The following is a 69,050-nucleotide window of genomic DNA, read 5'->3' as shown; positions in this document are numbered from 1 at the left end:
AAGGTATCGTGCATGAGATGGGTCCCCCTGAGAGCCCTGAGCAGAATTCGGTGGTTGAGCGATTCAACAGAACGATATCAGGAAGATTGAGAGCACAACTGATTCATGCCAACCTTCCTGTGCGCCTTTGGGGTGAAATAATAATGGCTACGTCGTACATCTTGAACCTGTGTCCCTCAAAATCTGTAAAGTTCGATTGTCCTGAATATGCCTGGCAAACGACTGCTCTTGGACTCAAAACACCAATCCTACATTATGATCGTCTCCGTGCTATAGGTTGTTTAGCCTACACCATTCCCCCTGGTCATCAGAATAAGCTGGCTTCACGTTCAATCAAGTCAATAATGGTGGGTTATGAAAAGTATTCAAATGCCTATAGACTATGGGATCCGAAGACAAATCGAATAATGGTCTCAAATGATGTCGTGTTTAATGAGGAAGTATTTCCTTTGCGAAAACTTGATCCTGAATTTACTGAGGAGTTGACGGTGCTAAATGATGAAAGTTGGGATGAAGTCTGGGAGGTCAACACATCACCTCCGGATACCACCAAGGACGTTCATGATTTTCTTCAAATAACACAACCCATTCAGCCTCGCAGATCTCAGCAACAACCAGCCCCTGTAGAACGATTGGGCGACTTGATCGGATATCATACAGTGACCGAACTTAACGAATGCTACCTGAGTGAAGTAGATGATGGTCCAGAGAACGATGATCCATCTTACACCAAGGCAATGAGTGGACCCAATCGTGAAGAGTGGCTGAAAGCTATGTCTGAGGAGTTCACGTCTTTACAGATCCATGATGTTGGTAGACTTGTTGAAGCTCCACCCAATGCTAATATATTGCCGGGCATGTGGCGATTGAAGCGTAAACGTGATGAGTTTGGCCGTATAACCAAGTACAAGGCTCGATGGGTAGCTGGAGGAAATCATCAAATTAAAGGCATCGACTTCGACTCTACCTACGCTTCCGTCGGTCTAACTGATACACTCCGCACTCTCTACAGTCTTGCAGCCACGGATGATTTGGAAATGGAGCAATTCGACATAGAAACCGCTTTTCTCAATGGCTCACTTCATCACAAAGTTTACGTGCGTCAAGTCACAGGATTTCGTGACTCCTCCAAGCCCAAACATGTCGTTGCTTTGGATAGGTCACTCTATGGAACTTGTCAGGCCCATCGCGAGTTTAATCATGACTTGGATACGAAGTTCAAACGTCTTGGATTCACTGTCTGCCCAGTTGATAACTCGTTATACACGATGCGTAAAGACAATTCATTTATACACATTCACATGCACGTGGATGATGGCATGACATTTTCCAATGATAAATCATTTCTCCGATCATTTCGTGAAGAGCTTCAGAAAATCTACAAGTTCCGATGGAACTCCAACCCGTCACTTCATCTGGGGGTTCATATCACTCGAGACCGTTCCAAGCGCACTCTATCATTAGACCAATCCCACTACTGTGAAAGTATGTTGGATAGATTCGGTATGTCAAATTGTAATGGAGTCAAGACACCTCTCCCTCAAAATGTAAAACTTGCAACCCCGTCTATCGAAGAATCAAATGAAATTGAACAATATCGTGCAGCCGTTGGGATGTTGAACTTTCTTTCAGTTCAAACTCGTCCGGATATCTCGTTTGCGGTTAGCTATCTTGCTAGATTCAATTCACGTCATAACGACTCTCATTGGGCTGCGGTGAAGCATTTGTTGCGTTATGTTAAGAGGACGATGGATTTTAGTTTAACTTTTGGTAATGGAAAGGCTCAGAATTTATTTGTGGAGGGTTATGCGGATGCAGACTATGCTGGTGATGTAGATACTCGTCGGTCAACTACGGGTTTTGTGTTTTATGTGAAGGGTTCACTGGTATCTTGGAAAAGCAAACGCCAACACTGTGTAACGCTATCGACAACCAAGGCAGAATATCTGGCAATAGGTGATTGCGCGAAACATGGTCTGTGGTTATGCCGTTTATTACAACATCTGAATCAAGGACCTCCTATAAATGTTCCTATTCGACTCCCTATATCGAATGACAATCAGGGTGCAGTTTTACTTTGCAATGAAGCGTCAGTTAATAACAAATCTAAACATATAGATATAAGGCATCATTTCATCAGGGAATTAACAAAAGAAGGAAAAATTACTGTGTCTCATGTGTCCACGAAGGAAATGCCAGCTGATGTTTTAACAAAATCAACCGGAGCTAACATATTAATTGGAAGTTATGATCAATTAGGACTGTCAAAAATAGAAAGGTAGTGAGCAGGGGGGGCTGTTGGAACAAACTGTTGCATCAAATAATTAATAATATTAAATATGTGTTTTTATTACATTTGTATATGTGTATATGTCTTACTCACAACCTTTCTGACTAAACTTTAACCTAACCATTGTTTGTATCGAACCATTCACTATATCAGATTTCATCCATGTTGAAAACGTTCTTCTTCATCAATCTTTAGAAAGTTTTTCATCAACACCACATATTGTTTAACACATCTTCTCCGGATACTTCATCTCTTCTAAGACTGTTATACTAATCTGTGTGTTGTCTGATCTGATTAGGTATGATCTCTTTATCATTTGGTTTCATTGTTTCATGTTTATGTTTGGTTAAAGAAATGAAAATCAATCTTTAGAAAGTTTTTCATCAACACCACATATTGTTTAACACATCTTCTCCGGATACTTCATCTCTTCTAAGACTGTTATACTAATCTGTGTGTTGTCTGATCTGATTAGGAATCAGAGATTCCTTTAATCAAAACAACTTAAAACTCTACTTTAAGACTAAGCAAGATTACCTCATCAAGATCGGTTTCATTCTAGGTATTAGAGCACAAGCCACGGAATGTATCTGCCATTGTGGGCGTTGTGATGTAAACGGTTTCTTATTTTGTTTCTGGCTGGATTACAGGGCTCGCCCTTTTTAATCTGTATCAGCCTTCTAGCTATTCTAGTTTCATATATAATATCCTGTAATCTTCGGAAAGCTTCTCTTTTCCTCAGACCTCAATTAATCTTTTATTCTTACTTTATCATTTCAATCTTTCTCATCAACCTTAATCTACAATCTCCTATTGTCTTCTTTCAGACTTCAGATCTCTTTAATACTACTTTCTAATCATTAGCTCTTAAAATCTTATAAACTATCTTTCAGCTTATACCGTAATTCAATTATTATCTGTCCTTTCGGACTCCTTGTTTCTTCTAAACTCACTTAATCCTTGACCCTAATTGTCCTAAGATTTAACTCGTAAGCCCCTTAATCTTAAGTCTTAACAGTACCCTAAGTCGGGCCCTGTTACAAGCCCTTCAGTCAGGAAAGGTGAGATAAATCCATTAAAATTCTCTATTCATATTCCTCCCATTAGACGTATCCCACTCCAAAAAGTGAAATTATGAGCTGCCGTAGTTTCTATTTCTACCTCATACAAGCCAGTAGACAGGAAAACCCCATCATATATCTTCTCCTTTTCCTTCCCAACGAAACGCTATTTACCTGACAAAGTAAACAAGGAGTCAGAGGCCCCATAAAGGCTAGTCAAATATGACATGAATTTAAAATCCTCACCTCATACCGGTGGGAAGGCCCAAAATAGAACGCAAAGAGTCCTCATAACGGACTAGGGCGCGACAATTCCCACGTATTGACACACACGATTACACTCCAAATTCCAAACCCCTTGATCAAATACAAAGAGAAGGGATACTTACCAGACGTTCCTGTAATGCTTTCAGGGAAACAAAAAGAAACCAAACAACCAACGCCAGGTCCATCGAGAAGCCAAGCTACCGCCCTATTGGAGATAAGAGAAGCACTCAATAAAGAAGAGTTCGAAAAGCATGCGGAACTCATGACGGCGTACCTGTTACGGTATAACCCAGAAAAACTCAGAATCTTGTCAATCGAAACCGAGCAAGCACCGGTAGTAAAGACGAGCCAGACAAACAAAGATCCCATCCCTCCTACAGAGAATACTATTCCTATACCAACACCTTCTATGGCAAAAAATCCACGGTCAGGAAAGTCAAAACCTACCAGCACCGCAAGAAACATCCCAGCCGGTAGACCAATGTCTGAGAACAAAGACGATGAAGATCATAGACAAGAAACTCGGAAGGGCAACTTCGTCGAAAATGGGATTGAATTCGCAGATGGGAAAGTGCCTAGCCACCATATGACGCAGTTGACCGTGTTCTGGGACAATCGAATCAGGAAGTTCAAGGGATACGTACCGGTATCTATGTTTAACCAAGCATGGTTAGAGGCCAACGGACAAGTTGAAGGAAGGAAGTCATCAAAGAAAAAGAAAAGAGACAACGAATAGGACTCAGAGGATGATACTTACGAAGGCCTTGCTTATCCAAATGAATTACGCCTGTCTTATGGAGATTGGGTTACTTGTTTCAACCTCATGCTGGATTATTTAAAAAGATGGTTTGATTTTAAGAGACTTGCAGAGAAGTTTGAAGGTCACAAACGTAACGTCAAAATGATTAAAGCAGAGAACGACGTCAATTGGATGATAGCTCTACGGTATGACATAATGCTTAGACGTCAAATCTGGACAATTAGAGTAGAAGGCGGGAAAGTCAGAGACCCGCCAGTAAGGCAGAAAAAGTTAGAAGAACAAGCCCGACGTACAGTAGATAAGTTCAAAGAGTGGGATTGTTATGATAACCCGTACGCTAAAGGGGGAAGAAGGCAAGATCAAGTCCCAAAGCTATTCAAAACGGCAGAAAAAGAAAGAAGAGAGTTTGAGAAAACAGAAGAGAAGGAAGAGACGTCAAGATCAACAAAAGACAAAAGTTCTCACTCTTATTCAAAAGGAGGCAATAGAGGAGGATTCCGGGGAAGAAGAGGCCGGCGAAGAGGCAGAGGAACCGGCAGACAGACAAGTTATCATTATGACTACGACAAAGAAGAAAATAGAGATCCAAGTCAATTTAGAAGTGGAGGGGATAGGTGGTCCCCACGAAGAGACAACCGCTCGAGATCCCCTGTAAGACGAGCACGTTCCCCAAGACGTTATGATCGAGACGAATGGAGAGACGATCACAGAAGTGACAGACGAGAAGAGTACCGGAATAACGGTAGATCGTCATCAAATCATACAAAGTCTCAAAATAAAAACGAAGCTATAGGCTCCAAGCGGAAGTGAGTTCCAAAAACCGTGCAATTATAAATGTTCGAAATGCAGCCTTGATGTCATGTGCACAGATGAAGTCTTGATAGTAAAGTTCAAGCCTGTGGGTGCGCTCATCCGGCTGTGACCTTGGCGTATGAGAAAGTAGGTAGCCTCGAGGCTCGCAAGGCTACTGGATATCTCGGAGCTTCGTTTAGCTTAACACAAGCCCTCTCTGCGCGGCCACGTCCGCGCGCCTCGCAGAGGGGCTTGCGACTAATCGTCGAATTCTGGCACGGAGACTCCAGCCCTTAAGTCCTCTTAAGTGGTTTTTTGCTTTTTCCTGCTTCCCTTGCTGATAAACACCACTTTACCTTGCAGGGAATGTTGTTCAGCATGGGGTTCTACACATACTGGTGGCCACCTTTGGTTGGCACTCTGAATGGTGTAACCAACCAGGTAGGCTGAAAAGCTTTACAATCTCTGCCTGTACTGTCTCGTTTTTGATTTTACGGTTCAAGTACAGCCCGTAACCCCTTTACAAGCAAGACATAAAGCCTGGATACGTGTCTTGCAAACAGAATGACAGAGCATTCTTTCCTGGTTGATCAATGGTCAAAGACATGTAGAAGCCATTCCTGAACATGATTGCCTGCAAGTCAAAGTGGTATTTATCGGTGAGGAAAGCGGGAAACATCAAAAAACGACTTAAGAGGACTTAAGGGCTGGAGTCTCCGTGCTAGAATTCAACGATTAGTCGCAAGCCCCTCTGCGAGGCGCGCGGACGTGGCCGCGCGGAGAGGGCTTGTGTTAAGCCAAGAGCTTCGTACACTCTCCAAGTTAATTTTCCTCAGGACATCAAGTTCAAAATCTCGGACAACATCCGACTGTCGTTCTCGAAAAGCTTGTCCAAGTTTTCCCGCCAAATTGCTCGAGTTTTGCGGGAAAACCCGGACAAGCTTTTCGAGAACGACAGGAAATTCAAATCTCATCGCGATTCCAAGTACATCGTCAGTCATTTATTTATAAAGATCACTCAGTCATTTACAGCTGTTCAGGAAATTCGTGTCCTGTTCGTTTTTTTTTTTTTTTGCACTGAAGGTTTCTACACTAGATACAGCGCTGTATTGGCTGTATAGCTCACCTCCGGCCACGGGAGCTAAACAGCCAATATAGCACTTTAGGGATATCTAACCCCTAACCCTCCCAACCCTCCACCTGTTTCATTACCCGGTGCTACAGTACTACAGCTCCATCCAGCTCCATTTCGTCGTATGGGAACCGCTTCCACTTTCCACGATCACACCACCCGCCCACTTCCTGATTCCTACCCCTGCCACTCTGGAGGCTGTCACAATTGATCGACTCTCACTCCTCAGCCCACTTTACACTTCATCCCATTCTTGCTTTATGTCAGTTTTTCACTTTTTTCTTTCAGGTGGCTATTCCTCCGGCTTTTTCACTGATTCCTTTCTGCAATCCTTAGTTTCAGATATGCGAACACCACGGGTCCGACCGGGAAAGTATGATGCCAGTATCAAGGTACTGGCCGTCCAGTACCTTCGAGAAGGGATGACCAAGCGTGAAGTCAAACATATGCTGCGATCCCCAGTTAGTTTGCGATCCCTCTCGCGATGGGAATCTTTATACCGCAACACTTTTTCAGTCGTACGAAATCCAGCCGATTACGAGACACTTGGCCGCAATACTAGCTTGGATGATGAAGAGCGTGATCTGATGCTTGAGCTTGTCGATGAAAATCCGTCGATGTATCTGGACGAAATCCGCTTCGCCATATATCGACAGTTTGGCAAATGGGTCTCGCTTCAGACCATTGCCGAAGATTTGAAATCACGTCTATCATTAACTTTGAAGAAAACTCGTACGGTCCACCCGAACCAGTCTGCTGATCAGCGAGCTCGATATTTACATGCTGTAGGTGGTTTGCGACCTGAGATTCTGGTCTTCTTAGGTACGATTTGTCTCTTTATGTTCTATGATTCTAGGATCTGATGTTATTGTTGTCATGATAGATGAATGTGCTATTCAGGAGCGAAGCCTGCGAAGAGTGAATGGTTGGGCTAGGATGGGCTACCGCACGAAAAGGATGCCTTGGTCTCGCAGTGGCAAGCGTTATTCACTCTTACCTGCTATATTCAAGGGAGGCGTATTGGCAATGGCTTGCCGAGAAGGCAGCTTCCATCGCAAGGAATTTGAAAGCTTCCTCAAACATCAACTAGTACGTGTCCTATCTTAATTTCACACATATCCCTTTGATTTTATTCTTTCTCATTCTGACCCCAATTTGTGACAGCTTCCGGTCATGAATCCATACCCACAGGCAAATTCGGTGTTAATCATGGACAATGCGCGGATTCATCATGGCGGCCGGATCGCGGAACTTGCAGAGGAGAAGGGAATTCGGATAATTTACTTGCCTCCGTACTCCCCTGATTTGAACCCTATTGAGAAAGCGTTCAGTGTTCTCAAGTCCGTTTTGCGCCGAACCCAAGCTCTTAGCCTTGCTGCGCGCGATATGAAGATCGAAGCGATCGAGAACATCACTTGGAAATCGTTCACGGCGGGCCTCATGCATAAATTATACGCCGTCACTGGCTATTGGATGTAGTCATGATTCACAGCTTTGATTGAAATTTATTTTGGAACAGATTTCAAGGAATTTTAATAGATTCTTGAATTGTTTGTTCATCAAGAAATTTTGTCTTTTTTTTTGTTCATCAAGAAAAAAACGTGTTTTTGTTTTCTCATTAAAAGATCTCTTTGTCTTGCTGAAGGAAATTTGTATTGTGTTTTGTTTACTCAAGAAATATAAACACGTGAATCAGTGCCCTCTTAAATTGAGCCTATAAAATTCTCGTCATCATCTTGAAGAGAATGAATCAATTCATTGGCCGTTTTAGTCAGGTTAAGTCTATCTGATCCTTTCGTGAAAATCATCATCATCGTACCAATGGAAACTCTCAAATATTTACAAATGATCGGATGCAGGATAAGTTGATTCACAGTTCTCACATTTCCATTCATCATCATAACATTTTCTTACTACACCTTTCAGTAGGACGAGTAGGATAAGATCCTTTTTTATATTTCAAAAAAAAGGGGCTCTTAAATTGAAATAACCTTTAAATTGAAATAACCTCCTTTTTCACAAAGGTTTGGTAACATCAAGACTCGTGCAAACATACCAATATTTGTATTGACTGCTCCCAATATGCTCAGCAAAATAACCTATACAGATGAAGGCATATATATCATTGCGAAGATCTTAGACTATTACAAATAGACTGAATCTTGCTCGGAGAGAGAAGTGGAGAATAAATGATTGATTTTCATAAGGCCTGTAAGTAAGCTTTGTGAAAAGCTGGATCTTTAGTCATGTAGGCAAGACACGATCTTTAAAGAACCTTAGCGAAATGAGAAAGTAAAAAAAAAACAAAAAGAACTTTGTAAAAGTTCGCTCTTTAGTCATGTAGACGAGACACGATCTTTGAAAACATTTAGAGAAATAAGACGAGACATAAAAACCAAACCAAAATGAAAACACTGTTCTTTAGTCAAGTAGACAGGACTCGATCTTTAAAGAACCTTTGAGAAAACGAGAGAAAAGCAAAGACTTTTGAGCATAAATTTGATTGGTCCACATGATAAGGTTATAATTTAGTTTTCAAACTTTCAAGAAATTTTGGAACCGCTTTCCAAATGTCATCCGCTTGGGCAAAGGGTATACCCATACCATGCAAAGCTTGAATTGAGTACGTTTGCCGGTCCAGTAGTCGACCAAAGTCTTCAATGCCTTCATTTTGCAATACATCGCGGGTCTTCTTCATGCTTTCATGAATCCCAGCAAAAGACAAGAATTGATCAAAAGGTGGGTACTCGATATTTGGAGGAGGAGATAAACGAGAATTTTGGACAAGAGGTGACCCGTTCGATGGGGGTAAAGCCGGTGGGTTCATCGTGATGGGAGTGGTGAAAGGGCTGAGTCCAGGTAATGCAGGGCTGGGAAAACCTTGACCGTAGTAGTTATGGTGAATAACTGTCCCAGCGGAATTCGAAGGGGCCTGGTTTGGATTGGGTTTGTTGCGACGATCACGTAGACCTAGAAGTTCCGCCTTCTCCTCTTTGTAGTGTGACGCATGGACCCATTTGAAGTCAGGTCGCGCCATTGGAGGGTTAACCTCGTCAACACCAGGTACGCCTTCAGCCTGCCATTGTAAAATGAGTCAGTGAAATGGAAGCCAAATGAGAAAGATGGTCAAGAAAGAATTGAATCTCACCCAGTCATTAGCCCAAGTTCGGATGCGAGAGGTATTGAGAAGTAAAACTTGTGTTGGGTCTTTAGGATTGATTGCTGTTGCCACATTCTCACCCGACTTGAAAGCTTTTTCGAAGCGGGTCATCAGAATCTTGTACTTCTTTTCAGCCGGAGTGAGAGCGTCAGACTACAGCAGGAAATAATCGAGGTCAAAAAACTTTTCATAAGTGAGAAACACCACATGAGAGAGGGCTTACCCCATCGGACTCAGACCCGTCCTCATCATCAGATGGGTCAGAAAGAGAATTCCCACCTGAGGCCCTGAGAGAACTCGCTAAAGATTGATTCGAGTCCTCATTTGTTTTGGGATTTGGGTGCACGATCTTGATACCAACAGTGGCATTTGAAGGGGCAGCGAGGACAGCATGAACGAATTGGCCGAAAGTGATGTCGTCAGTGAGGTAAACACGAAACTTAGTAGTCTTGCGATCGGTGCCATGAATAAAACCTTGAATGGCTAAGGTTCCACCCTTTTCGGCGGCAACTAGTGCTTCAGAAATCCCCCTGAGCCGATCATTACAGGCATTGAACACTTTAAATCGCCAGTCGCTCCAGCTGAAAGATCCGACAGGTAACTTGGAGTACGTCGGGACCAGAGGTTTGTAGTTCCTCCATTGAGGTTTAACAGGCTTCAGACCAACCTTTGAAGCCCGCCCGCGAGCTTTCTTAGTGCGTCCCGCAACTGAGTCAATTTCCGGAACTTTGCGTTGATAGACATTGAACGTGATCTCAAAAACTCGATGAGGAAGTTGTCCAGGTTGGGCCATAGGTGGTTCAGGAATATTGAAAGGTCCCTTTGTTGGAAGACCGTCTAAGATCGAGTCCGCGTCCGCAAGAGGAAGGTCGTCCGAGGTATCATCATGAAAGGCTAAGATAAATCTATAGTGAGCACAGGGAACTTATGAAAGAAAAAGAGAAGAACAACATACCTGCACACCCGGTAGACCCATGACCACGCCCTTCATCATCATCATCATCAATGACCAGAGTAGTCGGACCAGAGGTGGATTTTGAAGTCATCGGTTTGGAAGTGTCAGAGTGTGAAAGGTGAGACTGGAGGATAGTAGGTGATCCGAGGCTTTTGAGGACTAATTGGGCGTCTGACGAAAGATTTGGCATGAAATTTGTGTTTTTGTAGGCTGATTGATAAGGAAGGGAGGGTACAGGGACCCAAGTTGAGGATCGTTGTATCATGGCCATCGGGTTTTGGGCAGGTGACACGCTGTGACTCCAATCAAGAGTATCAGTGCTGCTCATGCTCGAGAAAGTACCCGAATGTTGGGTTGGTAGCTGGGGAGCGTTGGAAAGAGGCGCAGGGTATGGCATATACCGCTTGATCGGGCTACCTGGAGGTCTAAACCTGAGTAAGAAAGTTGATCATCAGCAAACACGTCGAAAGAGGATAAACAAACAGCAACATGGCTCACCCCGTTGTACCGGGCATAGAGCTCTGTGGCTGGTTCATTTCAGTCCGGTTCAAGAGAGATGGTGTGCGAGTCGGTCCGTTGGGGCTGATAGGCCTATTGGACATGTCTTGCCTGTGAAGTATGAAAAGAAACCAAAAACATCAGCATATACCGCAGGTACAATGGTTACGAGATTTAACTCACAGTGGGTGATTTTGAACACGACGATGGACCATTTTTGAACACGATGTACAAGTAACCACCAAATAATAAAGAAATAAATTGAGAACGAAATCAAGAGATGGAGTGTTGAGAGAAAGAAATGAGCACGATGGCGGGCTTTTTAAACGTTGGGTGGTGCAGGTGGAGGCCTGTCGAAGATGAAACTGAGTACAGGAGGCCAATGATCTTTCGACCAAAGATCTGACGGTCCAAACCATCATTGACACCATATTTGAAACAGATCTATGTGAGTGGAGGCTGAATTACATTCCTTCAACGTATTGTGATAGCAGTCGAGAAGCTAAATGGTGCAGTGTGGGAGTGGATGAAAAGGAGCCTAATGAGAGCGATAGGATCCTATAGAAATTGTTCTACAACCGGGTGATGAAGCGAGAGGAGATGTTGAGGTACAAAACGGTGTTTTTGAACTGGATTTCAATGAGTGAAGGCTGGAGTAGAATGCTTTATGGCGTGTGACAAGCTAAAAGGTGAGGATGGGGTTTGGTCGAGGTGCAAAAGTTGAATGGGAGCTGTGCCTATAGATTTTGTTATAGAGCCGGTTGATGAACCGAGGGGAACTGTTGAGGTCCAAATGGATGTTTTTGAACAAGATGTCGATATCAATGATGTAAGGCCGTAGTAGATTTCATTCAGTATAGTGTGTGAGAAGCTAAAAGGTGAGCGGTGAGGTCGGTCGGTCGAGGTGCCAAAGGCCAAAGCCGGTTCCTATGAAAGTCGTAGCGGGTGAAGTGAAGGAGGAGGTGATCGTATTGCATTCGACTTTCGCTGGTATGAGAACCGTGGTGAATGGAGGAGCGAATGGCGAGTGGAAGCGGTTCCCATACGACGAAATGGAGCTGAATGGAGCTGTAGTACTGTAGCACCGGGTAATGAAACGGGTGGAGGGTTGGGAGGGTTAGGGGTTAGATATCCCTAAAGTGCTATATTGGCTGTTTTAGCTCCCGTGGCCGGAGGTGAGCTATACAGCCAATACAGCGCTGTATCTAGTGTAGAAACCTTCAGTGCAAAAAAAAAAAAAAACGAACAGGACACGAATTTCCTGAACAGCTGTAAGAAAAGTTTACAATAAATTCCCCGCCAATCCGCTCGAGTGTTGCGGGAAAAATTGAGCAAGGTTTTGTAAATTGACTGTAAGTACAACACGTGGAAAAAATCCTAAAAATCGCCATGTTTATGAATCAATGATCATCAATTCATCAATCGTTTCGTAAACAATTTTATAAAAGCTTTTCATTCACTATATTTGTACAAACTTATGTACTTCAGATTCCATGTGGGATACTGATCTCCATCAACTATATACTATACTAATTTTAACTCAACAAACTCCCTAGCTGTGCGCTCCAGCCTCCAAGCGTGCGAGAAACAGCGAGAGACTTTGTTGAGCTTAATATTAATTACTATCGCGTGACTGGAGAGGGTTTGAACTTTGCAGAGTCTACATCGTCACTACCTTGAGAACAATCGAGGCCTTATCAGCCTCAACTTCAAAATCCTTTCGATCGATAACATGAGCCGGCCTTAATCATCCTTCACGCATCCATAATGTTATCATCAGAAGAGACAAAGCTCATAGACCGTGTCCTCTCCATTCCTAGATCTCAAAATCCGTACCTGGCCGCTTCAGTTTACTTGAAAGAGGCTGTAGACGTGAGTGATTTCTTTTTGACCAGAGTTTTGTTTGGTTTTGGCCACACACCAATTCACATGTATTCGCACCATCGATGATTCAGACACCAAAATTGAACCCATGGGCGCGTCATTTGCTAACAGCTTGCCTATTTGCGTACTTTATGTAAGCACAAATCTCTCTGATCAATAATATCCCGTACTTTTACTTACATTTGGTCAATTTTAGTATGTATATACAATGTTTTCACTTGATATATATCAGAGTGAAGACCAAGACCTTTAGACTCTTTCAGACCACAGAGCGTAAGTAGTGATGAGATCCAAGTTGAATGCTACCTACCTATATGCATCTTATTGACTATCCATGCTGTACAATTCTGTGATCCACAACACCAAAAGGTAAGTTTGATCGTTTATAAATACATCTAGATAGATGTTTTACTGACTTACTATATCACCACTCAGTTGGACTCATACGTTTAGACGTGCCAAATGTTTCCGGGCTGGTGTACTTTCTGTTCTGCCCTCGTAAGCGATTGTCTATTCGTATTGGAGATCGCGTTTCATTTTGAAAGCGTAGGTCAAGAAGCTGATTGATTTTTAAATAGTGGTAATTGCCGACTTGATCTTACAGCTCGAATATGAAAAAGGTCATCGAGATCTGGGAGGGAGAATCGCATTACTTGGTTGTAAATTCTTAGTATTACTAACATGCTCATGGTTAGGATTTCTTTTTAAATTCTGAACAATCAGATATCAAAACTAAATCAAATGTTTGTTTGTTTGTAGGTGTAGGTGAACTCTGATCTATATGCCATCTACAACCAATTCAAAGAGCTCATGTTCGCCTTTTCTTCTCATCGCTGTAGGTTTTCTCTGGGTCTGTGCTTGTCAATGCATTGCCTCAATGTGGGGAGAATCAGCTTCTTGGTCTCGGGCAGTACAATCTCGTCGCAGAGTTCGATTTCCTCCCATACTTCGATGGATGTTGAACATTAGCTTTGTGACCGTTTCACTAGCGCCAGTATGTACGCGTCATATCTCGATATCATATTCCGATTTCCAACCAACCATGATGCGGTTATTGATAAGGATACATTCTTTAGTACCGATGGTCTGGTCTCTTACTAGGAACGATATGCTTTTTAATCGTTCAAAAGAAATTACACAAACGATGAGAAACACATTGCATTCTGTGGCCCCTAGCTATGACCCCAAGACATATACTCCGGTCCAGGTTTTGCAGCTGTTGGCGCCTGCCGCGGAATTAGTGGAGATTAGGGTGAGCTAAGCGGCAATGATCTGCTTAAAATTGATTACAACCTATTTATAACTTGTGCTTTCATAGGATGATATCGCGAGAATGTTTAGGGTGGCCATCATAACTGCACTGGTTGACTTGTCTTTATTGAGTATTGTGAGTACAATGTTATTGTGACGCTTCCATTAATTATATGTCTATGAATCTTGATGAGCTTAATCAATCGTTTGTATCAATGACCATCGTGATAGCTTTACGCTCCATTGATCTATGCTACCCTAAAAGTGTTACGAAAACGAAGCAGAGAGCTTCGTTTTACTTTTGCGACTGCTACAGCTGATAAAGCCGATCAATTTGCCCACATCAAAGCCCGCCTTGAGGAAGAGCATAGTACGATTGTACATCATGCTTGGTCGGCTTATATCACCACAGTTAGCTTTATACCGGTTTTGGCCTGGCTGGTGGGTATTCTAGTGACGTATGAACTTATAAATTTATCAAACTGATTCCGTCCTCTCAATCACTTCAAAAGTTCACATACAAGGATCCTAGTTTTGTTCAAAGTAAGAATTGGTACACGATTTTACTGATTGTGAGTTACAAATTTGACTGATGATAGATTGAGAAGTGTTAATGAGAGGCCTGATCATCTATCAAATTATCATCAGGGATTACATGTGCCGTTTGCCATCAGTGGAAATGTGTACGTGACTTTATATGCGATGATTGCCATGATAGTGATTTTACTTGCCTATCAACTGACAATGTTTTCGACGTGAAATAAACGCATCTCAAATAGCATTGAACTCATTCTGAACCTTCAAGCAAGAAGACTACTCAAGACCTATCAAGCACGTGAAAGGATCTGCAATAAGAGTTCTTGCGATAAGGGTTCTTCAATTTAATTCTTTTTTGTCTCTTCATGATCCTTTATCTAACTCAAAGAAGTTATTGTTTTGGTTCTTTTCATTAAAAAAAGGCAGCCTTGTTCATGTTCTTCCATGTTCTTACATATCTGATGGTAGAGATTCCTACCCAATCTTTACGATTCACTCATTCATTATAATCACTATTTAAGGAAGCAAAGCTCTTGAATTCGAATTGATCGTTTTTTCTATGAAATCACTCTTATGTTATATCCACAAGAATCAATGAAATCTGAGATTGAAATGCACATCTGAGTATAAATCACGTCCAGTATCATCAATTTATGATAAAGACATCAATCTCAAAATCCCAAAGAGAAACCCACCTACATCCCACCATCATTGGGCTGCAGCATTTGTTGAATCAGACCCCTCATGACCAATGAGAAAGATTACTCAGTTGGACAACAAAAGTGTTAATATAAAAAATCCAAACTTGAAACCTCTGAATTTTAGTCCATTCAGAAAAAGCTTGTCACCAATTGTCTGCCAATTTACTAGCCTCGAGTTTTGCAGTCAAGATTGATCAAGTCCTTTATAAATTGACTGATCTACCATAAGCCCTTCACATTTGATGATGAAAAATGCTAGGAATTGGCTTCTCTAGTAAGATAATCATAAAAGATTGGTCAAGAGGATGATCAACAAAAACAAATCTCATCAAACCACTTAAATTTTCTTACAATTACATACTGACCATCATCAAGTGAAAGTCTACTCACAAACAACCAACCAAATCCATTTCTTCTTCTTCTTTCTGATCAGATCATCATTCTTTTCAAATATTATCCATGTATTCATTTCATTGTCCATAAACTAAAAAAAAAAAAGAAACATAATCTCACAAATCAAAAACAATAATAACAACAGTTCAAAAAACAAACAAAAAAAAGATTAAACTATACAATATTTTAAAACCAAACAAAAAAACTTCACTTCATCATCTTCTTCTTCTTCATCAAAGATCAAAGATCAAAACAAAACAAAAACCAGTTACATTTGTTTTTTGATTATTGTTGTTGCGTAATCAAAACCAAAACCAAAACATTCTTCAAAACCAAAAAAAAAAATCAAAAGGTAGTTGGTATATTAAATCATCCGTATCAAATCAAATCAAAAAAAAACGAAACACCAAACACGAAACCCCAAACCCCATCTTAACTGATATACCATCCATAAAAAAACTTTGCATTCATCACAATTCACTTCTCACTTCACTTCACTTCACCTTACCTTCTTTCTATCAATTCTCTTCTTTCTCATGAAACAATCTATACCGATCCCTAAACGTTTTTTCCACCTCTTCTCTTCTTCTTCTCAATTCATTCGATTCATCTGTTTCTTTCTTTCCACTTCCACTTCCACTTCCCATTCCATCTTCATCTAATCCTGAGATCCTTCTCATCTTTCCTAATGCTTTTTCAGATGGTTCAAACCTTTTAGGTATTCCAACCTCTTCTTCAAATTCATCCGGTTCTTCCACCATCGTCCTTTCTGTGATTCCATTCCCATTTCCATTGGTGATCCATTCTTTCTTCTTCCGTTCGGGTTGGTTTGATAAGTCAGCTGACGATCGAGTTTCCCTTTCTTCATCTACTTCAACCCGATATCCTTCTTGTTTTCGAATTTCTTCTCCAAACGGATTCCTAGATCCCAAAGGAGACCTCAAAGCAAACGTAGATTTCATAGGTTCACTACTACTAGCACCACTACCTCCTCCTCCTCCTCCAAAACCTTCTTCTCCTTCTCCTTCTTGATTCACTTCTCTTCGTGTCTCTAGCTTTGATCTTTCCTCTACAATCTTCATTTGTTTTTCATTCCTAAGTAACTTACTCATCTCATCATACTGTCTAAAGCCATCTACTAAATCCGAATTAGCTAATAACAACACATTCAATAATTCTTCTTCTTTAGTTAAGCCTGATGAAGGATCTGGTGGGGTTCCGACTCCATTCAAAAGAGGTGCGTATGGGTTGGTGGCAGGTAACGGATGAGAAGTGGTGATAGACGATGCATATAGTCTTGATTGTTCTGCTTGAGCTGTAGCCCAGGGTATATCATCAAGCAATTGATTCTGATGATGTAAACACTTTGAATGAAATTCCTAAAGATTCATAGTACCAACCCAAAAAAGTCAGCCTAGTGGAAGTGAAGAAGATTGAAGTCATCACATACCTGAATCAATTCATTGTTTTCCATTTCAGCAGGAGTAGTATAAGCTAAAGCTTCAATGAGTAAACGAGCATTACTACGAGCCACTTCAGCTTCGGCTTTCAAATCTCGCATGACGGGTGCTACAGCTTGTTGAGAGTGATGAAGATGATTAGATTGGTTTGATGAACGAGGTTTTGAAGTAGGTGTAAAGGTGTGATCAGACTCGTCTAATGGTGCACCACTATCATCAAACCAATTTAAATCAGGATACCACATCTAGATGGATAAATCAAAAACGAAATCTTACCCCATTGGACTGTCAGACGGTTTGATTTTATTATACAAATGTGTGAATGCTTGTAAATCTCCATCATGCTAATGAAAGAAAGAAAAAAAGAACATCAAGATAAGTCATCAAGATGAAGCTTATGAGAAGATAGCGGATTGGATTGAAACCGATTGAGAAGAGTCTAGATTGACTTACTTGAAATTCATAACCCAGTAATGAAAACGATTTTCTAATCATCTCTCTAACTTCAAATCTAGTGGGATCTTTATTTGATTTATGAAAGACTTCTTCAACAGTTTCTAAAAACTTTTTAGATGCGATCTGAACTGAATTTAGTGTTTATCAAGATGATCAAAAACTTGATCAGATTTAATTTCGCCTATGAGGATAGGATAGTTTTGATGAAGAGCTTTAAAACTTACGTCTTAAGCGATCTGATGAATTAAGCACAAAGATGACCGTAAGCTATTATAAAAGACAAGTTGATGATAAGAAAGATGAAGATCTCAGTCAGTGACCCCAATCCAATCCAATCCAATCCAATCATCAAACCCAAGACTTGATTCACTCACCCTAATAGCTTGAACTTGTACAGAAGGAATCCCATGTTTAAGTTCTTTACGAAGCAAATGTACAGCTTCTTTACAATCATCTTCACTCTTAGAAAGCTTATCACAAACCTCTAAAATCTTGGACCAATCTTCTGTAAGTTGATTAAGACTACAAAGCCAACTAACACATCTTTGAATTTCGCTGCTTGGTTGTTGTTGATGATGATGATTGTGGAATGTTGTGTGATGTGTAGATTTGGTTTGAAATCTAGATAAGAATCCTGCTTTCTTTTTCGGATTTGAATTGATCATTTTAGTACTTAGAATAGGTTCAGTTTGAGATTTTTCTTTATCTTCTTGATTTAAAATCAAATCTGGAATCCTAAAGAAATCGAAAAAAAAGAAATCACAAGAAAATGTCAATGGTTGTTAGGTAGGATGAGAAAAAGTTAAGCCATTGAAAATCTCAATGGAAAAACAGGAAACCGACCTTGAAGAAAGTGGTAGAGATTGAGGAGATGAATGATGATCGGTAGTAAGGTTTTGATGAGAGATAAAAGCCCAAGGATTAGGAGAAGTAGATGATAAAGGTAATGAATGAGCTTGAGTTTGAGCTGTCGAATGAGAATAAGAATGAGAATTATAACCTAAAGGAGGAGATGGAGGTAATTGAGATTCGAGTTGTTCATTGATTGGTGAAGTTTTAGTTTTTGATGAGGATTGATTTGGGTATGATAGAGAAGTAGCTTTTTTATGAAATAGTCGTTTCATGATTGCGAACTTGAACTTGAACTTCTTCGTCAGGCTTCCTGGTCTTCTTGGTTGATCAAATAAAAACAGTCACATATTCTCACTCTCATTCATAATTTCAATTTTAGATTTTCACTCAATTTTACTACATGTAATTTCACCCATTCAATTCCTACATACACTTCTCCACAAATCACGACCTGTAGCCTGTATCTCTGTATGTATTTTGCCAAGAATTACAAGCTGTGCAATAGGAGTGTTCAAACATGAAAAGTCGAGATTTGGAACGAGATTTGGAAGCAAAGATTTTGAACCATGATTCTTGTACAGATGAATGTTGATTCTCGTACAGATCTGTACAAGAATCATGGTTATGTACATATTGGAGTATGGGTGTTGTTTGAGCTTTGAAGAAAGCGTTCACTTCAAAATAATAGGGGGGGCTCTCAAACCTGAACCTCCAAATTTGGAACAAGCTGTCCTGAAGCTAGCATGTAGTTTTGCCCACGCTCCTTGCTGAGCCGCCGGAAATAACAAACACAAAGCGGTGCTCATAGCGCACACCTTTCTTGGTGTTTGCCTCGTAGTGAACAAACCAACTCAGCATCACACGAGCCATCCAGACTCCCTACTACCCTCCTGTGACCTAGCAATCTGCCAACCTGACTCGCTGAGTTTGCCCAAAACACACAAGCAAGTACTGACACATCAGTATATCTTATTCAAATGGTTAGAGTCACCCGCCGCAGCATCCTAGACTCAAATGTTCGAGATGCTCTGTTCACTCTGGCTGATCATGACCCAGAACTCATCCAACACACCAGAGGGGTGCAATCAATTTTAGCGGCTGCTTTAGCTGCACAGTCCTTGGTCCAACTTGGCACGAATTTCAAATTGGGATCCCCTCGAAATGTCAAGCTTTGTTACGCCATGATGGTATTTTTTGGCCTGGCCACACAATGGTTTTCCGATTCCTTTGAGAATGTAATGGAAAATCTACACCAGCTGACAGTGAGATTGCATCAAGAGGAGTTGAACAAAGTAATAATTGAATATATAGCAAAGTCTTCTCAACGCTACTTAGTCAAACGAGTTTCACGAGGCCGCCGCGGATGGCGCTCTCAGCGATTTGTTATTCTGTTCAACGAGCCTGAATCTATATTCATTCGCTTGGTTCGTGAATATCCTACTCAATCTATTACTGATACTGATACTATGTTCTCTTTAGGCACGTATGCAGAAGCGTTCGTTTACGCAACTGCTGCACATGATTGGCAATCATCCCACCTTTGAGAATCAATCGAATTCACCACAAGCTCCGCCGGAATGGCAGCTTCTAGTCGCCTTGGCATATCTAGGCCTTTCGGGGAACGGGGCCAGTCCAGCTTTGCTCGCACTGGGCTTTGGAATATCAGGTGCGATCAATTACGATAAGTGTTTAATTTCTTCATTGATGATTTTTTTGAAATATGTAGAGGGGAGTATATACAATTACACCAATCGCTGCATCATAGCGATCCTTACCCTCAGTAATCAATACTTTAAATGGCCTAACGAGAACGAGCGCAAAATCATCAAACAGGAGATAGGAAAGAAAAGCTTTTTCCAAGACTGTGTTGGATTTATTGACGGCACTTTGATCACATTGGCTACTGGACCCGAAAAGAATATGGAAGACTTTCACACCCGTAAATCTTGTTATGCAGTCAACTCCATGCTTGTCTGTGATCATCAGAAGCGCATTATATATGCAAGTCACGGCTGGTGCGGAAGTGCTCACGATGCACGTGTATATCGTAACTCAGAGGCAAGCCACCCAATCTAACAGCTGTCCACAAATGAGGAACTCACGTTATCATAAACCTCATGCCTGTTTGAATACAGTTATCGCAATTCCCGGAGCGATTCTTCAGCGAGGGTGAATACTTGATAGCCGACTCCGGGTATCCTTCAAGGAAACATATCGTATCAAACTTCAAGAAGCCCCGTGGGGTGCCTATTCCGCCATTGCAGCGATCTTTCAATAACGCGCTCAGCCGTCTCCGCTATGTAATCGAAAATACAAATTGCCTATGGAAGATGCGATGGCAGTCTTTGGTTCAGTGCCGGATAGCGATCAAGGGGTTTGCATCGGCAAGACGTCTGAATCTGGTTTTGGGTGTCACTTGCATCCTACATAATTTTCTTATTGACGTTCAGGATGTAGGTAACAATCTGTTTCAAGGGGAACCAGCGGCCGAAGAGCTACAGGACGAACGAGCTGAAGAGGCAGATCGTGATGGGCTGCATCATGAAGACGACACTCGTGCAAGATTGTTCTCCCTTTATGAACAATCTCGTCGATAGTGTCTTTCTCATTATTGTTTCACTTGATCTTTGTCTATTATTTATGATCGATCCGATATTTCTTAATATGATAAGTGATTGTGATTTTATTTCCTTACTTAGATCAAAATCAACCGTTCAATGAGTTATTCAAATGGACAAATGCGTGTATGAAGATTTTCAAAAAGGTCATCCATGTTGCTTTTCTTTAAAGCCTTGACTCAATCTCATATCTCAGCAGGGTCATACTACACTAAATCTCATGTCTCAACATGTTCTCACGAGTTCGATTTTTATTCCATCAATATATATATAAATTTGTGACGGTTACATAAAAAGACTAACATTTTGTAAAGATTTAAAAACATACTTATTCGAGGTACATAGCGACTAATTCTTCTGAGCCTCTTCAGCCATTCCTGTAGCAGTGCAGAAGATGTTAATACAAGCTTCAATATGATGCAAAAAGGTACATCTCATGACTCACTTTTTTTCTGTTCTTCGATCATTTGATCGGCTCTTTGGTTTGCTTCGCTGAAGGATTTGCCAGCTTTTTCAAAGCGTTCGATTAATTTTGCTTTTCGTTTGAGTTCAAGGTCCATCATTTCAGACCTTTGCTTTGCCAGGCGATACTCATAGTCAGATCTTTCTCTGAGGAGTCTCAAGTCATCTAGCTCTTGAGTGATTTTATCCTTTGGGGGATTCACTATAAGTTTCAGGACGCCAGTCATCTCATTCATCGCACCACCAATAGATTCCCCAATGGAAACCTGACCTTGAATTGCCTCTCTATGTAGGTCTAGAGCTCGGTCGCGTTGTTTTGAGTTGTTATCTTGGAATCGCTTCAGCTCCTCAGAAACCGAGGCAGCTTTTCGATTATTTAGGCTGGTGTCAGGCTTGTCATCAAAGCCTATTGCTTTTAAAAATGTACCACCTGCCAGTCCACGGGCCTTTTTAGAACTAGAAGGGTGGGCTGGAGAGTTGGATATATCATCTTGACTTCCAACCGAAGAGTCTCGGAAGTGCTTGCCTCTCTTGGTCTTGCTGGGGTGGTCGGCCTGGTTGATCGCTTGCATCAGTGCAGGGTGGTTGATCGGAGGTGGTAACTCAAAGGATTCATCGGTATCTATAACTTCGGAGGTGAAGTTATCGTCCTCGAGGTCGATGATATCTTCGTGTCCTTGTGAGGTACTTGCCTGTGAGCTGGTGAGACGAAGAGCCTTCATACAGGTGTCTGTGTCCAAATCACTTAAAGACTCGATCTGATCCAGAGGCATCGCCGAAGGGCGATCACCCATGACAGGTTGCAAATCGTAGAAGTGGGGGCATATCGCTTCGATTTTTTCTATGTACAACCAAAACTCAGCCACACCGAAACAAAAAAAATCAATAGGAACCTGACTGACCAGAAAACTGCCTCTCGCCTGGGAACCCGTTGAACCCGCCACCGGTCTTCTTTGTCTCGTCGCGAGCAGCTCGAAATCTTTTCTCCAAAAAGTGGATCTAACAGATGATTCATACCAGATAAGAGCACACATTGAGATTGAAAAAATGGTAAGGAAACATGAGACGTTATGCAGAGACACAGATGGTCGCACCTGTTGGTACACACCGCTAGCGTTCCTCCCGAATATCCCATTTTTAATGAGGATTTGATGGATCTCCTCGCAAATATCGCTTTTCTTAGAGCCTTTGACTCGCCATCTATTGTAGTTCCCTGGCTCAAGAACCCACTGTACCAGTATATCGAAAGCTGAATGACCAAGATCATTCTTTTGCTTGGACCAGATACGATGCACTTCTTCACACTTTGAATCAGAGGAGTCAAGAGGAGTATCACGTGGTGTGTTCGCAGGTTTACTAATTTGAGTACGTTGAGGATTAACCGGGGCAGTCGAGGCTAGGGGTGCGGCAATGATTCCACACTGCTGTTCTATAACACGGCCACGTAGTTGAGGTTGTGGTGGGGGTGACATCAACAAGGGGGCATTGTGAGAGTGAGGCTGGCCGTAGTGAGGACTATAATGAGGTGATTGTGAAGCAGAACGGAAGTGATCATAAGGTGTTGGATTAAAACTTTCGGGAGAAACTTCAACTGAAGGGAAAGGTTGGGAGCCATAAATCCCGGTCATAGGTCTGTTCAGATGCTCAGTACCCATATGGTTGTAAGAAATCAGAGCCTCATCATGATGATTTGGTGGGACAGGCTCGCGAGTGAACATCGAAGGTAGGCGTTGAGATGGGTAACTGGGCGGAGGTGGCTGCAAATAGCCATCCATGGTATCTTTGCGTGCTGAGAATTGGAAACCTGCCCGTGTGCGTTTTACTAGAACAGTTGACTTGCTTGCCGCTTGACAGAAGGTGAGTTTTGAGCAGTTCAAGTCACTCAAGCTGGCTGCTTAGTCACATGTGTTTGGTTGAAAAACACGGCGGCTCAGCAAAAGTGTGCGCTATCCTTTGGCAATTCCGGTGATTCAGGAAACGTATGTGTTGGGGCACACACCTCTTCCCTCCTATGCGCTGGGTCACAGGAGGGTAGCTAGTAGGGAGTTTGTATTGCTCAGCAAAGGTGTGTGATGCTAGAGAACACAAGTTGGTTTGTTCAACTACGAGGCAAACACCAAGAAAGGTGTGCGCTATGAGCACCGCTTTGTGTTTGTTATTTCCGGCGGCTCAGCAAGGAGCGTGGGCAAAACCACATGCTAGCTTCAGGACAGCTTGTTCCAAATTTGGAGGTTCAGGTTTGAGAGCCCCCCCTATTATTTTGAAGTGAACGCTTTCTTCAAAGCTCAAACAACACCCATACTCCAATATGTACATAACCATGATTCTTGTACAGATCTGTACGAGAATCAACATTCATCTGTACAAGAATCATGGTTCAAAATCTTTGCTTCCAAATCTCGTTCCAAATCTCGACTTTTCATGTTTGAACACTCCTAATCATCTCATATATGTAAAATATGTATTCCTTGATATGATCACCATTTCTCCATGGAAAAGACCATTTACATATGCAAAACCATGAAATCAAACAAATCTCTGAACCAAATAACTTGTGAACCCTGAGCCATCCTATCCCTAACCATATCCATAAAAAGTAAACTATGACTGTTTTTCCATCAATCTTGAAAATCTATTTAAAAAACACAAACATTCTTATACAATCTTTTTCCTTTTTTTTTGAATCATTCAATTGCATCACTTAAGCCCATTAGCCATACTCAAAGTTGACCCAGTTACAAAAAACCCAGTTAACTTTTTGGCCATGAGCTATCAACTTCATACCCAAAGTTACCACCAAAAAACAACTAGCTCAACTAGGTTCTCTAAAACCAAGTCAACTTTAAGCGCAGCTATCAATGAAGAAACCATGCAACCAAACCAAACTTCCACTCTCATTCTTACCTCTAAACCCTCAAGCTCAAATAAACCATTCCATCTCTCTTCCTTTCTCACTTTTTCTTTGTCTTTCCTCTTTCTTTACACATTCAAATATCAATCAAATCTAAGAAAAAAATAAATACTTAAACACCAAAAACAAAAATCGTTGATATATCTTTTAAACACAAACCAAAAAGAACCAAAACCAAAACTTTATCATCTTCTTTATTTTACTAAGCTCTACCAATACCAAACTCCAACAAAAACCTTCACTCTAACAACCAGTCTAACCATTGAAAAAGACACATCCATTCTCTATTCTCTGAACCTCAACATGTATTTTTGATGATGATCTCGATTTTTTTTCTAATCATTTGTCCTTGATGAATTTTCTCATTTACTTGATCATTCTATACTCCATTTATTGTGTAATAGATGCAGGAAAACTAAAATCAGTTTGATCTTGTTTACTTTCACCTCCAGAATTAAATCCAATCCTAATTCTTAATCTAATAGCAGCCTATCAAAAACACCCAAAAAAAAGATCAATAAAAAAACCCCCGGTTCTTTTTGAAAAAGAACATTTACAGACTTACTCCTTCTGGATACATGATTCTTAATTGTTGAGTTTCTACTACTCCTGGCATTATATCTGGATTAGAAATCGAAAGCATTTGTAACCTTTGAGTCTATACACAAAAACAAACAAATCAAGATCAATCTCAATTCAATTCCTTCCCAAAATCAACCAAACTATTTCAAAAAAACCCCTGATCTCTTCTAAAAAGAAGAACAAAAAAAACTCAACTTTAGGTACAGCAGCTTGAAAGTTAACTCCCATAATAGCTTCAATTCCCGTAGTAACAAACTGAGCGGTGATCTTCAAAACATTCTTAGCCGAAGGATCTCTAGACGGTAAAAGTGAAACCTTCAATCCGTTCCGATCATAGGCCACAAAACTAGGAGGAGCCGGAGGGCTTTCCATCACCATTGATCCTCCCATCACATCTTCATCAAATAATGATGAACCCATCGATTGTTGTGGAACATTGCTGCTTGCTGAGGGTGGTGAAGAAGTCGAATTAAAGAGACCAAGAATATCATTCACAGATGATTTGGGTGGACCTTGATTATTGGTCACGTTCGTTCCTGGATCTCCTCCTCCAAAAATATCTGCTAAAAGGTCTTGTGTAGTTTGAGTTGATACTACTGCAGGTGCGTTCTCATTTCCTTGATTTGTATTACTAATCTCATCTCCCATAAGATCAACCAATGACTGTGTTTCAATAAAAAAAGAATCGACAGAACCAGAGCTTTAGTAAAAAAACAATCAATCAAATCATTTTTCAAAAGTTTACTTACATCTTTATCAGCCCTTGTAGATCCAACGGCTCTTTTCTCACTAACAGTTCCCATAACCGAAGCCTTAAGTTCAGGTGGAGGCATTCGTTCTAAAACCCCGGTTTTGATTTCCGACATTCCAAGTAGTTGACTAAACTCTACTGCTCTTTGTTGAATTTCTAATTCAGATGAAGACATATATCTTGAAAGGATTTGATTTATAGTTTGTTGTGAAAATGCTGAAGGTGAAAGTCTTGATGAGAATTTAGCCAAGGCTGTTAAGGCGAATTGTCGGATTAATTGGTTTACGTATGGTGAGAGAAGTACTAGATCGATTAATTCAACTATATCTGTCTCTTTAACCTTCGAACCAATCCACACAGAATCATCAGTATCTCTAGCAATCCGTGAAAATGCAAACATCAAGTATTAATCATACCTCTTGTACAAGTTCTTCAGATTCAAGGTTTACACCACCACCATGACTTCTAAGTATAACTTCACCGAATTCACCAATAACCCAAAGACCAGCTAAAGTTAAAGATTCTTGTGAAACATCTTGTCTTAGAGCTAAATACAATTTTTGAGTTGTATAAGCTTGTAATTCAGGTGTATGACAAATCAATCTAACAAAAGCAGATAAAACTTCTTCTCGAACATAGTTTCCAGCCTGAATACAAACCAATCAAAGAAGGTACATCTCAATATTAATCAAATCTACCGCGTCAAGAGCTTTTGAAAGAATCTCAAGACTTACCAATTTCAAGACCCTCAACATAGTATCAATATGCCACCTTTTATTAGGAGCAAATCGTTCCGCCGCCAAACAAATCTGTGTCGTCATCCCCAATTTAAATTCATTATCTGCAACCTCTAAGAAAGCCAATAATTCTCGGATCATCACTCGAACGTTTTGTTCATTAACCAATGCATACGAAAGTTCTAATGCTCTTCTTCTAATCGATATATCTCCATCTCTTAAACAATCTAAGATGATGGTTCGATGTCGTTGTACTGCATTTGTATCGATCCCAACTACTTTGTTTAAAGTATGTAAAGCTACATATCTTTTTTTTGGATTTTTATATCATTCAAATCGATTGTATCAGAAACACAGGAGCTCATTGTCTTTAATCAAAAAAGAAACCATAAAAGAAAACTGACCGAATATTATTATCTCGGTTACCCAAGAATTTACCCAAGATATTAATAGCCATAACTCTTAAACCCGATTCGGCTTCGATATCCAAAATAGTCAGAACAGCTTCATATAAAATCGAATTGCCGACATTCTTTGCCGATTCTGTATTTGTAGCCACCTAGGTAAATTCAAGTGCCAAAAGCGTTTTCAGATCAGCTTATCAATCTAGCTGAAAGTGATCCACTAAAATTTTCAATTTTCACCTGAGCCAAGATATCATTCATCGTCTCACTAGCATGCACATCACCTTTCCCTAACACTCTCAATAATCTCAAAATCTTCACTTGTAAGAAAGGATCAGTGATACCTGAAACATCATGTTCCGGTGAATAACCAGTGGTGACCAATGCCTTCAAATGTCGCACTAATAAAGGTACAGCCTTTTGAAGACGGATCAAAGATGAGCCTCAAAGTACTTTGATCCTACACATGACGTATAAAATCAAACTCACTTTACGAAACGTTTTGAGTGCATCACTATCCATGGCACACATATCTGTCACAAGTGTGACTCCACAGAGTAAAACACCATGATTTCGATCAGATAAGAGAGAAGTAGCTTTGGCTACGAAATGGTCTAATAATTCAGGTACTTTCTTAATAATCCTCATGGCACAAAGTGCTGCCTAACGATTTGAGAATGATCAAATGAAATCAGTTTGATGAGATCCAAAGCAGTTTATGAAATCAAAAATATTAACCTTTTTTCGTATATACGTATTACTACTTCCTATAAGTTTTTCTACCTCGTTTGCTAAATCTCTTGACATTTCCTGTGAAAGTAGGGGGAGGGGTTTGTAATGGATTCGTAGATTATAAATTAGCCATCATTCGTCATCGGAATAGAAGAGATGTCTTTGAAAAGAGAATTCGTACTTCTGAACTGATATTCGCAAACGTACAAAGCGCAAGTCCTACTACATACATATTAGAATGATTCATATCACTTTTTTTCAATCATAATCCCAAAATCAATTCCCAATCAAGAATATAAAATCAAAGATAACAAAGTCAGATTTTTCTCTTCATTCAATTGATTTATAAAGACCGAAATCAAATCATCAACCCACTTACTTTTTCAAACTATTAGTTACTAATGTTAAAACTTCTTGACTTTCATCTAACAAAAGCATAATCCCAAGATATCCAAGTCTCTTATCGGCAAATCTAATCCGGAATCCCCCCCAAACAAAAAAACATGAGAAATCAAATTCTTTAATTTTTTTTTCTTGATGCTCTAACCTTGGTTGTGCAACTAATTTAAGACATTCGATTTGTCCAAAATGAGCAGGATGTCCTAACATGTGAATGTACAATAATTTAGCCACCTAAAAGAACCTCCCAAAAAGAATCATATCAACAAAAGAACAATTTGATGAATGATCCAAAACCTTCACCAAAAAGTAAAAAAGAATTTAATGAAGGATTGAAAACTTACATTATTATACCTATAAGCCGTTTCTTCTTCTTTAAAACTAGTTCTAATAGCTGCACTTTCTTTTTGGATCACTGATCTTTCATCTGCTAAAGTTTTAGTGGCTCTTATAGCTTTAATCAAAGCTTTAAGATTCTATTTGATTTCCAAAGAAAGATGTCAAATCCATTGATAGTCAGTTTTTGGAATTCCATTGTCTTGGAAACTTGTGGTTTTGTACTGACGTAATACATCCTACAAGAACTAAGTGTCTTGAGAGATTGAAGTTTTGGATTAGTTCCAATCGGTTTTCTTGATGATAGTCTTGGGTGAAGTAATAAAGTGAATGATGATGATGTAGTTGATTGAGGTTGAGTTGGTAAACAGGAAGAGGTAATCAAAAGAAGAGCAATCGATCGAGTTCAAACACATCATTTCACTTTTTACAAGCATATTCCACCACAACATCTTACTAAAGAGGTTCCATTTCAAGTGACAGCTCAAGTGACACTGTAGAATATCATGCCACAAAGACATTCCTGAAGGTTTCTTTGGATGAAAGTGTGACAATATCTGATTGTCTCTGAAAATGAAGATATACAATCAAGTGGCCATGTGAATGCTTGACTTTCAAAACTTGACCAAAAACTCTTGCAGGAAGCTATTCCAGCAGTCAAGGAAACATTTGAGAACAGTATCAAATCCATGGCCTTTTGACATAAAACACAGGACCCAAGCCATTTATGAGTTTGTTGCGCTTCTGTAGAACCATTGAGTCAAAAAGAACAAAAGTCACCAGAATAAAAACACATTTGTAGAGTGAATTGGATTAGCGATGGATCAGTTTAAACAATATAAATCAAAAATAACATTTATTTTTACAAAAAGAAAACCAATTCAAGCGTTTGATAAGATATAAAACTGAACAACATCAAAACAAATCGAATCGACTCTCTATATACACAAACATATCTCAAAAAAAAAGTTAACCTCTATTCATCATATTCCCTTCACCTTTCCTATGTGTATCAGTAAATTCATCCCATTCGATCGCTTTTTTCCTAAGTCCTTCTGCCATTTCTTCACCATTAAGATTATCATCTTCGGCTTCCCGCTTGACTCTTTCCCCATCCGTTTCTTCTTCTGCTTGAGCCGGTCCACCTCCTTTCAAGAAATTGCCCATCGATTCTTGTTCATCTAAGTATTCATCTATGGTCATCGTAGGTAAATTCCAATCAGGTCTAAACACTTCGGATCTTAATCGGATACGATCTGTGGCTGATGTAAATGATTTAGATGATGGTAAGATGGTGAATGGTCTTAAAATCTTTCCGGTAGGACCGATCAATGGGCCTGATTTGGTGGAAAGTTGGTCTAGTTTCCAACTTAGATCTTCGGCTTCTGTTGCGTCTTTTTCGGTACTTTTGGATCGGTGTGGGATGCTTTCCATCTGTGAACTTGTGCCTAATAAGTCGAGTTCTTGGTCTATACTATTGATTTCTTGGTACGATTTTAAATAAAGAAACTTTAACCAAGTTGTGTAAACTTCTCTTTCTCCTTCTTCTTCTTCTTCTTCATTATCTAAAGTTCGAGTGGATCGATGGTTTGTTGAATGTAGGTTGGATCGATTCTTTTCTTCTTTTCGGGTTTTGTATTCATTTAATTTGAATTGTAGTTCTTTTTCTAGTTTGTATTGAATGATCTTGCCTTCCCTTCTTATTGCTTGGTTTTTGATTGTTGATAAAGGTCCTTGGTATTTTGATCTTTCATTCACTTGTATCACTTCATAAGATTCGATTTGTTCAATAAACTCTAACAAATGATGCTTGATAGTAACAAAAAGCCCCTGATCAGTAACAGCAGAGAATTAAAAGATTGATGATTTGAGAGGACTTACTTTTGCAAGTTCAAGAAACGCTTTACGTTCATTACCACCATTAGTTTTTCTCAAAACCATTAACATTCCAATCAATCCATTCACAATTAAACATTTGATATCTTTAGTTGTCATATCTTCTATTGTTTCATTTGATGATAAGATTCCTAATCGTTTAATTAATTTATCACATAATTTTAAATCAGATATACTATATAAAATCTTAGACTAAAATTCAAATCATCAAAATGTGTAAAATCACATCAAAATGTGAAAAATCACATCAACATCATGTTTCACTCTTTTTCTTTTCGGTAATGACTGGCTTGAAAAAAGCTTACTTACTTGTACATCTTGGTTATTGGGTGATGGAGCTAGTTGTACTTCTTCGTATGATTTGGTAGCTCGATCAAGTAATTGTCCAAGTGAAATATCGTCTTCGATGATGAATTCTTTATTTGACATCTTCTTTTGAATGAATGCAAGGAATCTTGATTTGGATTAGAAATGATATTGTGAACTTTTGAGGTTTGAGCTTGGAGATTTCGTATTTTGGGTTGATGATGATCGATTTCAAAATGGTTCAGGATCCGATACTCGGCCACGGGGCGTCTGGTTTTTCCGCGTCATACCGACGCCTCGGCTACGGTACATTATCCGTGTGGGTAAATGGCTGAGGATGTGATTTGTATCTCATTCCACAGAAAATCAAACTGACCATGAGTCTGACCCATTTTCTCTTTGAATTGTCACTCAGGTTTTAAAAGAACTTTGTAAGTAAAGTAGTTCGGTCTGGTTCTTCAATTCTGCTTTCTACTCTTCTTGTTGCTCAAACCCGTCAATCGTGTGAGTAAATTGAAAGGTCAGTGTGCCGAAGGAAGGAATCATGAAGGGTGGAGATTTCTCTGGACCCGTTTTGGTTTGAGGATTCTGGATTTTGCTATAAGAAATGTTTGATGTTGATTTCTATCATCTTCTTAACTTTTTGTTATTGTTACTGTTATGGTTTGGCTTTGTCCGCTGTGTGATTTTGCGCTTGAGTCTCCCGAAGAGATTTGGAGTATTATGTTATGAGAAATCATCACTGACCAAGTTTAACTTTTAGGATAGGGTGATTTTATATTCTCTCTCATGAGGATATGGAATTTTTACTCGGGATGTCATAAATTTCATGCCACATTTCGTTTTTTTGACAAAATTTCTTTTTGGACTACGAGTAACATGAAGGTTTGTGAGGCCTTTTGTTTCACGGAGAAGAACCGAAAGATGGTAAAGTGAGTGGTCCTTAAACTCGAGTACAGGATGAAGTCGATGAAGGCATTCAACCCATTTCAAGATCTTCTTCACTTATAAGACATGGCCCAAGGGTGAGCGTGTTATTTTACTAAAAGTTTTCAAGAGGATTTCATAGTACACACCACAACCCAAGGTCAGAAGGAAAGTTTACTAGTGACAAATGATGAACAAGTCTATTGTAAGAAAGTATCGAAAGATGAAGGATAGAAATCAGTAGAACAAATACTGTAATTTTCCCAAAAAAACGTCAAGAAAATAGAATCAACACATCAAGGAAGAAGTTACTGGGTTGAGTTCTTCTTGGATGGTGTTGTGTTTGATCCTGACATATTGGACTTGGTCTGGATATGAGGTCCAATAGGCATTGAGCTATTTCCAGTTCCGGTGCGGTTGTTCTTCATGGGAGGAGACACAATGGGTGCTGAAGAATTTGTAGTATGATTACCACCACCAAGCTTTTTGAACAGAAAGAAAAAAAGATAGGATCAGTGAAAGTCAAAGGATTTCAGATAAGGAAGGGATCTACAAGTTACCTTTACGAGCTTTTGTTTCTCAATGACCAATTTACTTTCGGCACGTTGAAGCTTTTGCTTGTGATCTGCTAACTTGGCTTCAAGTCTTGTGATTCTCTCTTCAATAGTTGCGTTCTTTGGTAAAGGACCTAAGAGTGGGTTTGATGTGCCGTTACCAGTAGAGTTGGATGATCCAGTTAGATCGTCATCCGGATCTGGGCTACTGTCGGTACCGTTGTTACCTGAAGTAGCATTGGTGCTTGATCCAATTGAGCTACCGTTTCCTGATGGAGTCTTGTGATCAGGCTTAGGTTTTTTGCTGCCTCCTACTGAGCTGCTGTTAGTAGTGGTTCCGATTGAGCTACCGTTTCCAGAGGTGTTGTTGAGAGCATCAGACATGGATTTCTGGCCGGCACGCGTCTATGGGATAGAAATCAGTCTTTAGTGGTTAATCCTAAGAGATCATAGCTTTGGTCTCATGAGAATCAGCTACTAACCACAAGTGATCCGGATCCAATCGTAGAACTATGGACAGCTGAAGCGCTGAGCGAGGCGAGGAGGGTGATCAATGTAAATCTCATTTTGAAAGTTTAGTAGAGGGTTTTGTGAAAGTGAAGTCCGAAAAAGTGAAGAAAGATTGATAGGATAAGACCAAAAAGAATAAGTTGAACTGGTTGAAGTATATACAGAGAAGGTCAAAGATCAGGTGAACTATGCTGAATGTAAGTGATGCAGAAGATGGGATGAAGAATGAAATCTGATGGTCACTTGCTTTGTTTATATACCTTCATTGTGGCGTATGATGGACGATTTCGCCAAGGTGCAAGATAATCCAGCCTATGAGTGAGAAAGAGATCATCGGAGACGCCAAGGTCGAAGATCAACTCTGATAGCCAGGGTTCTTTGTGCATGTTGTTTTCTCGGTCAGTTCCTCCCGGTAGTACCTGGAGACAAAAAGACGAGGGTTTGTAAGCTGCCGCGCATGGGTTGACCAAGTGTGATATGATATGAGCGACAAGCGTCTCCATCTTGGATGTCGAAAGGGGTACAATGATTCTAACCTAGGGAGGCTCTCGATCATATAGAAACCATATAGAAACTATGGACAGGGAAAGGGTGGAACTTGAAGGCAAATACCAACCATTAGCGCCGTGGCTATGGTATCGTGCGATCGCCTACTGACAATCAGCAATCATACCCTTTTTTGCTTTGGCTCTTCAACCATACACGAATCCAAATCACAGAGGAAAACACATAGAATTGCCTTCCCTCTTGAGAGGGGAGGGAAATTTATACATCTCAACAACTCCATCCAGGGAATTTAGTTCTGCTTGTGTGACCTTGAATGAGGCTCGACCCATGGATCGAGATGAGGATCTTGGGAACGACGAAAACGAGTGCCGTGAGCTTTTGTATATAAGCCGCTCACATTGCACACTGAGGATCTTCATTTGGCAGTTTAATCATAAATCTGGAGATTGAAATGTCCAACATGACTGGAGGGCGGATAACTGAGCCTCTGGTTTGATTAACACGCTGATTAATACGATTTATATATATTTATGTACTCGCGTCTGTTGTGGATAAAAAAATTATCGACTGAAAGAACCCCTAACGTTGGACTTGAAGTGAGCAAGGTCACATGGTGAGACGTAAAAGGCTTTCAAATGTAGTTTCTGAGTTGTCTCAAAGTATGGAAACGGATTTAGAAGTTGTTCGCTCCCATATCCAGTTCAAGCTCACCTTGTCATCAAATGATTTTCATTGATGTACAAATGTGGCAATAGACTTGTGACTCCTTAGCATTTGTAGGCAGAGATTTGAAAGGGCGCACATGATTTGAAAAGCACACAAATGTATTGACAATGCGCGCTGGAAAGGGCAAGGGGAAGAAAGAGAAAGACCAAAAGAAACAATAGAAATCGGGTGATCACTGTAGCTTTCAGTAGGGGTTTCAACAGTACAAAGGCCGGATAAGGTCCGATTGACCATGAGTTCATTGATGCATTTATTGGCACGTTTTTGACAATGGAATCGGTGATCATAAACTTATTATTCACTTCGACGTAGAAACAAAAGGTCCATTTCATCTTTGGTATCAAGAGACAGAAAGGCATTCAATAGTTTTACCAAATGCGTTATCATCACCTTTATGCGTTTTTGATATGTTGATAATAGAAGATTTACAAAGAAACAAAAGTGCAGATGTTGATTGTTTATCAGGACACAATGGCACCATGTAGTTCGTGATTGACAAATAAAAGCAGGATAGATGCTTCTTGCCCTTGCATCCTTGTCCCATCAGAAAACAATTCTTCATTATTCGTCATCAGCCACTTCGTCACTCAAATTCTAAATCTACATCTACGATAACAGTCTTATCCAGGTCCTCCTTCAGATACAAGAAGAACAAACCAGGAGATTATCGGGCCTGAGCCTACTGACATCATGCCACCATCTCAAACTACCAATCAACCCACCGAAGAAAACAACGACACCGTCCGAATAAATTGAATTCAACGATCACCCCGGGTCCCATCGAAGAGTCGAAGAAGTATATCTGAAGAAAGACATGTACCAGATGCTAGACCCACCGTCCAGGAAGTGCTGCGCTATTTTGAACAGCATGAGGAAATGGAAGGAAATCAAAAGGATTGAGAGATTATCACAAGAAGAATCTGTTTTCTTGAAAATTTTTATGGAAGATGTAACCGAATCAAAAGCAAATGAAGAAGTAGATCAACTCGAACCTCCAACCAGCACTCAAACTTCTTCAGACTCGTAGCGATTCGAAGTTGGGTTCAGTGCACAAGCATCCGCAGTGCTAGCCGCATAACTGCGGCCGAGTGTGCACCACATGATTTGGAATAACGCACGTCGCACATCCGGCTTGAGTACAATCCTCGTAATGTCATGGTGGAAAAAACGAGCAAAAAAAAGGACACTCTTCACTCACAAAATAACACCTCTGGCTTCCAAATCGACTCCACATATTGAAATATCGCATAAATAGAATAGGAATTGAGATGCAAGCAGGTAGGCGACGAGACTTTGGCATGAAAAAGCAACTTGTAATTGTTTTTAACTTTGGAAGCACAGCCACTCGCAAACAACGACACAAGACAATCCTACACAAGATTTCAAGTCAAGCTACAAATATGTCGAGATTTAAACAGCACACAAATAAATGGTTGTGGTGGGATAAAAAAGAAACCGATGGCAGGCCAGTGCGACTGATATTTACAATTTTTTACTCGCAAAAATTTGAGTGAGCGAGGTCAGTTTCAATTATCACCAAGAAATTTATGGTATATACCTAAAAAAATTCTGAAAAACTTATTATAAATTCGCTTGGGGTCAAGAGAAGTTGGAGTGCTAGTTGGAGGTTCAAGTTGATTTACTTCTTCATTTGATTTCTGTTCGGTTGAATCTTCCCTAAAAATTTTCAAGAAAACAGTTTCTTCTTTCAAAAAATTCTCAATCCTTTCTAATTCATAATGCTCTTCGAAACGGAGTACCATCTCCTGGACAGTAGGTCTGGTATCTGGTCCATTCCTCCAAAACAACTTTGATTTGAACGGACTCGGGGGGATTGGGAAGTTCATATTTATTCGGATGGTGTCGTTGTTTTCTTCAGTGGGTGTATTGTCAGTTTGGGATGATGACATAATGTGCTTAGGCTTGATGATTTCTTGGTTTGTTTCTTGTTGTATCTAAAAGAGCAAGGTTGTGATTATTGATTGGGATTTAGAATTTGAGTCACGAAGTTCTGATGGCTAATGATGGATGGTAAAGAGTCATGATTTGATGGGAGAAGTATTTAAGTCTTTAATGTGCTGAGGATTCAACCAGAACTCAAAAAGTGTTGGACTTTCTGAGTGATTGCAAAATCCCGTTGCCTTTGATCACATTGAGTAATTTAACATCAAATGTCTTGGTTTTCCGTTCATCTGTTACTTGCAAAACTGGAGTTCACGTTGACCACCCTTTGTATATCTATCACTCTTCAAAAAAACCTAATCTGATCTTAATCAAAAGGTCTTCAAGGTGGTGAGGTTGGGACGTTCAACGTGGACTGGAGAGCGGTAAAACTGAGCCTCCGTTTTGATTACCGCGATGGTATTTTTGATGACTGCGTTATGGGTCTTCATCACTTTCAATGTCACTGGGTTACGGTACGCTGAGTATATATGAGTTCTGAAGTAACTGAGACGCATGCACTCCACCTTTTTTCCATTTTTTCTCGCCAGTGGAAAACAAAAGGTGGAAAAACTAGGGTGGAAAATTGCATCCTGAGCCCAGCAATATTGAATTTTACACTCAGAATCTTTCCACCAGATAATGAGTGTAAAATTTTTGGTGTGTAAGATTCCATATGAGCCACCTCAGATCGAATTTTACACCTATTTGTTTCCCTGGATTTCACATCGACCCAATCTTGTCACTTCTCGACACTTCGTACATTGGCATCTCACTCGAAAACCAAACTGGATCATGACCAAGCAGTCTTGATACAGGGGTTTTCCATGGGGCGTCCAAGGTTGACTGAAAAGTCTGAAGGGAGGTGAGCTCAACTAAGCGGCTCCTTTGATCAACGGGATGGTGTCTTTGGGCACTGAATTATGTGCCATTTCATGTGATCCATACTTCGAAGGTCACTCCGTACGGTGAGTATATATCATTCACTTCAATCGGCTTACAAGAGCCATGTTTTCAAGTGTTAAACGCGTGGAAATCCTGCACCGCCGCCATCATTCCCAAAAAACATAAATATAGAGTTATCCAAATGATCAGTTATACATACGAGCAGTTTCATAGCTTGGTCACAACAACTCGAAGAATTCATTGAATTTCAGCCCCAAGACCTCAGCTATCCAAAAGACATTCAAAGTCTGACAGTGTCCTTGTAATTGCATGTGCCAGGCAAAAAAATCAGAAACGCGCTAGAGAGGGTCGCGGTGGTGTGAGTATAGGATCTAAAGGCTTTGTATCACGTATGAGTGATGGAGCAAGAGGCACTTGTTGGAAAGGTGGCAAGAAAAACAGATAAAAGAATGTTTGATTGTAAATCCCTAAGAGGAACAAAATAAGGAAAGCTAACTACGAACAACAAGCAGACCCAAATGAAATCACAACGAAATCAGTATGAACCCTCAAGGGCTTGATTTATGAGTGATGATAGAAATGAAGCAAATTCTGAAAGGAGGGAAGTAAAAAGATGAAGGAATGTTTGAGAGAGAAGATGAAAACAGACAAAGATATCCTTGTTTTATATAATATATATATCTAGACAAAGGTTTCAAGAGCACATATATCGGACTTGTATCTCTCATAGTTGATGACGCGGCAGCGCTGAATTGAGCTTAATGGAACAAACAAGATAGTAACGAAAGAATGTCAAATGATGGAACAGGGACTAATGCTGAGCTAGCTGTATGCACAGCATGAAGGGCTTTCAGGATGGTAGCAAGTGTGTGTACGATCCTGAAGTGACATCAGCAGCCTTGCCGACAACCACTACCCACCGGGAAAATGACGGTAAAACGATTTGAGTGGTGTATACGCGAGCGATGGCGCTTATATTGCGTCGAGATGTCTTGATAGCGGTCTTGTTAGATCGATTCTGACAGAAACCAATAGTGGAGCAGTGGCTCTGTGGCGCATATCCTTTTTCACACACATAAGGCTGAACATATACAAATGATCAGAAGATGAATAATGGTGATACTATACAGATGCAGGAGGACGTACCATCAATGGTGGTTCACTGGGCAAGCCCTGAAATTCCGGTGGAAATTCAAGTGTTGGTACATAAGTTGACAAAATCTGGTATTTTCCTTCACATTTGGATCAAAATTGGGCTTACTGAGAAAGTATAGACCTTTTTCATCCTATCGAGACGATCCATGGGTCTCCCGACCAGCCCTCGCCACAATGTCCGGACATGTGACGGAAGCTTAAGCGATGTCCTCAAAAGGTTTTTATCTGATTGCGTCATGACCTTCATTAGAATTCGCGTGCTTGATCCTCCGCTTGGTTAGTCTTAAATGGCTCAACGTACAATGGCTTTCGCAATACTTTCCTGTTATCGATAATGCAAATAGTGTGAGTTGACCATTAAGACACATTGTACGATAACTCATTTCACTTACGATCAAAGCTTTCTAGACTCGCGGGTCGACCGTGACTCAAAGCATCGTAAACCAAACCATACGTAGCCATGTCATAGACAATACCGCTTGAAAGTTCACGAGAGATACATTCAATTAGTCAACCCCCTTGTCACTTGCTTCAAGAGATACACGACAAACGCGTACAAGTGCTCTATGATATGATTTCTGCCGCATGCTTCTGAAAGGGCAATATTTGAAGCTCCGGATAGATAAGAGGCCCCCTAAATGCGTTTCACAAGGTCGTAAGAAGGTTGACACGACTTGCTTAAAATTCTGGCATAACGATCATTTTGCTTATAGGTACTCACGTTTGAGTTTGACACCTGAGGTAAAACCAACTGATCACCAAACGTATAGATCGAAGTGGTCGGAACTAATGCCTCCTGTCCACCATTTTCGATAGACCTTTTAAACACTGCACTGTTGTATCGAGAGTTCTGAAGACGAAATTCAAGTGCGAGTTTGCTTAGATGGAAGCGTTTTGTGGACTTTTCTTTATAAAGGAAACTCACCGGACTCATCTGCAAGACGGAAGTCAAACATCCTCCAATAACGTTCAGAACCTTGCACATGGGATCCGTGAATAAGGTTCCTTTGTGTGGTGAAGCTATCGTCACGAGGTTGATGATTTGACTGCGGATAGATGGCCAAAAAGCTAAATTAAACCAGCGCAGAATGTCAGGACGTGATACTGTTCTTGCGTAGAATCTCGGAGGAAATGACAGACTGATAGCCCACTGAGCCTATAAATCAGTCAAGTGGTTAGTGGGGCCGATAGTAGTAAATGGGACACAAAAAACAGAAGGTCTACTAACGTTTGCGCCGCCTTGACTATAGGCCACAACATTTACCTTGCCACTAGATGAGGAGTTGGCAAGGTGGCTAACAGCGTACGCCACGAACTCCCCCGAAAGCTGCATGTCCCCTAGACCATGGACTGGGAGATGTAGAATGATCTTGAGCTAACAAAAAATCAGAGCTCACAGGACATAAGCTAAGCAGCCTACGTACATGGCAGATTTACCCAACACACGTCGAAACCGGCTTTTGGAAGCCGTGTAAGCAATGGAGTCTGGCAATAAAACACACCACGATTCAACTTGCTTGTCAGAGTCGAATGGGAGGATTGAGTTGTTCTACCTCGGCAAAAATTTCCGCCGCATCACAGCCTGAAAAAATTGAAGGAGACATTGATTTCTTGAACATATCACATCTCAAAAAGAACTGTCGACTCACTTGTGCATGGAACCAGTAAAACGACTCCTATAAACATGTTCAGTGAATTGATCTCAACCTGTTAAAAAGGAAGAGTGCCTTACCTCCAGATAGGTTTTGAATTCCACGGGGACAGGTAATGGCACGTTTATAGGAATTTTGCCCTTGTGACTAAATCATCAATGTAAAAATGTATCTCAGTGAATCATGTTTTGCGCGCTGGGCACGAGTAAGTTCTGCGATGCGGAAATGGGCTGATACTGACAAAAGGTGCATCACCCGGCATCGAAGAAGGTATGGGTCCATCGGGAGAGGCGCAAGTGTCGTAGTTCGGGACTCCATACAGCATCCCTTGCAAGAAATTAGGTGATCGAACCTTCTTCACCCCAGCTTCTGACCTCGAGGGCACTGAACCACGGTACCACATACGTTCGAGACCACTTCAAGAAAGGCAATGTACATAGAGATTTGTTAGTGAGTATTCTTCCATAAAGATAGGATCAAAACAAAGGTAACAGAGATGAAGGCGCGTACTCTTTGATCTCGGTTCTAAATGAAGCAATGACCCATAAAGCCAAGCATGTGCGAGTAGTCTTTCGAGGTAACATTTTTGATTGCCAAAAAGAAAGACGCCACTTGCTGATGTATATGGTCAAAGATGAGAAATATGCGGAGCTTCACAAGAGGAGGACAGTGAAACATATGTTTGAGCCCGCCACAGACTCCTTCTTAAGCTTGCTGTTGAGTGACAGGCTGTGTGTGTTTTCATCTGCATCGTGTGGATCTGTCAGGGTAAGCGGGGAAATTTGTTATCACACTCTACCTTCCCAGCCGTGACACCGGTGACCGTTGATGTACATATTGTGTATTTATGAATATGTACCTTCAAATTCGTTCCGCGTTTCTTTCCATGTATGGAAGGAAAAGCGGAACGAAATACAATTGAGAGATTCAAAGTTCCTGACATCGAGGGAAATCGAGGGACTTTATCGGTCGGTCTGTAGTATACTCAGTCCGACAGCAGGGCCTTATACTTAGGTTAAGGCAAAAATCTCACCTTCTGTGAGTAAAACTTTCTTATTTGACGTAGGGACTTTTTGGGGGCACGCGCTAGCGCAAGAGACACCTGTGCAAGAAAAGCTTCCAGCTCAAGAGGGACTTAATTTTGCTTCCAACTCAACAAGCACAGCCATAAACTCATCAGAGTCCCAAGGTGTTGCTTGCAACCTGAGCGCCAACGACGGATTCTGGACAAGCTTGCTTGTTCTGGCCACAGTGAGGGTCAACTGGGTCAAGGCTTTTTGGTGGAGAGACTTGCCATCCTTATAATACTTTGACACCTCACTGTGAAGTTTCTTGGACCAAAGAAACTTTTTGTGCACCTTTCTTAGATGCTCATAACTGTCCAAAGGATACCAAGGAACTTGATTCCCTCACATCTTTTTTTGCTGCAGACTTTTGCCCCTACTTCCCCTGTATTTGTATGTAACACCCACTTGTAATTGTTGTAAACCAGTAAATATGAATAGAAAGACACCTTTTCAAGTTGCTTAAGAAGCCATTGATAGTTGGGCATTTTGTGAGAAGGTAAGATATGCAGGCAAGGATCCAAAGATTTGTTGATTTTACGATAATACTGAAGGAATTTCTTGAGTCCAAAAAAATGCTCAAGAGAGTAAAAGGTTGAAGACCATTGAGTTGAAACCTTGTGGGTGAGTCTGACCTTCTGAGACTGTAAGCAACTGGCAATACATTGGCCAAGAGCCTGTTTGAGCTGGGTGCTCAATTGGACTTGTTTGTGGAAACCTTGAATTTGAGTGAGGATTCAGTGGGCTTCTAGATGTGGGGTAGGTTGAATCAAAGAAAGAGTGCCATTGGGAACACTGTTTTCTGGAGGTAATTGAGGACCTAATGCACTAAGGGTATTGGGGGGAGTCTTGCTGTTGAAAATCAATACTCTGGCTTTGGCAACAAGATTTATAACATGGGCAACACCATGGAGGTTCCTCTAAACAGGGTATGAGTCTTTTAAGCTCTTGCCTCATGGTTACATTATTCAAAGCATTGTCAGCAGTGATGCAGTAGAGTTCTTTTGAATTGATATAATGTGTTCATGATGAGGGCAGCCATGTTTTCACCAGTATGAGCTTCATCAATCTCCTTCAAAGCTAAAACCACAGATTGCATAGAGAAATCCTTGGACATCCAGTGTTCTGCGATTCTAAGAATCTTCTGCAAATATCTTGCTCAACTCAAGCTTGACCAGGCCCAACTCATTGATTAGATTACATTCAATGAGAATATAGTTTGATGGAATTCAATGGAGGGGTGGAGTAGTGGGATCAAAGTGTCTCATGTCTACTTGATGCATCAGATCATCATCATAATACCAGTTCAAAAGATGAGATATTCTGTGTCCCAGTTCCATAAGCAGATAGTGTAACTTATCAAAAACAGAGGCCAGATTGGCAGAAAATAGTGTGATGCACAGGATTTATGCAGCCCATTTTGATTGAGGTTTTGTTTTATTTTTGGTGGATGGGAAGCCACTTTTTCATCAGTACTGTATTTAGAACAAGCCATGCTGGGTGTTGATTGAGTTGTGTAGTTTGAATCAGGACAGCAATGGTGGTGGAAGGTGGTAAAGGATAGTCATTGGGATGTTTAATTACAGTAACACCGTTACTATTGAGTTATAAGTATATTTCACTTCTTACATCTGGCACTGCAAACATAATTTGCCAAGGTGAAAGATGATTACATTCAATTTGCAAAATGATTAAGAATGCATTGAATCTGCATTATTGATCATTCTGTGCATTAAGTTCAATCATTTTTCACCTCAGAGAAACACTTTTATATTTGCAGTGTGTGTGCATGGACACAAAATATATTTCAAAAATGAGGGTTGGTATGCCTTTTGAGATATCACACCAAGACCAAATTTGAGTTGCTGAAAACAGTTGGAGGCAACCACTCTAGACATTGATTTTGACCTGCACTTGGAGAATCTGTCATTGGAGATTCTCCTGTAGAAAACACACCAATTGATCACTTTTTTGCCAATGAATTTGGATGCCAATCTTGATGGCATATTCAATTTTGGTACTTTGAATTTTGGAAATTGAATTGCTGCTGTGATAGGATCACAAATGAAATAAATATATTGTGATTACAAAATACAAAATATTTTCATAGTATTGATGAAACAACAAGTTTTGATGGAATGAAGAATTCTTGTGGTGTCAAGCAATTTTTTAAGGGAAATACACCGTGGGAGCCTAGGGACAAGAAAAATAAACAACCATGCTTTGGCACACCTCCAATAATATGAGCACACCCACAACTTGATTCATTTTACATCAAAGTTGTGTGCATACAAACTTTTTGATGTAAATTTTGCACATGTTACATACACTAAATCATATGTAACTTGACTCTTGAAACTGAGGCTTGAGTTGTAATTGCTATTTTTGATATTTTCCTTATAATGTGTTGCCCATTGGTACTCTGGTGTAGTACTCAGGGCTGATAGAGGATATCAATGACAGCAATAAGGTGGCTATTTCCAAAATTAGATCCAATCAACATCCAATGTGACAAGAATCCATGTCAATCTTCAACCAGGAATGCATAAAGCAACCCAAACCACAACACATTATCACAGTAGCAAACAAGTTAAACATGAACAATACCGCTTTCTTCTACTACATGGACCCAGATTATGGATGGGAGTGGTTGAAGGATGAAGCTGGTATTCTAGCAGAGTTCCAAGAGTTCCAAGAGTTCCAAGAGGGGGATGAAGGCAAGTGATGATGGATACTATTTAATAATATATATCATTCATATGTATTGTTACTATTCAATTATGTTTTTTATTTCATTATATTCTTATCTATTATATGCTTTCATTTCCTATTTTGTATCTTCAAACTCAATAAAATATAACACATATATTATTTTGTCTCCTACCTTGTATCTTCAAACCCAAACTCAAACTAAAGATAAAACATATATCCTACAGTGATTACAAATCTGTGTTTTGGTTTTGATGATGATACAAAATTGAATACAAAAGTGCAATAAATACAAAAGTGTGATGAATACAAAAGTGTGATCCAATTAATTCAAACTCACCTATAAGCTGTTGTAACAAATTATCGTTTCCAACTTCTTTTAATGTTTTACATGTTTCAAAACTGCATTTTCTATTATGTGTAAATCACGCCGGGCAAATTCAGGTCATGCAGTGCATACAGGGTGCATGGTCCTGAATGCATGTCAGGACCTGGGGCACCTGTCAGGCATGCAGGACTTGTTATCCTGTACACACCCTGTATATGTCACACCAATCACATGTATTTGAGTATGTACTGAAATGTACATGTCACATAGCTATAAGTCCCTCACGGGATCTGTATTTGCCTGTTATTGTGGGCCAAATACCCATGTCACTTGTATGACTGGCGGGGTGCAATTCATGAGGAGCTGTCATGCAGCCATGACATGACTCAGGGTGCGGAAATCTCTTCTGTTTTCAACATGACCGCGCAACCTGTATTCACTCCATGACCTCGATTTGCCCGGCGTGAATTTGAACTTACAACCTTTCTGACAGAACTTTAACCTAATCACATGTTGTATTTCTTAATTCACTAAATCAGATTCCAACTTCCAAGATACCTTTCTTAGAGCATCCCCAATAAGGCTTGGACCCGGCACCAGGACCACCCGGGCGGGCTCGGGCCGAGCCGGGCACGGGCCTTAAACGACTCTTTTAAAAAGGTATGTGGCCCGTGAGCGCTGTGCTCTCGGGCGAGCCGGACGGGCCGGCCCAAAAGGGCCCGAGGGATTGGTGGCACTAAAAAGGGAGCTCAGAGGCTCGGAAAGGGGTCAAATGAGGGCAAATGGACTCGTTGAGGAGAGGAGAAGAGGTTGGGGCACATCTATAAGCTGAATTTGACTACTGTATGTATATTGGTGGCACTAAACAGGGAGCTCAGATGCTCGGAAAGGGGGATGGACTCGATGAGGTGAGGTGAGGAGGTTGGAGCACATCTTAGATATAACTTTAAGTACTGTATGAATACAAAGTGAATCTACTTGATGAATTTATCAAAGCTTTTGAGGCATACCGTTGCTTCGAGAGTCGAGATTTTCATTGAGCTGCGAAGATCGGTGATGGTCCTACCCGCAGATGAGAACGATCGCTCGGATGGGGTGCTGGTCGCTGGGATAGCTAAGAAAATCTGCGCCATCTTGGATAGAATGGGGAATCGATGCCCCTCTTCGCGCCAGAACTTGAGTGGGTGATAATCCTCGTTCTCTCGTTTGGTCGAGAGGTATGTTTGTAGCTCAGCCTCAATTCCTTGAGCTTTCTTTTTGGTTACAAAGGTTCGGGGGCGATCTTCGGGTGGTGGTACAGGGTCTTCGAGGGTGATCAATTGGCCATCTTGATGAAATTTACTACACTCGTTCAGAAAGTGTGTTTTCCACTCGTCACGATGATCGATGCCGGCAAGGGCCAGAGTTTCATTGGTCAATTCTTGATCCTTGCTACGTGGGTCAAGCAGAAGCGCACACAAGTACGCTGGCTTTTTGAGGACCTTCTCGTAGTACAGTTCGGTCTTGGTCTTCATTGGTTGAATCGCTTGTCGGAGCTCTTGAGCCTCGTAGTTACACCAGCTCTAGAAAAGTACGGCGTATTCAGTAAGAAAAGTGAGAGTTGAAATAAAGTTGATCGAGAAATACAATCAAGAACAAAACATACCAAATTCAGCTTCTTGATAATCCACTCGTATACTGGAATTACATCGCCAAGGCTTGGGTATTTGCTTGCTGAAAGATCTTTGGTGGCAATCTCAAAAGGTTCAAGAAATTCGACAAGGTGTCCTATAAGCTTCCATTCATCCTCTGACAAGGCGTACTGCCTATAGTCGGGATCATTTTGACATTTTGTATTGATAGAAACCCGTAACCGGTATGCTCGGCGATAACAATCGAGGTCGGAGTTCCATCGTGTGTCGACGTTGCGGACAAGGTTGAGCGCATAGCCTAAGTCTGCCTCAACTTGCTTGAGGAAAGACTGTAAGCGCTGAGGTGATTTGTAAATCCAAGCAATGAGCTTATGGAGCCGAGTAAGGACCGAGTTGACGTCAGAGGTTTGCATCGGTTCAAGAAGAACAGCAAGGTCGTGTGGGACTGGTCCATCTTCGCCAAGTCTTCTAGAGAATGCCTTGAGTCCATCTCGAGCAACAAGGTTGATGACATGTGCAGCACATCCGAGGAGATTTTGATCTCGCTTGAAGTTTGGACAGACTGCTTGAAGAGCATCGGCCATTGTACCATTTGAACTGGCGTTGTCAGCAACAACACAGAAAACCTTTTCAAGGAGTCCATACTCTCTAAGAACAGGAATAAGATGATTGGCAATGTTGACACCAGTATGCTCGCCTTCGATCTCTTTGAGACACAATATGACTTCTTGAAGTTCAAATTTCTCATCGATCCAGTGGACTGTGGCACCCAAGACTGATTTTCGATTCAGAGATGTCCAGCAGTCACAGGTGATGCTGACCAATGTTTGATTTTCAAAGTATTCCTCCATCACTCCTTTCATTTCGTGAAAGTTCTTTCTGACGGCATCTCCAAGAGTGTCCGAGCCAACAAGGAGTGGTGTAACAGCAGGGTTACACAGCTCAAGAAGTTTTCGCAGGTCGGGAGAATTGACAAAAGAAAACGGAAGCTCCTTCATGATGATGAGGCGAAGGAGTTTGTTCTTTAAGTTCTCGCGGGTGAGCTTGAGAGGCTAGGATCAAAATACAATAGTCAGAAAGAGGACACAAAAAGGACATATGAAGCTTGTGAATTATCAATGTACCTTCTCGATCTTCCCATTGGTCACATAGTCCCTCATCATCCCAGCTTCGGCAACAGTGTTTTCGTATATCTCGTGTCGGTGTTCCAGATGTCGGGACAATGATCTTGTGCTGGAAGATTTATCAACGGCAAACACCGCTCCACAGACTTTACCTCCTCCAGATGGATGAGGGACTTGACAGATGTTCTGCTTCTCCTTTGACCCTTTATCGTACTCAGTTATGAAATGCTGCCAGACCCATGAGAGCTTGTGTGAGTTGTCGAGTTTGATTTTCTTGCTTTTTGCAGCGGGCTTGACTTGTAAAGGAGAGTCTGAGATTGTGATCACACTATCATTGGAGGAATGGGGGTGTTTAGGAGCCATGGTGAGTGATATAAGGCACCTGGTTTCATCAATTTCCACGTTGCTGAGCCACATTACGAGAATTTTTTTTTTGGCCGGGCCGTGCCGGGCCGGGCAGCTGAAAAACAAGGGGTCTGATCGGCGTAGTTTCTGATGGCCGGGCCGGGCCGGGTCCAAGCCTTAATCCCCAACGCGCCGGGAACTGGAAACCTGGTACAGGTGTCACAAATGACACTTGGACACCTGTATTTCAGCTTCAGCTTCAGTAGGCAGCACCGCGCAAGCTGAATAAGAGATTCAGTTTTCTACCCCTGTCTAAGGATAGGACACGATCAGATCAATTGCATGGATTGGCCGCTTGATCTGATCGAGGTCGTGGTAATGTGTGCTTCAAGCTTTGAGATAGGACACGAAGGAACGAAAGAGGCGAGTTTCGTGGTCTCAACGTGTCCAAATTGTGAGAAATCACGTTTTCCGAGGTTTCCGGCTCAGCTGGAAACAATTGGAACAAACCGTACGTATTCCAGCTGGCGGAATAAACGAAATCGCACCCATGGCCAACTGTGCGACTTTTTACTCGCGCTGGAGGCTGTTTTTCGGAAAATCTTTGCAAACGTAATTTTGACATTACGTTTCTGTCAGAAATGCTAGGTAAACCCTATGTAAAGGTTACGTTTCCGGCGGCGCGTTGGGGATGCTCTTATTCATCAATCCTTAGAAAGTTTCTCTTCAACAACACATCCTATTTAACATTCTTTCTCTGGATACTTCATCTCCATCTAAGACTGTTAAACTGGTAGTGGTGTTGTCTGATCTAATCAGGAATCTCTGATTCCTTTATGTGCCACTAGTGCTTCCATATAATTCTGTGACATCTTTTCAACCAGACTTAGATTATGTACCAGTAAGAGGGCATATGAGCCAATAAATTCCATATTTGAAACACCAAAGAGTCTTTTGATGATGATCTGAAGTGCATAAGGGAAATATTTTTAAAGCTCCTTTGGAGTCTGTGGTTTTAAGTCAAAATGCTTCCATTCCTGATTGATAGAGTGTAAGAAACCCTGACATGTTGGATTATCCAGTGTTGGCAATGTAAAACCAATCTGGTTCAAATAAAGAGATCAATGTCAATAGGTGGAATAGCTAGATCTTGTTGTTTGAAAGAAGATATTGTTTATCTTTTGGAAAGAAATTGTTGTTCTTCTAATGCTTGGTGAGGAACATGTGCATCAGCATGTGATCCTTCTAAACAGGCATGAACAAATGTAAACAACCTGTTGAAGGAACATCCAGAATTAGGATATCTTGCATGAGTAGTCCTTTTCAGTTTTGATGAGCTGAATGTTGATCAGGAGAACCAACACAAGAAATTTGGGTGTTATTCGTGGTACCCACACAATTGTTGGAGTAGGGGGGTGAATTGTGGGCTGTTTCTAATTTCTTTTAGATGTATCTCACCTCCAGTAGGTTGGAAAATACATATATATATACTAGAGACACTATAGCCTTTCAAACAGTGTTGAAGTATCTGCTGATAGGATGACCAGATGGCTGAAACTGTTTGCTAGCTTGTTGATTTGTACCAGGATTTCCAGCAATGAGCTTGTCCATGTGGCAGAGTTCACAAAATCACACATTTCTACCCTCAAGAATCTCCTGCGTATACTGGTTACCACAGAGTCTTGAGGTTCTACAGGGTTTCCTAGGGGATGTTATTCAAGATAAGAAGTCTGTGCTGGTTTGGAAGTTGACTTTCAGGAGATTATCCATATTTCAAAAAGATATTGATGACACATCAGAGTTGGTATCAGAAGAGCTTGACATGATCAGGAAAGTGAGGAGGTTCTAGTGGCAATTGGTAACAGGAAAATATGATCATACCCAAATCATAGGCTGTAGATCATTCCTAGTGCTCATTTTATCAAACACTTCATCACCACCTTTTTCCACAATTTTTCACAAAACAATAATTTTCAATTTCTTTAAATAAAATACTTTTCTACATGTATGTATATCAAAAGCTCTGGTTTCTTAACCATATATTCACTAACATTCAACTAAACTTTTCCCCAGAACCACACTACATGTTTTCAAAGAATTCAAACTCCATAAAAATATGTATTTGATGTAAAAGATCTTGAAAAAGTTTTCTTTACTTTTTCTAGAAAAGTTTCACAGTAGGATTATTTTCACAAAATCCTACATCTGTACTACTACAACTATCAATTGGTGCAAAACCTTTTTGACAAACATAAGGCTATGGATTGGATTGTCAGAAGAAAAATCCCAAGATCAGTTTCAATTTAATCAAAAAGATATTTATGGAAATGTTTATTGTACCATCAAAAGTGGTTCAGCTGGTACGCGCTGAAATCAAGATCATATGAAAATTAGAATTAGTTGTCGTTTAATCTTTCTCTTTCACTAAAACAGACTTACAAATGAAGTAAGAGTTCTTTTAATCATGTTTAACCTATCAAAAAAGTTTCCAAATAAAGTTCTCCAAGTAGCTTGAATATCAAGTGGAAGTTCAAGTGCAAAGTGAGCCAAGTTTTTATCTACCAACCCATGAGAAGTGTCGAACCATTCGTTGAGTATCAAAGTATTAAGACCTTGTGTGATCCGATTATCAAAAACCACCTACAATGCTTTTCACAATATTTGCCTAAAGAATAACATAGTTTAGATTCATGATCAGTGAAAGCTTTGAAGAAAAGATTCACTTGAGGTTTTTCATGGCTTACGATCAAACGTTCTTAGACTTGCCGGTCTACCATGAATCAAGGCATCGTATACTAATCCATAAGTAGCCAAATCAAATATCAAGCCACTAATTAGGTAGAAATGTTCAAGATATCAATCAGTAATAGATACGAGTTGAAATTAAGGTTCAATAAACAAGAACTAACAAGTGTTCAACAACATGGGCTTTACTACACGCATCTTGAATAGCAATATTTGAGGCTCCAGTCACATATGAAGCTCCCTATACATATACGCAACAGGTGATAGAAGATCAATCAAAAACGTTTCTTTTCCTCCGTACACTTTCAAATGTTTTGTCAAATCAATTTACTTCAGGATTAGAAGCTTGAGGCGTAACAATTTCGTCGATAAGAGTGTAAACCGAAGTAGTCGGTACCAAAGCTTGTTTCCCATCGTTCACAGAACTTATATTATTAACTGCATTCATGTATCGAGAGTTCTAAAAGATAAAGAGTGGGTAAGTAAGATGACTGCATACCCTTATCTAATTTCTTATTTTTCAAAAAAAAAACACTTACGCGATCCATCTGAAGTACTGAAGTTAAACAACCTCCAAGAAGATTAAGAGAAGTACAGATAGGACGTGTTAAGAGTGTACCTTTATGAGGCGCAGCTAGAGTTATAAAGTTAATGATTTGATTTCGAATCGATGGCCAAAAAGCTAAACCCAATGGGGACAAAAATCAAAAAGAGCTTGAAGATCATTTGAAAGGAGATTTGACAAACTGATTGCCCATTGAGCCTTATGAGCCAACCATCACCAAAAAAAAACCCCCAGATCATCAGTCTTAATTCCGTGTTGAGAGTTTGAAATGATTGAAAGAGAAGCTAACATTTGAACCACCTTGACTATAGGTCACCACATTGATCTTACCACTCACTGATTTCTCAGCAAGATAGTTGACAGCAAAAGCCACAAACTCGCCAGAAAGTTGCATATCACCTAAACCATGAACTTTACAACCCCAAAAAAACTCGTCAATCTGATTATGAAAAGTAAGAAAAAATCAAAATCAAAAACATACATGGAAGATTAACCCAACATACATCAAAACCTTCTTGTGGTAAACGTAAAGCAATTGGAGTCTATAATTAAAGAAGTAAAGAAAAATTAGTATAATTCTTTTCACCATTTTTGATTAATAGAAAATGAACAACAACGATTTCACCTCTGCAAAGACTTCTGTAGCCTCACAGCCTTTACGTAAATAGAAAGACAATTTCAACTTCCGTTCAGTACCTCGTATGTTTTTAGATCCAGTTAAACTTACTTGTGCAAGGGACTAATAGGACAATTCCTACAAAAACCAAATAACTGAATATGAATGCTCAGCCTACTTGAGTCAGAAGACGATGTTTCATGACTTTACCTCTTTCAAGGTTTCGAATTCCATGAGGACAATGTATAGCATTTTGGTACGATAATTCACCTTGTGACTATTATTTTCAGTCAGATTGACAACGAACAAAGATGAAAAAAGAAATCGATTACTCACAAATGGTGCATCACCTTGTTTTAAAATAGGTATTGGTCCATGAGGTAAAGCACAAGTATCGTAAGTAGGAACTCCATTAATTAATCCTTTTATAAAACTTGATCGATGGAATTTATGATTTCTTTCTAAACTCAAATGAGTACCTGGAGCTCCTTCATTATTCCATCTAAAAAAAAAATTGAGAATCATTTCATTACGATAGAAAAAGAAAGGATTAGGTATGGTATGATGGGATATGTTGATTAATTGATCTTCGAAAATAAGGGCTTACCGATTCAAATCAAATGCAACAAAGACTAACAAAAAACTCAGCACAAGTGTAAAATAATCAAGATTGAAAGACATGTTAGTCAACTACTTGTTCATGAGATGAAACACAAATCATCCTCACTCTTTATACATCATCTCTCGATCGAGCACAAGAAGAAGAAGATGAGATCCGCGGAGTCTCTTAGATTAACAAAATGCACACACTTTAACTATCAAACCCAAGTTCCAACAGACTTTAACTTTTATCAAACCTTATTCCAAAAAAGCTTTATACATCTTTCTCAAGTAAAGTTTTTCTATCATTATGTGCAAAACACATTGATGTCATGTTCTCCACATCTGGAGAAAACTTTCAATAAGATTTCCGTATGATCACGGGTCTTGAATCCTGATCATGGATCACACCGCGGGAATAATTTAGTTCAAAACCCGATTGAGGAAAGTTGCGGTGTCCGAGTCCGCAACTTCCTTCAATCGTGAATTTCGTTCGCAATACGTTCACAATGGGTTCACAGGTTCCCCTCGAGCGATACCATACACAACATAACACACAGAGCAACAGCTCACCTGGAATTGCTGTCATGCAACCATTCTGCCAGCTCTGACCAGGGATGGCCAAATGGGTAGGGCAATACTCTACTCAGACTCTACGTGGCTTCAGATTAGCAATCTGTATGAGTCTGAGTACTCATACAGAGAAACTGTATGAGTGTTTCTAGGGGAAAAGTGTGCAGGGAAGCGCCATCCATAGGGTGTGAGTTTTATGTCATAAAGCAATGTGAGAATCTAGTTACTCACACATGGCACGGAATGAAACAGAGTATGAATCTCAGTGCCTAAGATTAAACAGAGTAAGAGTACGGAACAGCGAGTTTCAGCCAACCTTTGCAATATGATATATTGTCATGATTTTGTTTTACTAAACCCGTTGACTTGTTAAACTGAGCAAGCCCCATGTTTCCTCTTGCATGCTTGAAGAGTCTTGAGTCATAAGCCTGGCTTGTTACTCGGCTTTGAGACTTTGCTGAGACAAGTCACAAGGTTCACAAGGTGTCCCTCTTGTGTCCAAACTTGCCAGCATCCGCCTTCCATCTATCATTTAACTTACTGACCAGTGACTACAAGTCAATCTCCACTTCTTACACAGAATTTACTCCTGCTTTTCAATATCCACTTTACTCGTATTTTTTTTATTTTTCAAATCCCAATTTTCTGATGCCTAAAGCTACCAAAAACTCTTCTGTCCGAGGGGGAAAGACTCCGACTCTGAGCCGGTCAGCTCAATCACCATATGCCAGTCACCGACGTGCATCAGCTCCTAATCTGATAGCTATAGGTAGTCAGGCTGAGTCTGAACAAATGCCAACGGGTGATTCAGTGATGGAACAGTTGGGTGTTGATCCCGATTCAACAAACCTCATGGATCTTTCTAACGATTCAGCTTCAAAAAAAGCTGCCCTGGTATACGAGTACTTTGAGGTCAGTCCTACTTGTGTTAAGCCTGTTTATTACAATAAGTGTATCTCTTATAATTACTTCCATTGTAATTGTAGGAGCCAGTACAAGGCATCATCAATGATGAACATCCTGAAGGCCCGATTCCAGTGATCTATAAATGTAGACACTGCACGTAAGTGTCTACATTTATACTAACTTGTTTTTCATATTTCTAACGTGGCATGTTCCAGTACGGCAATGACTTTGAAGACCCCCTCAAATTCAAACCTACATAAGCATCGAGCAAAGTGTCCCGGTCTTACAAACGCTTTTATGACTGGAGCGCCGGGTGCAATCCGTCCTGGTGAAGACCCTGTTGAAGCTGCAGCTAGAATGAAAGATCAACGCCGACTGCTTGTGGCAGCTGTGGTATCAAAATCTTTACCTTTCTCACTTTTCGAGGGCCGACACATGCAGCATGCGATGAATTCAATTGCACCGCACTTTAGGTGGCCAGGAAGGCACGCTATCAAGGCCGATTCAACGGAACTTTACTATGATCTTAAAGAAAAGCTGTTATATGAACTAAAAGCATGCCCTGGAGCTATATCAACTGCAACAGATACCTGGACATCCCCCGACTCAACTCACAGTTACATGGCTGTTTGTGCTTTCTTTTTCAACGCTCATGGAAAGTTCTGTCGCAGACTTCTCCAATTCCAGGTATGTACTCAATACACTTTTATCTGATGATCTCTTTATCAATCACAATGACTGACCTACCGTGTCCTGTAGGTCTTGAAGGGTCGACATACAGGAGAGGCAATGGCTAATACTTATTGGGACATCTTAGACGAGCGAGGCATTCTTCGAAGACACTTTGCTGTCACAGCAGATAATGCATCAAACAATCGGAAAATGATGGATTTCTTGGGAGAACGCTATGCTAGGATCGGAATCAATTGGTCAACTGCAACAAAGTTTCATGGATGCATGTGTCATGTCATCAACTTGGTAGCAAAAGACTTCTTAGAAGCCATGGGTGAACTGACCCCATCAGAGCTATTAGAGTTTGAGACGTCAGGTATAGGCTCTCGAGAGGAAGACTTGGCCTCAAGTGAAGCAACTTTTTTAATTGAATCCCCTTCAGCTGAATCTCAGGATGACTCGAGTCTCAATGCAAGACAATCTTCACCTCCATTACCTGAATTAGCCCTCCGAGCTCTCGATCAGCCAATCTCGGAGACTCAGGACGCATCCGGTTTAATTGATACGGATTTTCGCATCGATCAGAACTCATTTGCTGTTCCAGATCTTTCAGGACAAACCCAACCACGCTCAACTGAGCTACCACCTCTCAATACCACATCTGCCAGCCATGGGACTAAGAAGAAGGTCAAGAGCTCAATTGTTACAGGTTTCCGTGCTCTCAACGTCAATATTCGTAAGTCACCTCAAGAGCTGGAATACTTTGAGGGGATTCGAGCTGGTACAAGCGACCGAAAGGTGCTGCCAATTGGAGCACCTTCAACTCGTTGGAATTATTAGTATTATGTTGTAAGTCATTTCTTATCATCATTGGTGCTAATAAGATAAAAAACTTATCTTATGTATTTCAGATTCGTCGGGCACTCGAGCTGAAGACCAGTCTAACACTTACGGTACTCAAAACAACCAGGTCCGAGCTACCTTTGTCCAAAACCTACTTTCTAGATCATTCTATGTCTCTGCTGAAATAGGTTTTTTTTGAACATACACGCCAGCACCTAGTTTGTAAGCTTGATTTCCCACCCCGCTCTTCGGGTCTCCACTCTCCCTACCCGCTATTCAGGTCTCCAATCTCTCGCCAGTCCTCTGGTAACTCTTCTCTCTCACCATCTACCCAGCCTCACGCTCCAACGGTTCAAATGACTTCCAAGTCTCCTTCGGATCCGGTTCCCAAACGTGGCAGTCATCGGACCAAACCAACTACGGATGATCCCAGCGCGAATCCACCTCACCACGCAGCACTTATGAGACAGAGACAGGTTTCGTGGCTTAAAGATCTCAACAAGGAGGGTAAAAATTCACTTGAAGGCATCGTTCAATGGTTGGGACTTACTTGGGGCGATCAAGACGGTCCAGAAGATGTGATTTGGATGTGTATGAATGCTTCTGATATGATCTCGACCAATTACTCTGCATACCGAGCAGGCATTCCAAGTAAGAAAGAGTGCTCCGAGAGATGTGCCAAGTATCTCGTGGCGAAGGGTTTTATTGCTCGTACCTGGAAGGGCTGCAAGCAGCAGGTACGGCTTTTGTTAATCTTCTTCTTGAATTTCCCATTTCTGACAGTCAAATCTTCCCACCTAGATTGAACTTTTCGAAACCAAGTTTCGAACCGCTCAAGGGTGGCGTAAACAGACCGGAGCTGGGATCTTGGCGCAGGCCGAGGATGATATCAATGACTTACAAGCCGATCCTGAAGTAGAGTACGATGATGATACCGGTGATGCCATCAGATCGAAGGCTGCCAGTACAACCAACGGTAAGGTTTTTGTTTATGTGTTTTATGATTCACCTATACTAACGTCTTCTCCTACTCCGTGTCAGAAATGTTGAAACGGTTATGTCGGTTTTACGAAGAGCTTGAACCGCTCATGGGTGACCGTCCTGGAAACGAACCACTAGCTACTGCCGAGGTGTTTCACTCTGCCCAATTGAATCCCACCACAGCCAACGCTCCGAGTGCCCAGCCTACCCCAAACAAAACCGAGTCAACTGACTATTCTCTCACTTTGACCGAGTCCATGGCTTTTGATGAATCTTGGAACGCGACCCCCCCCATCAGCCGATCGCCCTCTCCTGATCCTTCCTTGCAAACACCTGATCCAGAAGATATTCTGCCACCCATGCTCAAACGCCCATCGAGCATCAGTATTTCCAGTAGTAGCCACACTCAACCAATGCCCCCTGCTGTCTTTAAACAACCTGCTAGCGAGACTCCTCAAAGACCATCTACCTCCAAGAAGAATGATATAACTAAATCAGTCCGATCATCCTTGCCTACCATGTCAGACTTAAAAGAACTTACTGGAGACCGAAAGAAGGACGCCAGTGACCACCAGGATCTGAAAGACCAAATGGCCACCTCGACTCAAGCCTTCATCTCTTTCCTTGGATCTCGATTGGACGGCTCGCCAGCTAGAAATGACAAGCGAGGTAATGATGGCGAACTCTCTCCTGAAGCCGTTGCCAAAAAAAGGGCCTTAGACGAGCAGCTTGTAACCAAGCAGGCTGAGTTGAGCCTGCTCAAGCTTGATCGCGAACTTAAAGCTGAAAGAGCCGCGGTCAAAGCACTCGAACAGGGTCCATCATCGGTTGACAAACTCACTATGGCGCGCGAAAAGATTCAATGGGTGACTCAGCTTATCTCGGCAGGAATGTCTAAAGAAGAGGCGATGAAGCTTGCAGATGAGATGGCCGCTGGCCTTTAATCGCCATTTGTTCGCGCGACTATTACTAAAATTTTCAATATATCTTATAATATAATTATACTCTAATATCAATTTGTGTGCGCAAGTGTTAAACCAGTTGTTTTTGTGCAAGACTTCCAAAATTTGGTTCTAGGCCTGATATCTAAATGTGTGCGCAACTTATGTGTGATTCTTTGTTTGTCTGCTGGTCGTAAGAAATACAAGGAGTGCTTCCAAATAATTTGCTGAGAACTATTGATGAACACCAAGTGCCAACCAAGTAATTGAAATACTCGGAGCAGATCTTTATCAAGATTTTAGACTTGAAAAGTTTTTCCAAGTCATCAAAATAACTTGGATCAGATCTTTATCAAGTTTTGAGGCTTGGTAGAGATCTGATCGTCTCGGCAAGTTCAAATCTCAGAAGAGAATCACCAACTTTCTTTTTTTGAAAACTCGGCAAATTCAAATATCTGAAAAAAATCACCAACTTTTTTTTTATTTCAATTTACCAAACAACATCAAATAAATTCATATCAAAAAACTTTTACTGATTTTTTTAATAGCTACCTAAATAACAATGAAACACTTGCTTGCACTAAATTTTTTAATTTGATTATAACTGAACCACAAAATCGATCAAAACTTTGGTTACAAAAAGATAAGATTGCTTTTACCCTTGCGAATTATTGCACGACTGCCATCTTCTGAACTCATGCAATAATTCGTTTCTTCTTGCATAAGATGCATTATGATCATAATTGACAGGTAGATCATCTTGAGGTGGGTCATCATCATTAATATCAGCAGGCTGTTCCGGTTTCCAGCTGTCCCTATTCTTCAGCGTGAAGTTATGCAGGAGACACACGACACGAATCCAGTTGACAGCATGCGTAGCGGTTCGTGCATCCTTTAAGATGAGTCGCATGTCCCGTAGAGATTGGAATTGCAATTTGAGCATGCCATTGCCGTGTTCACTGACCACGCGTTGCTCACTGAGTGCGGTGTTGAATTCCTTTTTCAATAGATCTAATCCATAGGTACGGGGGCTTTTGAATGTTGGAATAACGTTCTGGGTACATGTGTAACCCGAATCGGCTAACAGGTACTCGCCCTCGGAGAAAAATTGATCGGGTTGTTGAGCAATCTGACATAACAAATCAATAACCAATCAGTAAGATTCTTGCTGGATATGCGAAACACCTGTTTTACTTACCTGAGTTGATGAAAAAACACGCTGGTCATGTGAACTGCCACACCAACCGTGCAACGCATAGATGATCCGAGCATTGTGATCACAAACGAGCATCGAATTGAGTGCGTACATGAATTTGCGAGTCCAGAAGTCCTCTGGATTTTTGAGAGGAGCCACGGCCAGAGGAATGAGTGTTCCGTCTATGAATCCAACGCAATCTTTAAAAAAGGACCTTGCGCCAATTTCTTTCTTGATAATCGTTCGTTCTTCTGCGTCAGGCCAGTAGACGTACTGGCTTTCCAATTTCAAAAGGGCCTCGAAACATCTTGATGTAAAATTATGTACACTGCCCTCTGAAACATCAGGACATCAGATATTGTACCAGAAGAGAACCCGATTTAATTCACCTACTCACCACTTAGCCCAAACATCTGTCCAATCATGTAAGCACTACCACCATTCCCACTTAATCCTAGCTGGCATAATGTCACAAGCAGTTGCCACTCAACTGGTAATTGAGGCCGCGATGAGCCGTTATGAAACACAAGGTCTTCACTAATCAAAGGTACAAGGCGAAAAAAAATTTCTTTCGACATTCGAGCCTATGGTAGGTAGCAATGATGTTGAATGATCAGTGAGTGACACATATCAATCAAACTGGTAAGAACCTTCAAACACTTACATATTTCATAAAATTCCTATCGCTTCCATTGAAGACCGCAGTGAAACGTATTTGTTGCAGGTCCTTCCTGTTTTCATAGAGTCGATCTTCAAAGTAACGTATTCTATCAGTCTGTTCGAGGGCTTCTCCAAGTATCACACCAATCCGGAAACAGTGTTCACGTAAGGCCACTTGATTCGATTCGGCCTCTTGAAGGTTCAAGCATCCATTCAGGTAAGTTTCGAGTGCTCCGACTAAGGTGATCATTGAGATAGTGACTGATTCTTGAGAGTTTTCAAGCAGTAATAAGGTGCCAGATTTCATCAATTCAAAGTGAAGAAACGCTTGTAGAGGTAAGTACAAAGGCGACTGGTATGTGAGATTGATGACCGATAAGAGATGAAGCGATGATTTCACGAGATCGGATATCAGCTGGGCTCGGGTGCCTACACGAGGCATGTTGTTGAGGAGTGGTAGATGGCAAAGGGCTCCTCAAAACAAGAAACCAGGTGGGAAAATCCTAGTTTCTCTTGTCCCCGCAAAAATGAAATGTATGTAAGTAGGTTTCGGACAAAGGTAGCTCGGACCTGGTTGTTTTGAGTACCGTAACTCTACACCGATCACCCTGATCGCTCAAAATTTGCGATCACTCATCAGCAATGGGCAGCGGTTAAATTCATGATGCCAATCTTAGATTTATTTGAATCTACAACTCAAATCTTCCAATCAAACCAGCCTCGTAAACAATGTGTACTTGCGGTACTCTGTACCATCCAGAAGAGGCTACGAGCTGGCGAATCAGCACCAGGTGCATGGGGGGCTGCTTGCACTGCGGCGAACAGGAAACTAACAAAGTATCTAACCAACGAGTGCAATAACCCCCAAACTCTGATTGCAACTATCCTCGAACCACGCCTCAGACAACGTACCTTTAAGCAATTCGGTCTCAGTGCTTCGGTTGAAAAACTGGGCATTCAGTCTCTCAGAATCGAGTACAATAAGATCAAACCAACTGCGACTCATCCTCAGCCAGTCACAAGCAAGAACACGAATGCCAAATCTGCTTCTAATACTTTTCAAACACTAGAAGATATCTACGCTAGCGCGGGTTGCGACATCTTTGATAGTGATGAGGAAGAGTTTGAAGAAGACGAGCTGAAAAAGTACTTAGATGGAAAACACCCTCTCCTTAAAAACGAGAATATTGGATCATACTGGAATGTGAGTACCTTACCTATCTTGTCACATCATCTCTACATACACTGACACTGCAACCCATCCACCAGCGCATGGCCACTTCGGGGACGTATCCTCTGCTCGCCAAGCTTGCATTCAATCATCTCACTATCCCAGCGTCTGGGGCGCCTGTGGAAAGAGTATTCTCTATCTCCGGTAATATCACAACTGACGATCGTGCACGCTTATCGACTCAAACTATCAGTCATCTTGTTTCTCTTCGTCACTGGATCGATAATGATGAAGCAACCGTAGCTGCTGAGGAAGTATAGATTCCCCTGGTCATGCTTTTAAAGTCTTCAACAGACTTGCTTAGATTGAAAAATGACCTCAAACGTTGTTATACAAATAAGTCCAACTTATACATACATATTTGTTATACAACACAGGTCTCACTTATTAAATCAGCGTCATTGTTACTTGCCTACACACAATAATCGATCGGTCGCTCGTCTTTTCACATTTTTATTAAAAACCTATGTAGTTAGATCAAAAACGAGATCATATCATGTGTATATCGGTACAGATGAGTTCCAATCTAAGTACCAAACTTCTTGATTGTCTACACAAGCAATTCATCACCTATCCACCTGCGTACATATTTTATCTTTTTTCGCTGCGATACTCTATGAGTATTGCTCCACAAATGGGTTCCTGAAGGCTGGGGATTCATTTGTATGAGTTTTCTTCTGAAAACCACACATGAGTTTTCTCGAACTCTGTATTAGGCAATTGTCTCATTTTCACGAGCTGATTCCAGTGGCTTCCAGCCACCGCAGAGTTTTGGCAACCACGAGTCTCTGGTTGTATGATTGCTTCACCATCCAAGTTTACCCATTCGGCCATCCCTATGACAGTGAGCCTGGAGCCAAAGATATGAATGAGATCAATGATAGTTGATACTGTGAATGGGAGTATTGGCTATGTATACATGCTTTACACACACAGCAAATAGACAGGGCATCTCGAGGGGAACCTGTGAACCCATTGTGAACGTATTGCGAACGAAATTCACAATTGAAGGAAGTTGCGGACTCGGACACCGCAACTTTCCTCAATCGGGTTTTGAACTAATTCATTCCCGCGGTGTCATGAATCCTGATCAAGAATCAAAAATCAAAACTGTGATCTCAAGAATCGAACCAAGAGAAAGGGAGACCTAAAGTTAAAGACTTTGATTTCCCCTCATAAGTTAGATTTGAATCTCTATATCAACTAAAGGATCCAGTACATACGTATTCAGAAAGATGTCAGGATCATTTAATAGTATAGTATAGGATCAAGACTTAAGATGTATCATTATCATTTAATGAGAAAATCAAGAATGACTTCATTGGCAAAAGAGCAAGCGCAAGTGTTCACAATCTGAAACCGTTCACAATCTGATGGTTTGCCTTGAATTTTATCTGAAAGTATATTTTATCATTTCACATGACATCTCTCTGAACCAGACAAAGTGATCAATACTCAAACTTTCATCCTTTCACAACCGCTCAATCTTCTCATTTTTTTACAACCTTCCAGGAGACTATTATTTCCTCTCAACTGCTCTTCTTTGTACACAGAGACTCACAAATTGGATCTTCTTTCCTATTGCTGTTGCTCTTACAATTGTCATTTATGATTCATAATTTTATTTTGTTTTTGAATTACTTGCTTGCTTTAATTTTCTTAACAAACCTTTATATATATTTTGTAAAAAAACCAATTTCCAAAAAAACAAAACCACATAAAACCAACCCACAAATCAAACCTCTTCATCTATAACGTATCAATCTAAACTCAAAAAAAAAAGAAAACTCCTTCCAAAAAAACCCATACCACCCCAAAACAAGAACCTCACAAACCCATCAATCAAACCAATCAATCCTCATCCTCATCAACCTCAACATCCCCATCCTCAGCCAAGCTCCTAATCCGTCCCCAATACTCACCCAAAACCCTATCCAAAAACCCAATGACAAACAAATGAGCAGGCACAGCTTGATCCTTTGCCCCATTCCTAAAAACTAAAGATCTAGAAATCCTAAGTTTAGATAACTGAATCAATGAATGATTCATCTCTTCACGATGTTGAAAAAGGTTAAAACTATAAACCGAATGAAAGCTTGCAGCTGTTCCTAAAACTTCAATTCGAATCCCATTAAACCTTTCTCCTTTTTCAAAATAAATCATACTTGTACACAAACTTTTCACTATTCTTTCATTCATTGATCCTTCTTCTTCTGATGATTGGTAATTGAGATTGATCGAATGAGTTCGGATAGTAGATTCGTTGATAATCCAATAACTTCCTTCAGATTCTTTATCATAAACTCTTTCGATCCCATTACTTTTGTCTTCAATCCCTCCTTTTTCATTTCCTACGATTTCTAATTCTTCTCCTTCCTCTGAATCTATCATAACTTTCTCCTTCAAATCAGTTTGAAATCCAATCTCAGATCTAAGATTTCTTCTTCTAATCAATGGTAATCCATCTAACCTAATAGATGATAAAGTTACATGAAATGCTAAATCTGATTTAGGTAATTTACGTGATAACAATTCACACCATGCTATCCAACCAACCAAAAAAAAAAATCATTTCAATCAGTTCATTGTTCTAATATGAAGAGATCAACTTAATCACCTTTGTATTCATTAGGTTCCATAACTCCAATCTTCCCAATCACTACCCTCCACTCAACACTAGACCTAACCAAAACCTTTCCAACCTCATTCCAAACGACTTTAACAATCAGATCCAACCTATCCTTTTGATCCAATCCAATTTCCTTCGACTTCTCATTCGATTCCTTTTGACGTCTTCTAATCTCTCTACGATACCGATGTTCCATAAACTTCAATCGAATCTCAAACTCTTGTCCTAACTCATCTTGTAAAGAAACTATGACCATTTCCTTTTGATCTTCATCACTCTTTAAAAGTTTATAACTCAAATGTAAAAACCTATGTCTAGAATTCACATCGATCCCATTAGCTGGCCATCTCAAGTTCAACTGTAAAGGTTTAATAAACCCATTCAAATAATAAGCAAACCCAAAAGACAATCGTTTGATAGGTTTAGGTAAGATTTTAAATTGATCTACACCACTTTCGATGGTAGAGATAGATGAATCACTACTACAACTTGATTCTGATCGACTTCTCATCAATAGACTAGAAGATGGTGAACTTTGGATTTGAGATGCATTTGGAGAAGTTTCAGTTCCAGTTTCAAAACTTATACCAGGAGATCTAAACCTATCTACTAAGATCTTCATCGAATCATATAACCTTAATGAATACTTAATCATTTTTGAAAACTCTTCATCTTGAAACTCTTGACGATCAATCATTAATCTTGTCACTGGTCTACAATCGGGTCCTTTGATTTGTCGGATTCCAATCATCATCCCTCTGAAATCTTCTACTTTATCAATCACTATCAAACATGCATGTCGAGTCGATTTCACTCGATCTAAACTTTCAATCATCTCTTCGATTTCTTTGGATAATTCAGTTGATGAATATTCACTACGATGAACTTTTCCAATCGTCATTTGTCCAAATTTACCAGCCTAGAAAAAAATACCCAAAGAACAATCAATTTGGTTCAAGTTTTCAATTCCTAAAAGAATTTTAAGAATCACTCACATTATAAGCAAATGAAAACTTTTCAAGCCAACGTTTCATCACTCTAATTTCTTCTTCTTCTTCTTCCTCTTCCTCCTCTTCCTCCTCATCTTCTCTTCCTTCCTCATCTCTTTCTCTTCCATCCGCATCTCTCCCTCTTTCTCTTCTTCTTCTTCCTCTATCAGACCCTTTCCCCCTAGGCAAAACCACCGAAACACAAACATCTCTTTTCCCACTCACAGGTTCGAGTCCAAACTTACTCCAATCCTTCAATTCACTCAAAGGGAATCCCAACTTCTGTTGTCCTAGATTAGTCTTAACGAGCACCATAGTAGCTCTCAAAGTTTTCCAGTTCGATCCTCCTCCTCCTCCATCCTCTTCTTCTTCATGAGATCCAAGTTTTAAATCATCAATTCTAGGTATATGATACTCAATCCTTTCGATCCTTGGTATCTCTCCTTCTGATAAACTTTTCTCAGGTTTAGCAGTTCGGTTCATCCATCTACTTTTCAGTGACTCCTTCCTTGGTAAAAGTCTTTCGATCAAACTCTCTAATCCTGGATCATAGATCACTTGTGATCCAAGTTCACTTGCCCAATTCCTCAACCGATCCCTCGTCCTCGATGAAATCCTATCTTCTTTCTTCTTCTTCTTTTTCTTTTTCGTTTGATCAACTTTATTCATAGGATTCTTGTATTGATGTAAATTGAATTCCAAGACTTTCTTTAATGATGCTTCAAGTTTCAAGATATTCGATATAATCGTTTCTTTATCTTCTTTAGATCCCATTCGAACCCCACTCTGTTTTCCTTCAACATCTTCATTATCCGAAGAAGAATCAGAATCAGACGAACCAGGTTGACCACCATCAACTCCTTCCCCAACCATACCAAGCAGCTCATCATCCTCATCATCACCTTCACTAGAATCATCAAGACTTTCATTCGAAGACCCCAATGGCACCCAAGACCTTGGCGTAGGAGGAAAGTCTGTTATCCCTTGACCATGACAAGTAGGCAAAGCAAGTAAAGAACTTCTACTGATCCGATACGATGGTTCATGAACCGAAAGTCTTTGATGATTCGAAGGATTATGAGTATGTTTCGATTTCACAAACTTTGCTCTCGGATCACTTTCTCGAGCAAGTCGTCTAGACGTCTCCATCAATCTCCTTCTCCGTTCTTCTTCAATCTCTCCAAGCGTGCTCAATGAACCAAGTTCATCATCATCATCAGATCCCACTCCAAACGAACATGGTGAAGGTGGTAATGCATATTTCCCTTTACGATCTTGATACTGAACATCATTTACTGAATGGGCTGGTCCAAAACAAACTGACTCGTAGCCTGGTGGGTCGACCATCGGTCTTCGTGGCATCATTGTTGCAGGTTCCATGGATGATGACGGATGCTGAGAGGTGAGCATGATATCAGTGTTGAGCTGTGAAGATGAAGAGCCAACAAGACCAGTTGATAACAGAGTCTGATCATCAGAAGTGGGTAAACCCGACGAAACAGTGGTGATCGAGCCTGTGGCGAAAAGATTGGTATTGAGCGCAACAGGCGAAGGTGACGAAAGAACCCCATTGCCTTCCAATAGACCATCAACCCCCAAAGAAACCGGTAAAGAGCTCGAAAGACGATCAAAAGGCTCGACCAAAACTCGCTCAGACTGCTGAATCAAATCCGAAAGAAAAGTTGAAAGGTTCATTGATGAAAGGAGTGTTGAACCATCGAATCAATTCAGATCATTCTCATCTAAGCTTTGATGGGTCCAACCCAGTGATAAAACTCAACTTGGGGCGGTGGAATGGTAAAAGAAGGAATAAGAACACGGTCTCTAAACTCACAGGTAGATTATCGCACCATTCCATTTCTTCCGGACCAGTGAGATTGGTGTCGTTACTGATCAATGCTTCTTCTTCGAGATCTTCATGCCTTCGTTTCACGGGTCGCGTCGAAGGTGGATCTGCCGGAGGTGAAGTGAAGGAAGATTGCTGAGGATTGATGTCCAAGGGACCAGGGTGATTTAAGATACCACCTATATTTGTATTCGCATTCGCATTTGCATCCGCATTCGCATTCGCACTCGTATTTGCATTCGCATTTGCATTCGCATTTGAATGTGAATTTGAATTCGCATTTGTATTTGAGTTTAATTTTAAAAGAGGACCGAATCCAGACTTAGATCGAAGCACCCCCTCACATCGCCCACCCACACCTTCCTCATTCTCCTTCTCTTTCCCCTTAGCAGCCGCAGCCACAGCCTTACGTTGAACTTCCCTTTCCTGAGCCAACCAATCAATATACCCACCAGCCGATTCAGCCAAACCTTGAACCGATCCAGCCGCCGAGCTGAGCAACCGATGAGCAACTTCCAATCTCGAAATCGAAAGTTCAAGCCGATGTGTCAATGGATCGGTTTCGTCATGTTCATTGGTTGAGAAAGATGTTTCTGAAAGTGATGGTTCTTCTGTTCTTCCTAACCAGCTTTCTAAATCAAGTAAAGCAAAACAAACTGGCCAAACTACTTCTTCACCTGTTTCATCATCTTCTTCTTCACATAACCTACACACTAACCAACTTGTTGGTGATTCATTCTTGGCACTTTGGTACTTTCCTATCATCATCTTTCGTTTCCAAACCTCTTGAAACCTTCCAATACGTTTTTCTTCAAGTTTAGCAAGTTTCCGGTGTTGAGAAATCCAAGCAGTAGTACTAGAAGTAGGATTCGATTTCCTTTCTAGGGGTTCACACTGAAGATCAAGTCTTCCAAACATTCTTACAAACCTAGCTCGAAGCCACGGAAAAGGTGCTAAGCTTAATGGAAACCCATCAGGAATAAGTGTTTCAGTAGGTACAGGTAAAAGTCGACGAGCAAAGAAGACAGGTTGACAGAGTGCTGCGAGGGGTGTTAGCCAACAAGAACCCTGCAAGGTTAATTCGAAAGAAGAAGGAGCGTGTAGAATAGCTGCCAGTAATCTAGGTGAATCCATGGCTAGTGCATGTCTTAGTGGTTCATCCGTCATCACTGGTACTGAAAGTAATCGATCTGATCCCCATGGAATCCATCGAGTAGGTATCGCATTCAAAGGATTCGAAGAAAGAGGTGAAGTAAGTGGGATCCTAAAAAGATAACGTTGTAGAGCTTCTAGAAAGTATATATAGGCTGATAGATGAGTAGGTGCAAAGAAATCATTCCCGGTGATGTTCTTGGCAGGTCTAGAAAGATAAGGGATGAATGGTTTCGCATTTGTCGTCTTGATCCTTTCACTTATGGTAGGAAAGAGAGATGAGTATGTAAGAATTCCTTGGTCGATCACTTTGGAGGATGATGTGATGGTGTAAGAGAAAGATCAGTCAAAAAAAGTGATCCAAAAGGATTTTCGGGATAGGGTCTTGACTTACCTTTACAGTACTGGAATCCAAGACTATCAATCGTACTACGTAATCCATCGTCGCAAGCCGATAAATCTTCATCAGTCGATTCTTTTTCTTTTTCTTTAGCAACCGATTTTTTCTTTGGAACCAAGTCTCCTGGTATCTCGTAAACCCATGACTCTTGAAGCGTACGAGAATCAGTGACATAGGTAAGAGAAAGTCGATCGAGCTCTAGATAGAATTCACTAGTATTCTCAATACTATCACATCTGACTCGAGCCCATTTGATTTGCCATTGATGATCGAGAATAGGTGGTGATCGGTCTTCGACTTCGTCCATTTCTTCTGATACCATTTCCTTGAATGGTTCTTGAATCTCCTGGGTCTGTTTCACTAGAGGTATCTTCCATTTACAAGCACTGAAACCACGCCAGATGTTGTGTTCGATACTAGATGTGGTCATATACCCCCATGCTTGAGGACCGGCCAGACCTAGTTGGTATTGCTCATCTGCTGAAGATGCTGAAGTAGGTCTAACCACTTTTGTAGTAGTGGTAGTGGCTGTGGTGGTGGTGATGATCGGTGGCTGTGAGGTAGACGGTTGTGATTGAGGTTGTGAAGTAGGAACTTGAATAGTCGAAGGTTTTGGAGGAATAGGAATCGGAGCAATCACCGATGAAGGTGATGGAAGTGAAAGACGACTAGGTTGAGAGTTTTGTGATTGAGAACCAGTACGACGAGCAAGTCGAGGATCAATGGATCTAGGAAGCGGAACTAGGTTAGGACGGTTATGAGGCGGAAGACTGTGTCTTGGAGTCGAATTGAAGGTAGCTGAAGAGAGTAGACTAGGAGAAGGACCAGCAGTTGATCCATGAGACTGTCTTAGATAATTGTTGGAATGAGGAGGTCGAGGAGGGACTGGTAAGTTTGAGTTTGGAGTCGGTTGAGTTCGAGGATGGTGTTGCTGAGAAGAAGTAGAAGAGAATGAACCTGAACGAGATTGAGGTAGAGGAAGTGGATGGATTTGAGGATGAGATGCTTGAGATTGAGAATAAGCAGGATGAAGTTGAAGGTGATGAGGAACCGGGAGAAGTGGATGAGATTGAAGAGCGAGATGAGGATGATGTAGTGGATGATGTAGTTGAGATTGAGTTGGTTGAAGATGATGAGCTTGAGGAAGATGATGATGAAGTGGTAAATGTGAAGGTTGTGATTGAGGAACAGGAGGAGGTTGATGAGGATGATGAAGGTTGGGAGGAGGAGGAGGTTGTTGAAGTAAATAGATGTGTTGTTGATGTTGATGAAGAGAATGTTGATGTAGTAGTTGAGATTGATGATGATGAAGTGATTGAGATGATGGTTGTTGTTGTTGTGCTTGTTGAATTGATTGAGGATGAGAAGGAAAGAAGAGATGATTGTGATTGTGATGATGGTTATGGTTGTGATTGGATTGTTGATAATGATGATGATTGATTGGTAAGTTAGTTGGATTGAATGTATTTCGATGTGAATGATGTTGTTGTTGTTGTTGTTGCTGTTGTTGATTATGGTTGTGATTGTGATGATGATTGTTTAATGGCATAGCATTAGCATTCAGATTGAGGATTGGATTGGATTGGATGAGACGATGAGGCTTCCTTTGATTTGGTTCAGAATGAGAAAGAGACCTTGATCGATCGAAATCTGTCAGTTCACTCAAATTACAACCCGGAATGCGAGAGGGCACACCGGTACTTTACCCGGACCTGGCAAACCCGAGGAGATCAAGAAATCAATCAGGGCCAACCGGGGCACACCCAGAATGATTTATGGGAGCACCTCACCTTGTTTTATTCCATTTGCCCTCAGAAAATCATGCTGTAAATGTATCAAGCATGTAAACAAGTTATTACCCAGAGAATTAGGATCATCAATTCCATCAACACATTGCTTTCAAGCATGCTTGGTACAAAGATATGGATTTACATGTATCACAAAGATAAATAGAAAGTAAAGTTTGGAATATTCTTCAGAAAATCGGTTGATATATCCTTAACCAAGTGTTAAAAATATCAAATATATTATAACTTTAAGACAATCAAAAGTATCAATAAAAAAATATAGTGTGGTGCTCATTGCTGAATTGAACTAACCATCTTGATTGTATCAACACTGATACTTCACTTTACTAGAAGTGCTTTTGCTGGGTAAAGTAACTAGTGTTTTGGTTTTACTTGTTGTGGTTTTCTTTTCTAAGCACATGTGACTTTTTTTCTGGAGCATTACCACACAAACTAGTTGAACTTGATTAAAACAAACTCTACTGAGTAAAGTAAAGTAGTTTTACTTTTCACTAACTGATCAAGCTACAACACCCGCACATCAAAGGATTCATCAAGTAACCCACAAGTGGTTCGCTGGTCAACCCATATTCCCAGTCCTAATACTACAAACCCTATTTGGAGCAAAGATACCTAGAAGTGGCTTGCAAATATGGAACATCACATCACTGTAGTCTTTGCAAACAGGTTGGATTTGCTGTGTCTCCATGACTTTTTGTGTCATGATAGGTTATCAACAAATCTGAAAGTTCAAACAATAAGGGTACACAAACATTACAACCCATTTGAAAAACACATTTAAGAAAAAATATAAAAACCCATTCAAAAAAATATTTTTTTGAACAGAAAATTCCAGAGGGACTCAATTTATTTTTCTGTTCAAAAAAATAATTTTTTAAATGGGGTTTTCTATTTTTTCTCAAATGTGTTTTTCAAATGGGTTGTAATGTTTGTGTACCCTTAATGTATTTAGAATAACACCATAAATCATATATGTGGGCAAGAAATCAGTCTTGCTTTGTTGGTTTTTATTAATTCTTAGCAAACAAAGTGTGGG

At 40.7% G+C, this 69,050-nt stretch overlaps 12 protein-coding genes across 12 annotated transcripts; 3 read left to right on the top strand and 9 right to left on the bottom strand.

Moving 5' to 3' along the window:
* Positions 1-3,754: 3,754 nt before the first annotated feature.
* MELLADRAFT_69475 (uncharacterized protein) lies at positions 3,755-4,354 on the top strand (the record flags this gene model as incomplete). The annotated part of the gene is made up of 1 exon (XM_007418427.1): positions 3,755-4,354. The coding sequence occupies one exon, from the start codon at positions 3,755-3,757 to the stop codon at positions 4,352-4,354; it is 600 nt and encodes a 199-aa protein (XP_007418489.1).
* A 6,002-nt stretch (positions 4,355-10,356) lies between these two features.
* On the bottom strand, positions 10,357-11,130 carry MELLADRAFT_113728 (uncharacterized protein; the record flags this gene model as incomplete). Its single annotated transcript, XM_007418451.1, has 4 exons — positions 10,357-10,367; positions 10,418-10,848; positions 10,916-11,026; positions 11,099-11,130. 4 exons carry the CDS (start codon positions 11,128-11,130, stop codon positions 10,357-10,359), a joined length of 585 nt encoding a protein of 194 aa, XP_007418513.1.
* A 2,003-nt stretch (positions 11,131-13,133) lies between these two features.
* On the top strand, positions 13,134-14,536 carry MELLADRAFT_69473 (uncharacterized protein; the record flags this gene model as incomplete). The annotated part of the gene is made up of 8 exons (XM_007418426.1): positions 13,134-13,168; positions 13,235-13,297; positions 13,404-13,458; positions 13,495-13,560; positions 13,789-13,793; positions 13,901-14,051; positions 14,118-14,186; positions 14,282-14,536. The coding sequence occupies 8 exons, from the start codon at positions 13,134-13,136 to the stop codon at positions 14,534-14,536; spliced, it is 699 nt and encodes a 232-aa protein (XP_007418488.1).
* A 1,190-nt stretch (positions 14,537-15,726) lies between these two features.
* Positions 15,727-18,717, bottom strand: MELLADRAFT_118577 (uncharacterized protein; the record flags this gene model as incomplete). Its single annotated transcript, XM_007418450.1, has 8 exons — positions 15,727-17,060; positions 17,132-17,351; positions 17,418-17,485; positions 17,595-17,725; positions 17,822-17,864; positions 17,972-18,332; positions 18,441-18,552; positions 18,583-18,717. 6 exons carry the CDS (start codon positions 18,260-18,262, stop codon positions 16,200-16,202), a joined length of 1,614 nt encoding a protein of 537 aa, XP_007418512.1.
* A 2,698-nt stretch (positions 18,718-21,415) lies between these two features.
* MELLADRAFT_96078 (uncharacterized protein) lies at positions 21,416-23,304 on the bottom strand (the record flags this gene model as incomplete). The annotated part of the gene is made up of 4 exons (XM_007418442.1): positions 21,416-21,444; positions 21,513-22,370; positions 22,432-22,528; positions 22,624-23,304. 4 exons carry the CDS (start codon positions 23,302-23,304, stop codon positions 21,416-21,418), a joined length of 1,665 nt encoding a protein of 554 aa, XP_007418504.1.
* A 1,526-nt stretch (positions 23,305-24,830) lies between these two features.
* On the bottom strand, positions 24,831-28,619 carry MELLADRAFT_113724 (uncharacterized protein; the record flags this gene model as incomplete). Its single annotated transcript, XM_007418449.1, has 15 exons — positions 24,831-24,929; positions 25,006-25,098; positions 25,218-25,685; positions 25,772-26,113; positions 26,190-26,420; positions 26,508-26,817; positions 26,915-27,069; positions 27,155-27,331; positions 27,404-27,577; positions 27,653-27,724; positions 27,828-27,897; positions 28,026-28,118; positions 28,194-28,279; positions 28,390-28,521; positions 28,611-28,619. 15 exons carry the CDS (start codon positions 28,617-28,619, stop codon positions 24,831-24,833), a joined length of 2,511 nt encoding a protein of 836 aa, XP_007418511.1.
* Positions 28,620-29,350: 731 nt separating this feature from the next.
* MELLADRAFT_40935 (uncharacterized protein) lies at positions 29,351-30,454 on the bottom strand (the record flags this gene model as incomplete). The annotated part of the gene is made up of 2 exons (XM_007418418.1): positions 29,351-30,190; positions 30,263-30,454. Coding segments are annotated over 2 exons (1,032 nt in total), but the record flags the coding sequence as incomplete, so codon positions are not given.
* Positions 30,455-31,818: 1,364 nt separating this feature from the next.
* On the bottom strand, positions 31,819-32,630 carry MELLADRAFT_96075 (uncharacterized protein; the record flags this gene model as incomplete). Its single annotated transcript, XM_007418441.1, has 3 exons — positions 31,819-31,992; positions 32,071-32,469; positions 32,547-32,630. The coding sequence occupies 3 exons, from the start codon at positions 32,628-32,630 to the stop codon at positions 31,819-31,821; spliced, it is 657 nt and encodes a 218-aa protein (XP_007418503.1).
* A 4,874-nt stretch (positions 32,631-37,504) lies between these two features.
* MELLADRAFT_96074 (uncharacterized protein) lies at positions 37,505-40,045 on the bottom strand (the record flags this gene model as incomplete). Its single annotated transcript, XM_007418440.1, has 16 exons — positions 37,505-37,735; positions 37,801-37,827; positions 37,916-38,069; positions 38,111-38,126; positions 38,202-38,287; positions 38,367-38,443; positions 38,531-38,659; positions 38,735-38,877; positions 38,950-38,965; positions 39,038-39,159; positions 39,234-39,294; positions 39,363-39,391; positions 39,459-39,485; positions 39,542-39,608; positions 39,703-39,877; positions 39,972-40,045. The coding sequence occupies 16 exons, from the start codon at positions 40,043-40,045 to the stop codon at positions 37,505-37,507; spliced, it is 1,434 nt and encodes a 477-aa protein (XP_007418502.1).
* An 8,948-nt stretch (positions 40,046-48,993) lies between these two features.
* On the bottom strand, positions 48,994-51,329 carry MELLADRAFT_96073 (uncharacterized protein; the record flags this gene model as incomplete). Its single annotated transcript, XM_007418439.1, has 17 exons — positions 48,994-49,029; positions 49,102-49,220; positions 49,307-49,327; positions 49,407-49,492; positions 49,572-49,648; positions 49,739-49,867; positions 49,947-50,089; positions 50,155-50,170; positions 50,262-50,383; positions 50,454-50,514; positions 50,598-50,626; positions 50,700-50,726; positions 50,799-50,865; positions 50,925-50,938; positions 51,068-51,090; positions 51,196-51,231; positions 51,316-51,329. 17 exons carry the CDS (start codon positions 51,327-51,329, stop codon positions 48,994-48,996), a joined length of 1,020 nt encoding a protein of 339 aa, XP_007418501.1.
* A 1,080-nt stretch (positions 51,330-52,409) lies between these two features.
* MELLADRAFT_113719 (uncharacterized protein) lies at positions 52,410-52,802 on the top strand (the record flags this gene model as incomplete). The annotated part of the gene is made up of 1 exon (XM_007418452.1): positions 52,410-52,802. The coding sequence occupies one exon, from the start codon at positions 52,410-52,412 to the stop codon at positions 52,800-52,802; it is 393 nt and encodes a 130-aa protein (XP_007418514.1).
* Positions 52,803-61,041: 8,239 nt separating this feature from the next.
* MELLADRAFT_118574 (uncharacterized protein) lies at positions 61,042-67,755 on the bottom strand (the record flags this gene model as incomplete). Its single annotated transcript, XM_007418448.1, has 5 exons — positions 61,042-61,733; positions 61,808-62,738; positions 62,815-64,464; positions 64,643-66,114; positions 66,201-67,755. 5 exons carry the CDS (start codon positions 67,753-67,755, stop codon positions 61,042-61,044), a joined length of 6,300 nt encoding a protein of 2,099 aa, XP_007418510.1.
* Positions 67,756-69,050: the final 1,295 nt, after the last annotated feature.

This window comes from Melampsora larici-populina (assembly GCF_000204055.1).
Source record: "Melampsora larici-populina 98AG31 unplaced genomic scaffold MELLAscaffold_92, whole genome shotgun sequence".
Taxonomy (NCBI): domain Eukaryota; kingdom Fungi; phylum Basidiomycota; class Pucciniomycetes; order Pucciniales; family Melampsoraceae; genus Melampsora; species Melampsora laricis-populina.
The sequence above is the reverse complement of the archived record's forward strand: the minus strand, read 5'-3'. Positions and strand labels throughout refer to the sequence as shown.